This window comes from Triticum urartu, chromosome 7A (assembly GCF_056163025.1).
Source record: "Triticum urartu cultivar PI428250 chromosome 7A, HENAU_Tu73, whole genome shotgun sequence".
NCBI classification, from domain to species: Eukaryota; Viridiplantae; Streptophyta; class Magnoliopsida; order Poales; family Poaceae; genus Triticum; species Triticum urartu.
The window spans coordinates 486,946,652-487,018,740 of NC_141879.1; the positions used below are offsets into that span (position 1 = coordinate 486,946,652).

Here is a 72,089-nt window from a genome sequence, read left to right on the forward strand (position 1 = left end):
AAGAAGTTCGGTATGCAAGACTGCAAAGGCTTCACGACACCAATGTCAGCCAAGCATCATCTGGGTCCTGACGACAATGGTAAAGAGTTCGATCAAAAGGTATACCGCTCCATGATTGGTTCTTTACTTTATCTATGTGCATCTAGGCCAGATATTATGCTTAGTGTTTGCATGTGTGCTCGATTTCAAGCGACACCAAAGGAGTCGCATCACTTAGCTGTGAAGCGAATTCTTCGATATTTGGCTCACACCCCAACTCTAGGATTATGGTATCCAAAGGGCTCAGAGTTTGATCTGGTTGGATTCTCGGATGCTGATTATGCTGGTGACAAAGTTGATCGCAAGTCTACATCAGGCACATGTCACTTTCTGGGACGATCACTTGTATGTTGGTCTTCAAAGAAGCAGAACTGTGTATCTCTCTCCACAGCTGAATCTGAATACATTGCTGCTGGATCTTGCTGCGCTCAGCTTCTGTGGATGAAGCAAACGCTCAAAGACTATGGCATTCATCTGAAGCAAGTGCCACTCTACTGCAACAACGAAAGCGCCATCAAGATTGCCAACAACCTAGTTCAGCACTCGAAGACAAAGCACATTGAAATTCGTCATCACTTTCTCAGAGATCATGTTGTGAAGGAAGATATTGATATCATACACGTCAACACTGAAGAGCAATTGGCAGATATCTTCACCAAGCCCTTGGATGAGAAGAGATTTTGCAAGTTACGGTGTGAGCTAAATATCCTGGAATCCTCAAATGTCCTGTGATCAGGCACACATCCTAACCCTTATGCATATTGATGACTTAGATGTGCAACACACGAAGTAAAGTATATCTTCAATCAATGAAGACATACATTCTAAGTGTGAATACATTAATGTGGAATTTGACTTCGGAGCGCCACGATAATTGTGCGCCGTGTCTAGGTCCAATACTTCCTATACGATGGGTAACGCCACCACCAAATGTTCTGTTTGAAGTGTTTCACTCATGGCGTTACATTTGCTATGTCTTCACATTTGGTTTGGCTTCAATCTCAACATATCTTCATGATTATCTTCACTATGTTGATTATATAGATATATATATATATATACTAGTGTTCTGTCCTCACAGCATTCACTTATAGCTATGTCTTCATGTTGAATCTTTTGAACTAAATGAATGTGATCGGACCCTAACCTCTCTATGCTTTCTATCTCAAATTCTATCTCTCCAAATCATATGCATTCTATTGAAACTGTTGAATGTCTTCTCTGCGTCCTTGCCAGTAGAAGATACAGAGACAACCATTAAGTCCGTTTTCAATGCTCATTCCTCCACATGAAACCCGGAGAAGTAGGAACGACCACCCGACAATCCAGGCGTGTGTGGGACGTGGAACAAACCCCAAAATTCCGCATAATGGCCACGTGTTCCTCAGATGCGAATCGCCAGGGGCACCTGTGTAATAACGCAGTGCCGCCCCTGTACCTATAAATACACACTTCATGGCGGTCATTATCTCTTCTTCCACTCTCGCACGAACCCTAGCGCCACCGCTAGCCCTCGACGACGCCGGCGACGAAGCGCTTCGCTGCCGCAACCTCTCCGACGCCGTATTCACGCCGACCGCGGACATCATCCTCTCTGCCGCCGCCGTAGGTGTCCTCCGTCGCCAAGTTAGGGCACGGAAGATCGAACTGCTCGGCCTCATCTTCCACTCCGTCTAGCAGTTCTTAGTGTGGTAAATAAAACTTCCTTTTTACGGCACCGTTGATCCTATGGCTTTGTCACTTTCTACCACAAGCAGTTTCTATTCACACAAGTTAGATCTCTCTCATACTGCATCTCATAACATGCCTAGTATATTCACTTATGCTTCACAAAGTAGTTAGATTCCTCACTTGTATTGATATCTGGATCCGTACAAATCTGGAACCAACTCCTTATCTATGAGTGAATGTCTTCGCACGATGAGGTCAATGTCTTCTAAACTGATTTATATTCAAAATCTTCTGAGAATGCATACGACCTCTTCCCCTTCCCTCGCACCTTAATGCTGTCACAGGTACATGTCCGTGGGAGAATCCCTTGGTTCTCATAGTCTGCATTCATTTGCAGAATTCTTACAGCATCATATAAATTCTCCCGAAGCAAGTTCCTGTTTGTCCAGCAAGCGAAAATCTTTGAAGCCTTTGAACGTGTTGAAGCCTTTCAGTTTAAAGTTCATGGCTTCAGAGAAATCAGCAAGGAAGGGTGGCAGAAAGCGTCGTGGAGAAACATCTAGAGATCTGCCAGATGACCTCTCAGAAATGTACAAGACAGATCCTGAAGAGGATTACAATCAGCGCAAGACCCGAATCCAATGGATTCGAAGATATTGGGCAGAACAATGGTTCAAATACCGATTTGTAACCCAGGAATATGCTGAGAAAAATGCCATCAAGAGACCATGGGGAGACATCCTATACAAGAATCTTCAACCCAGGTCCAGAGATGAAGCCATTGAACAAGGCTTCTATCCCTGCATGGTCCGTGGGCCACAGCCTGTTGATGCACACCCATCGTCACTACTATGGTGTCGTGACGACATTCTGTTCAAGCGCAACTTCCAGTTTGCCCAGAACTCAGCGAAGCAAAACAAGAAGACATTGGGACTAGACTTCAACCCTCGTCCCTCAGCTCCAAGGGCTGATGGCACACGAGATGCAGAACCCAATGTCATCGGTCCTTTCTACAACCTTGAAGGTCTCATCACCCATATCTTGGTTCAAGGGACTGCAGTGAATGAGCTTGCAGCTGACGCTGAATCAGATGAAGCGCCTGCAGCGCCGAAGCCAAAGAAGTTGAAGAAGCCTAAAGCTTCAAAGCCTGCCCCTTCACCAAAAATCTCACGGGCGAAGCCACTGGCAACTGCACCTCCTGAAGAAAGTGTGCAGTCCGAAGATTTATCACGCATCTCCAAGCCCCAGAAGGTCAAGATGCCTCTGCCACACACCGGCCAAGAGCTAACAGCTACTGCCATTCTGCGCAATGATGCCATTGATCTGTCAAGTGATGAAGATCTTGCAGATGACGCTCTTGAGAAACTCATCAAGAGCAAAGAAGAAGCAGAAATCTTCAATGATCTGCCTCTCTTTGATGTGACAATCATCCACAACTTCATTGATGAGTGGTTTGACACGCCAAACATCAGCTTCGAAGATCTGCAGCTACCCATTGGCCTCAGTGTCGCCTTCCATGGCGCCATTGCTTCAGAGTTAGCTATCGCCCAGCGCATTGTTGAACTGAAGCAAAAGATTGACTATGAAAAGGCTCAGTTCAAGAAGCATATGGCCAAGCTCAGCGTGCAGGAAGTGAAGAACTTCAAGATTATGCTGCACCAGCTCAAGGAAGCCTTTGTAAAGAAACATGCAGAAGCTCAGGGTTCGCGTGAGCGCATGAAGACTCTGGCTGACAGATGTGTGCAAGCCTACAATGAGGCTGAGAAGCGCAAGGCCCTTGGGCGTCCTGGCATCGACCCCAGGATGACTGCAAAGAAGATGAAGAAGCCCGCTACGGCTGAACCTGACGCACCGAGGCAGGAAGCAGATCCCATTGTCTTCCCAACTAGAATGACTGGCTCGAAGCCAAAAAGCCGGTCAACCGCTTCAGAGCTCAAGAAGACGAGGACTGCTGAGGCTGAAGCCAGGAAGAGGAAACATCCTGAAGCCTCTCCTATTGCCCCCTCTAAGAAGAAGAGGAAGACCAAGAAAGATCGGGCTGCTCCCACAGAGCCTTTGATAGTTGAACCCATTTCCATGGTTCGTCCTGACGCTGAACACCAACTGACAATCCATGAGCCTGCTTTCACAGAGGCTCATGAAGCTGAAGACTTTCCAGCAGCTGATCCCATCGCTGCTGAAGACATTGGTCACCATGACCATGTAGAAGATGGTGCAGTCCTTCCTCAGCTCGAGCACAGCGAACTCATCAGCATTGGTCGTCCTCTGACGCCAATCGCTCAGGATGCTTCATGGGCTGATCGCCCACAAGAGGAAGAAGACTTTGAGGCCCAGCCAACTCCAACTACACAGGTGTCGCCTGCATTGCGCAGGCTTCGCAAAGGACCAAGGCCTCCAGTCTCTGCGTCTGAAGCTGAATCTGCTGAAGACATTCCGGCTGCATCAGCCGATGAAGAAGAAGTCCCACAAGCTGCTACTCCCCTGTCCCACCAAGGAGCAGTTCTCGAGGAGAACGTGATTGAAAATCTTGCGGCTGCCACCACCAACACCACTGAAGCCACTGATGCTATCATGGCTGAAGCAAATGTGGAGCCCTCACCAACAAAAGCACCAAAAGTCAGCGAAGCCACTGATCCCGCTGCTTCTGTTCCTGCATCTGCTGCCGGTCCCCAATTTGACTATCATGTTGAGCACAGGCCTCAGGTACAGAAGCCAATCCCAAGATTGCCAAGATTCCCAGGTCCTGCATCAGCACCTGGCTCCTTCAATATCAATGGCTTCAGAGCAGACAACGCATTCTTCAATAGCTCCAGGAACCCCTACTCAAGGGAAAGGATATCATCTGATCAGTTCTGGAGCTATCCGCAGCAAAGCTATTACTCCTGCATTCTATACAATCAAGGTCGCATCTTCCCCCACAAGCGTCTTGACATTGAAGCTATAGCTGGTCTGCCATGTCTGGAAGAAGCTCTGGATTGCTTCAAAGAAGTTGGATTGCTGCCATTCGTCACTGACCAAGAGCATTGGAATGAAGAGTTGCTGCTCCAATTCTATGCCACACTTCACATCCGCGGGTATAACAGAGAGCCGAAGACTTGGGTCCTGGAGTGGATGACAGGAAACGTTCATCACGAAGCTAAAGCCTTTGACATCATTGAGCTCACTGGTCTGCCCACTCCCGGAGATCTCTACGAATCTGACTGTCAACTTCACAGTGAAGCTGTGGAGAGCATCTTTCAGAATCCTGAACCTAACATGAGTCAGATGCTCAGTATGATGAAGCCATTACCTCAAGACGCTGCATATCCCAAAGAGTTCTTCGTTGAAGACCTTGAGTATCTGCCAAGAACCATTTATCACATCATAAGGCGAACTCTCTGGCCAATCAAAGGACATTCTCCCCATGCCAAGCTGGAAGGTGCAATGAAGACTTTGGTCTTCTACATTCTTCATGGAAAATGCTTCAATACACAGGATTTCTTCATTCGCCAACTTGCTGCATCAGGCTCTGATCTGTTTGGCTTGAAGTTCTACGCCCCATGGGTCATGCGGCTGATCAAACTTCACTCCACTATCTCATATCAGCCATCTGCTCGCAATCATCGGATTTTTCTGCCTAATGTGGATATGTCGATTGAAGCCATCTATCCTGAGCCTGCCAAGGAACCCCTAAGTCTTCAGAATGCAGAGCATCAAAGTTTCACTCAGAACGTTAAAGGCGTGGAAGCCGTAACTCATGTGTATCCTTTGGCTGGCACTACACGTGCACCGCATCCTGCTCTCACTGAAGCCACTGACAGTACAACTGCTCCATGACCCAAGAAGCGCACTCGTGTTCTCAACGATCGAGAGCTTCTTGTGGCTCTTCATCAGAAACAGGATAGGCATCATGACTGGCTGAAGTGTCAGATGCAAAGCCTCTTGGTGGATGTTAATCGCATTCGCAATCTTGCCACCAAGAATGCTTTTGTTTCCCATGAAACCTCTCGCCGCATATGGAAAGGGCTAATGCTGATGTGTTTTGAAGATGATCTTCAAGAGGATGGCTTCACTGAGCGATTCAAGTTTGACTCCACACCTCCTCGAAGGGCAGTGCTGCGACGAACTCCATCCCTTGAAGACTCTGAGTTCTCTTCCTCTGCTGCAACTGTGAATGCCAGAGTGATCGAGGATGAATACGATGCTACTTCACCGCCACCTCCTTCAGCACACTTCGACTCTGCTCCAAGCTCTTCAGCACCGCCAAACACCACCAACGACCCTGCTGCTTCACCTACTCCTCTTGGGAACGAGTAGATGCTCTATGTCTTCAAACCTTTTTGGTCCTTACTGACAAAAGGGGGAGAAGCATATGAGGTTTATAGTCTTCAAGCGGGTCCATATGGGCGAGTACTTTATATTTTACATCGTGCTTACAACTCTCGTTTTGCTACATTTGGTTCTTTGAGTTGTAACACTTAAACTCGATGGTCGTCTGCTACTTATCTGCCACCTTGTGTTGCGATGATAAATTCCGCATGTGCGACGATAAATTCCGCACTTAGATCATTCTGCAGACGTCCATTTTCCATTATGCATGTCATTATCTTCATATACTTTCACATGCATAGTGGATTGTCATCATAAGTTGAAGTGGATCACCACAAGTACAACCTGCCATGTGCATTTGCATTCCAAAAGCAAATTACTTATATGCACATCTTCAGGGGGAGCCCTTGCAACTTATGAAGACAATTCCTTATCCTTTACAATTTCACAGATTATATTCCCCGTTGAAAACTTCAACTAGTTTGTCATCAATCACCAAAAAGGGGGAGATTGTAAGTGCATCTAGTTCCACCCCTAGTTGGTTTTGGAGTATTGACGACAAACCTAGTTGAGGGACTAATGTGTTTGTGAGAATTGCAGGATAACACAGGTAGAAGTCCCTCATTGATTCGGTTTTCCTACCAGAGATGACCCCTAAAAATGTATGAAGACATTGAAGTCAAAGGTGGTATATGAAGATATTCACATTGAAGACTATGACAAGAGAAGACACCACATGAAGCCTATGGAGCTCGAAGACTTAGATCTTTCGTAGTTCTCTTTCTTCTGTGTTGAGTCATAGGAACCACCGTACTGTTAAGTGGGGTCCAAGAGAACCAGTCAGAATGACTGAAGTGATGCTTAAACAAAACCTATGTCTTCGAGTGAAGACTTTGAGAGCGAATCTTTTCCAGAGTCGGGCAAGTCAGCTTTGCTTGAAGCCCAAGTAAAGTTGCCGTGTGAGTTTGAAATCTGACCGTTGGAACACGTGTCAGTTCCTTAGTGACCCAGGGTCATTTCGGACAAATCAGGTCGGGTTGCCAAGTGGCTATAAATAGCCCACCCCCTACAACCATAAACGGTTGGCTGCTCAGATTCAGAGTACGGCTTTTGTCGTTTGAGAGCAACCCACCTCGAAGCATTTGAGAGAGAATTCCTTGCGAGGATAAATCCCTAACCACCCAGAGCCAAAGAGAATTAGGCATCACTTAAGTCTTCTTGTCTGTGTGATCTGAAGACTTATTACACTTGAGGACTGTGCATCCTCCAGACGGGTTAGCCGTCGCATTCTGAGCATCCAAGAGACATTGTGGATTGCCGGTGAACGAAGTCTGTGAAGGTTTGGGAGTCTACCTTGAAGACTTACCAGAGTGATTGGGCGAGGTCTGTGTGACCTTAGCTCAAGGGGAATATGGTGAGGACTGGGTGTCCTGAGCTGCGTGTTCAGGACTGGGTGTCCGGGACTGTGTGTCCTAAGGTTTAAATACCTAGCCGCCCTAACCAGACGTACAGTTGTCACAGCAACTGGAAACTGGTCCAACAAATCATTGTCTTCAGCGAGTCACTGGTTTCATCTTCCCTTCCCTTTACTTACTGTTACTCCTTGTGAAGTCATTGTATGTTCGCACTATCTTTTGTCTTCACTGAGTGACTGCGTGTTCTGTGTGGCTTCACAATATCTTCCTACCTGATCCTTACTACATTGCTGCTATTAGTCATTGTGCTTTCACTCTATTGAATACTTGACTATGTCTTGCCTAGTGTAGTCTACCTTCCGCTGCAGGGTAATAGGTTTATTCCTATCGTTTGTCTTCATAACTTCCACGTTTTGAAGACTTTCATAAAAATTGCCTATTCACCCCCCTCTAGTCGATATAACGCACTTTCAATCCGCCACGAGCCTCAACATTCATCGGACCACATACATCAGTATGTATGATCTCCAACAATTCTGTTGCTCTCTCCATAGTTCCGGAGAACGGCGTTTTAGTCATCTTGCCCATGAGGCACGGTTCGCAAGTACCAAGTGATTCATAATCAAGTGGTTCCAAAAGTCCATCAGTATGGAGTTTCTTCATGCGCTTTACACCGATATGACCTAAACGGCAGTGCCACAAATAAGTTGCACTATCATTATCAACTCTGCATCTTTTGGCTTCAACATTATGAATATGTGTATCACTACTATCGAGATTCATCAAAAATAGACCACTCTTCAAGGGTGCATGACCATAAAAGATATTACTCATATAAATAGAACAACCATTATTCTCTGATTTAAATGAATAGTCGTCTTGCATCAAACAAGATCTAGATATAATGTTCATGCTCAACACTGGCACCAAATAACAATTATTTAGGTCTAATGCTAATCTCGAAGGTAGATGTAGAGGTAGCGTGCCAACCGCGATCACATTGACTTTGGAACCATTTCCCACACGCATCGTCACCTCGTCCTTTGCCAGTGTTCGCTTAATCCGTAGTCCCTGTTTCGAGTTGCAAATATTAGCAATAGAACCAGTATCAAATACCTAGGTGCTACTGTGACCTCTAGTAAGGTACACATCAATAACATGTATATCACATATACCTTTGTTCACCTTGCCATCCTTCTTATCCGCCAAATACTTGGGGCAGTTCCGCTTCCAGTGACCAGTCTGCTTGCAGTAGAAGCACTCAGTCTCAAGCTTAGGTCCAGACTTGGGTTTCTTCTCCTAAGAAGCAACTTGCTTGTTGTTCTTTTTGAAGTTCCCCTTCTTCTTCCCTTTGCCCTTCTTGAAACTGGTGGTCTTACTGAACATCAACACTTGATGCTCCTTCTTGATTTCTACCTCCGCAGCTTTTAGCATTGCGAAGAGCTCGGGAATTGTCTTATCCATCCCTTGCATATTATAGTTCATCACGAAGCTCTTGTAGCTTGGTGGAAGTGATTGGAGAATTCTGTCAATGACGCTATCATCCGGAAGATTAACTCCCAGTTGAATCAAGTGATTGCAGTACCCAGACATCTTGAGTATATGCTCACTGACAAAACTATTTTCCTCCATCTTGCAGCTATAGAACTTATTGGAGACTTCATATCTCTCAATCCAGGCATTATTTTGAAATATTAACTTCAACTCCTGGAACATCTCATATGCTCCATGACGTTCAAAACGTCGTTGAAGTCCCGGCTCTAAGCCGTAAAGCATGGCACACTGAACTATCGAGTAGTCATCAACACGTGACTGCCAGGCATTCACAATGTCTGCAGTTGCTAGCGCAGGTGGTACACCTAGCGGTGCTTCCGTGACGTAATTCTTCTGAGCAGCAATGAGGATAATTCTCAAGTTACGGACCCAGTCCGTGTAATTGCTACCATCATCTTTCAACTTTGCTTTCTCAAGGAACGCATTAAAATTCAATGGAACAACAGCACGGGCCATCTATCTACAATCAACATAGACAAGCAAGATACTATCAGGTACTAAGTTCATGATAAATTTAAGTTCAATTAATCATATTACTTAAGAACTCCCACTTAGAAAGACATCCCTCTAATCTTCTAAGTGATCACGTGATCCAAATCAACTAAATCATAACCGATCATCACGTGAAATGGAGTAGTTTTCAATGGTGAACATCACTATGTTGATCATATCCACTATATGATTCACGCTCGACCTTTCGGTCTCAGTGTTCCGAGGCCATATCTGCATATGCTAGGCTCGTCAAGTTTAACCCGAGTATTCTGCGTGTGCAAAACTGGCTTGCACCCGTTGTAGATGGACGTAGAGCTTATCACACCCGATCATCACGTGGTGTCTGGGCACGACGAACTTTGGCAACGGTGCATACTCAGGGAAAACACTATTATCTTGAAATTTAGTGAGAGATCATCTTATAATACTACCGTCAATCAAAGCAAGATAAGATGCATAAAAGATAAACATCACATGCAATCAATATAAGTGATATGATATGGCCATCATCATCTTGTGCTTGTGATCTCCATCTCCGAAGCACCGTCATGATCACCATCGTCACTGGCGCGACACCTTGATCTCCATCGTAGCATCGTTGTCGTCTCGCCAAACTTATGCTTCCATGACTATCTCTACCGCTTAGTGATAAACTAAAGCATTACAGGGCGATTGCATTGCATACAATAAAGCGACAACCATATGGCTCTTGCCAGTTGTCGATAACTCGGTTACAAAACATGATCATCTCATACAATAAAATTTAGCATCATGTCTTGACCATATCACATCACAACATGCCCTGCAAAAACAAGTTAGACGTCCTCTACTTTGTTGTTGCAAGTTTTACGTGGATGCTACGGGCTTAGCAAGAACCGTTCTTACCTACGCATCAAAACCACAACGATAGTTTGTCAAGTTGGTGCTGTTTTAACCTTCGCAAGGACCGGGCGTAGCCACACTTGGTTCAACTAAAGTTGGAGAAACTGACACCCGCCAGCCACCTTTGTGCAAAGCACGTCGGTAGAACCAGTCTCGCGTAAGTGTACGCGTAATGTCGGTCCGGGCCGCTTCATCCAACAATAATGCCGAACCAAAGTATGACATGCTGATAAGCAGTATGACTTATATCGCCCACAGCTCACTTGTGTTCTACTCGTGCATATGACATCTACGCATAAAACCTGGCTCTGATACCACTGTTGGGGAACGTAGTAATTTCAAAAAAATTCCTACGCACACGCAAGATCATGGTGATGCACAACAACGAGAGGGGAGAGTGTTGTCCACGTACCCTCGTAGACCGAAAGCGGAAGCGTTAGCACAACGCGGTTGATGTAGTCGTACATCTTCACGATTCGACTGATCAAGTACCGAACGCACGACACCTCCGAGTTCAGCACACGTTCAGCCCGATGACGTCCCTCGAACTCCGATCCAGCCGAGTGTTGAGGGAGAGTTTCATGAGCACGACGGCATGGTGACGATGTTGATGTTCTACCGACGCAGGGCTTCGCCTAAGCACCGCTACAGTATTATCGAGGTGGACTATGGTGAAGGGGGGCACCGCACACGGCTAAAAGATCAACTTGATCAATTGTTGTGTTTATGGGGTGCCCCTGCCCCCGTATATAAAGGAGCAAGGGGGTGAGGCCGGCCAGGGAGAGGGCGCGCCAGGAGGAGTCCTACTCCCATCGGGAGTAGGACCCCCCCCCCCCTTTCCAAGTTGGAATATGATTCGGGAGGGGGAAAGAGAAGGGAGAGAAGGAAAGGGGAGGCGCCCCCCCTCTCCTTGTCCTATTCGGACTAGGGGGGAGGGGCGCGCGGCCCAGCCCTGGCCGCCTCTCCTCTTCTCCGTAAAGGCCCACAAAGGCACATTTACCTCCCGGGGGTTCCGGTAACCTCCCGGTACTCCGATAAAATCCCGATTTCACCCGGAACACTTCCGATATCCAAACATAGGCTTCCAATATATCAATCTTCATGTCTCGACCATTTTGAGACTCCTCGTCATGTCCGTGATCACATCCGGGACTCCGAACAACCTTCGGTACATCAAAACATATAAACTCATAATATAACTGTCATCGTAACGTTAACCGTGCGGACCCTACGGGTTCGAGAACTATGTAGACATGACCGAGACACGTCTCCGGTCAATAGCCAATAGCGGAACCTGGATGCTCATATTGGCTCCTACATATTCTACGAAGATCTTTATCGGTCAAACCGCATAACAACATACGTTGTTCCCTTTGTCATCGGTATGTTACTTGCCCGAGATTCGATCGTCGGTATCTCAATACCTAGTTCAATCTCGTTACCGGCAAGTCTCTTTACTCGTTCTGTAATACATCATCTCGCAACTAACTCATTAGTTGCAATGCTTGCAAGGCTTAAGTGATGTGCATTACCGAGAGGGCCCAGAGATACCTCTCCGACAATCGGAGTGACAAATCCTAATCTCGAAATACGCCAACCCAACAAGTACCTTTGGAGACACCTGTAGAGCACCTTTATAATCACCCAGTTACGTTGTGACGTTTGGTAGCACACAAAGTGTTCCTCTGGTAAACGGGAGTTGCATAATCTCATAGTCATAGGAACATGTATAAGTCATGAAGAAAGCAATAGCAACATACTAAATGATCGGGTGCTAAGCTGACGGAATGGGTCATGTCAATCACATCATTCTCCTAATGATGTGACCCTGTTAATCAAATGACAACTCATGTCTATGGTTAGGAAACATAACCATCTTTGATCAACGAGCTAGTCAAGTAGAGGCATACTAGTGACAATCTGTTTGTCTATGTATTCACACATGTATTATGTTTCTGGTTAATACAATTCTAGCATGAATAATAAACATTTATCATGATATAAGGAAATAAATAATAACTTTATTATTGCCTCTAGGGCATATTTCCTTCACGACTTCCATCTCGCACGACCCAATCTTGAGGATATTATGGCTTCTACCGGCTTTCTTAGGTGTAAAAACGTTATCATCACTCTGATCAACTTTCTCCTCGTCTTCATGTCGTGCCATGACGAAAACCCCGAGTTCACCATCGAGTTCGACGCAAACAACACATCGTGACAGCAAGATCATTCCATCAAACTTGACAAGAAACTTACAGTTTCTAAAAGAAAGCAACAAGAACTTCATGTGATTTATGCTGCCAGTGGTAGCGGTAAATACACCTCGAAACCCATCCGACCATGGACCACCAATCACTCTCACACTAATCGTGGCCTCCACGGAGCGAACAATGTGGCTGAATGTCAACTCTAGTGTGCTAAGCTTGTTAGGCTAACTCCACCGCGCGACCCTATCCTGTCCGCCCTCGTCCGTTTGGGGTAAAATGGACAAACCAGACAGCCCAGCGCGCGACTGCAAACGGATATTTGTTCGCTTTGTGTCCGCTTTCGACCCATCTGTGGTCCAAGTTTGCGCCGGTTTTGGGGTGAAACGGACAGCGCGCGGACGGGCGGGATGCGCGCGCTTGTCCTCCCCTGGCCCGCCTGTCGGTGGGAGAAACCAAACCCCCCATGACCATTTGGCGCCATTTTCCACAAACCCTCCCACGTCCCTCCCGCCCACCCCCTCTCTCCCCCGTCCATGGCTGACGCCCTGCCGAATTCTAGCGGCCTGGCCGTCGACCCGCCCACAATGGTGAAGAAGAAGGCGGCCAAGGCGCCAAGGAAGCCGCGGTCGGAGTGCACGCCAGAGGAGATCGCCAAGTTGGACGCGGAATCGGCGAAGAGGAGGGAACGGAGAGCGGTCGTCAAGGTCAATGTCGCCGCGGCCAAGTTCGCCGCCCAGCGTGAGGAGCTGGAGGCCGCGCGACGCAAGGCCTCTACCGACGAGAAGGAGGACCTCGTCAACAAAGCGCACGCCGTCCTCATGCTTGGCATGGGCCGTCCGGCCGGGTTCCCTGCAGCGGCCGCTGGCCCCGCGAGCACAGGCTCGTCGGTCGCCCGGCCTCCGCACTGCCAGTCGCCGACGTTGTGGACCGCGCCCATGTCACCCGACTTTCCTCCGCCAAGGCACGACAGCCAGACCCGTTTCTCGGGGTTGCCGGACGTGGGCTTGTTCGCGCCGTCCACACCGCGTCCCGCGGCCGTCATCGACCTCAACGTCATGCCTGGATCCAGTAGCGGCGGTCGGGCGTCCGTCGAGATGCAAAGAAAGCAAGCACGAGCACCGTTCACGGGGCACCATGCCCCCCCCCCCCGTGTCTTGTTTGACGGAATGTCAACACCAACGCCAACGGTCGACGACCCCTTCTACAACCAGTACATGGAGGACGTTATCTTTGAGGGTGGGCATGGATGTGCCTACGACCCTGAGGAGACCCAAAGTCAGGATAGCCGCGCCCAGTATGTGCCCGATGAAGAGGCCGACGACCGTGCTGACTACGACCATGGTGACTCGTGGCATGAAGACGATGACATCTATGTCGAAGGTGACGGTGATGAAGAAGAAGGCAATGACGTTGATATTAGTGGCGAGCCATTGTTCATCGACGAGCTCACCCAAAGAGCGGAAGCACAAAAGAAGAGGAAGAGCATTCGCACGGGTTCATACACACAAGATGAGGACAAGTTGATTTGCCAAGCTTGGATGGAGATTAGCCAAGATCCGAGGACCGGCGCACAACAAAAGGGCATTGTTTTTTGGATGAGAGTCCACAAAACATTCCATGGAAGGAAGATGTTTGAGCCCTACCAATTTACAAGCAACCGTGGCATCGGCTCGATTCAAAAGAGATGGTTGTTCATCCAACAAGAGTGCAACAAGTATTGCGCCGCATTTGAGAGCGTTGAAGCACGGCCCATGAGTGGTATCGGCGTTGGGGACATGGTATGCTCTCCTCTTCCTAGCCCTTTCCTTGCTACGGGCATGACACTTCGGCCATGTATATGTTTGCATGTTCACTTGTTGTTGATCATGTGATTTAGGCATTTCAATCTTTGGAGGCATTCAAGGCCCGGCACAAATGACAAGCCATTCACTCTTACGCATTGTTGGACGATCATCAACAATTGCCCTAAGTTCAAGGACCAATACCGTGAACTACAAAGGAAGAGAGGACTAAAGATGGCCAAGTACGTCGGAGGTGGAGATGGCGAGGCCTTGAAGAGGCCGAGGGGCAAGACCAACTCCAAGGTTGATGACATACGTGATGCCTCATCCATGGCATTGCATGACACTTTGCATGGCATGATGTCCCAAAAGGATGTGAGGGACGAGAAGAAGCGGCAAAGCAAGGAGGAGCAAATGAAGCAATACCTAGACCTTCAAAGAAAGAAGCTTGAGATGGAGGAGGAGGCTAAGAGGAGGAAGATCGACATGAAGGAGGCGGCCCGACAAAGGCAGCTCGACATCGAGGCCGACAACGTCAAGGCCAGGCAGTGGCAGCTCGACATCGAGGCCACGAACGCCGCCACCAAAGCGAAGGAGGTGGCCCTTGCGATCATGAGCGTGGACTTGTTGAAGATGAGCGACAAGACGAGGGCTTGGTTCGAGGCCAAGCAGAAGGAGATGCTCGAAGCCGAAGGCCTGAACTAGGTCGTCCGATCAGCCATGGCCGTTCTTTTTGGAGGCTGGCATGGGTGCCGCCCGCCCGCTGGGTCGTTGGCTGTGTGCCGGCGAGAAAACATTCATTTTGATGGCCGGCTGTGTTGCCAGCCGCTGGCTGCGTTGCCGGCGAGGACAACTATTTATTTTGGAGGCTGACTGTGTTGCCGGCCGCTGGCTGATGGCGGCGATGGACGTGTAGACCGCTGGCCTGAACTAGGGCTTGGCATTTGAAACGTTCTTTTGGTTTTTTAAATAGACACACAGACAGAATGAGGCAAATAGATGCGGCCGCGCGCTGGGCCCATGGCCACCGCATCCCAGGACACGCCCGGACACGACTCCAAATCCCACCCCAAATGAACGAAATTCGGACAAAGCGGACGTCTATTTGGGGTCGTGCGGTGGAGTTGGCCTTAGTCCTGATTTTGTTGATCACAAGTGACCGACTCTCACTACCGCCACTAAAGTACCGCACAACCAGAAAGCTTAAATCTTTGTCCTCAGATTCAGTGGAGCCCTTCACTTTCAACACAACCTCAAATTTCACAGGATCAATCACCACGATACCACGGATAGGACCTGTCAATTCTAGGTAGGGATCCTGCATGCACACAATGATTAGTTAACCGAGTAATGCTGATATATAGCCCCTCCTTGATGATTAATAAGAAGACGTGTATAAGTCCTCGTAAAAGTTTAAAAAATATGAGACATATATCAAGTGAAAGTAACTAGAACAATGGCAATTAGAAATATGTTGGCGACACAAAAATGACCCATGGGGCACAAAATTCGACATGAATTTGAGTTTGATCTTGAAGCATGTTAAATCTTGAGAACCCTTTAGATCTATAGAACCAGTTTAAATATATAATAAGTGAAGAGTGAAAATGCGCATGCATATGCCATGCACTATTGTTCCATAAAACTCCTCTATACCTGAAAACGTGCACCATAGTGACACCAGAGATGCACCAAAGATCATACTCAAATGCAAACTTTAGTCAACTTAGAAAACTACTTCCTCCGTTTCTAAATATAAGTCTTTGTAGAGATTTGACTACAAACTACATACGGATGCATATAGACATATTTTAGAATGTAGATTCATTCATTTTGATCTGTATGTAGTCCATAATGGAATATCTAAAAAGATTTGTATTTAGGAACGGAGGGAGTATATGTGGTGCAGTTTGGCCTCAAGGTTAGGTGCTTATATGATTCACAGCGAACATGAGCATATTAATTGCTTGTTAGCCAGAGAAATGCAAACTTTAGTCAACTTAGACTACAATATGAAGATGTACCAGAAAAATCTTGTGGGAAGCAACGAATTCGAACACAAACCTCCTGGTGGATGATTTGCCAGTTATCCTTGGTGCGATGGAAGATGATATTACGATTGTGATCCAGAGTGTCGCGTGCGGCGACGATGCCGAACACATGCAATGGCCATGCTAAATCCCGATGTAGTTCAGCAAGCTTGATTGAGAAGACGTTGAGAGTGTGCATGTAGGAGCACGCGAAGTCTCGTGGCCCAGGTGGTTCATCCGTGAAACGCATCGGGGGAATAAGCGCTGCATACATATATGCATCGATATAATGTATGTAGTCCGCAAGTTTGAAAATCTATTTACATGAACGAAATAGCTAGGGTTAGGAAGAGGAAGTTAATTCTTTTCACTACAAGAAATCTGTTAATCCATGACGGAGATGAACCGTCATAGGTGGGCACAAAACTGTCAGGGTGGACATCCATGACGAATTTGAAATCCATCATGTATATCGCGTCATAATTTCACCATGGTGCACTTCATGACAGATTACCAAAGCTGTCATGGATGTGATCCCCACCGATGACAGAAATGCCCCGTCATGGATGCCATGCCGTTAACATCGTTAACGTGCATGCCATGTCATCATCTGACGTGGGAGACAACATGGATCTGAGATGGCAGTCCATAAGGTTATCGGCCCACTTAGGATTCTGGCCCAGTATTTTGGTTTCGGCCTATGTGAAGATTGGCCCAATGAGGGTTACAAGCCACTAGTTTTAGTTATGGCACATTTCATAATCGGCCCAATAATCTCAGCTCAGATTGATGTCTTCAGCCCACAAATTCTATCCAAATCAATATCCATAATTAACATTTTAATCCCTAAAAAAATTAACATTTTCATCACATCAGTTATTTTTTTAATAACTCAGGCAATATCACTCAACAAAAATAAATGACAAATGCCACCAAAATCAAAATGTGCACCACAAAAAATAAAATTACAAATTACTCCTTAAAGCACTATGCAACCATTGCCACCCCCTTGTCGTCACCCAGCGCTCGCCGGAGATCCTGCACATCCATCCCTCCATGGCCGCCCTTTTCCAATCTTAGCACACATCGACGCCATCCGTGTACGCCAGATAAGCAGCGGTGGGAGGGGATGACGAGCATGTCATCGCCCCTATGCCATTGACCTCCAGCATGCACGGTGGATGGGGAAAACACTGACCGGCGACGACATCGACCCCTGTAGTCCACAACACTGACTGCCGCCAGTCGAGATAGGAGGTCGTTGCAGCGATTGGCCATCGATGGCTGGGGCCACCACTACAAAGATCTACGCGACAGGTCAGCACATCTCCTCGGCATAGGGTCAACGAAGCCCCACGCCTCTCGGTGGCCCAGCGCGACGCCCCGCCGATTGTTGGGGTGTCTGCACTTCGTGGTGGCGCTCCTTCCCTTACTGCGGCCTCCGAGCTCCAAGACCTGCAAGGAAAGGGGGATGAATTGGAGAATGGGCAGCGGAGATCAAGAAGAGCAGGGGCTGGATAGTAATGAATTGATTTTGAAGGAGAAGAGGACGAGGGCGGCCTCGGCGCAGATGACGTAGGGATCACCATAGAAGTCTTCCTCCTAGAGGCCCGCGCAACGGGTCGACGAGAAGCATCGACGGCTGGGCCCTCGGTCGTTTGGCACACGGTGGTGGTCCGTTTCGGAACGCCGAGATGCGACCAGCGAGATGGGAGGCACATGGAGAAGAGACTAGGAGGAATGGCGGCTGATTTCTCGGCGGAAGAGGAGTTGGTGGGTGCGGGGGTAGGGGAGAAAGAAGATAGGATAGGGTTTGCACGTCATCCGTCGGATCTTGGAAAATCGAACGGTTGAAATTGGCGATCCGTGGGCATGTTGGTTCGACCAACCAGAGGGCACGATTTCACTCAAGTTGGATCGCCCCTCGACTGAGAGATATAATGGGCTTTTTCTGCTTTCAGCCCAATAGCGAGTAACTTTTACATTTTTGTTTCATATTTCCCCAATAACTAAATAAGCTATACGTGTGAAGTAGTAACTTGCAAAAAATATCTTATGTACCCCAATACATTTTTACATTAGATATGCTAAATATATGTTTTTAGGAGTTTCAAAAAAATCCAAATGATATATTTTTTCTATTGTTTAATGAACTTTCACATGTGTATTGAAAATCATTCCACTTCGAACTACATTTGTGTGAAAAAAGTTATATAATCTTTTGAAGTAGATATTCAAGTGTATATGTTTAGGTCATATCCCAAAATGGAACAATGTTTCAAAAGTTTTTGTGAAGAATTGAAACTTCTATTTGCAAGCTATAGGGGGGAAGGATAATATATCTTAAAGAGATCAAAATCATGTAATTTATCATGAAATAACATAATGGGTGCATATGCTTGGCAAAATTTCTCCTCTTGAAACCATGATTCTTCCTCGAAGATGTTCCACTTTCCAAGTAGTGTACGCCATAAATTTTGTGAAACCTTCTCAAAGTTTTACCACACTCTCTAAGGATCATATGGTGACACCATTCCAGGTTTCGTGTGTTTTCAAACTTAGTTTAAATTTTATAGACTACAACATGATAAGCTACATGTTTGGGGTCGAGTCTTGGCACCCTGATGTTTGAAATTCCTCCTCTTTTCTTGGTTAAAGCCTAAACATAGACTCATTAACAAAAATAATAAATTTAAACTCCAAAAAGTGTGAAATGTTAACATGGATCATGTGATGCATGTAAATACACTTAATTTCTTAAGTATTGCAAACAAACTCCAAAAAGTGTGAAATGTTGACATGGAACATGTGATGGTGTATGTTGAGCATAGAAAAAAATTCAATGTGAAACACTAAAGCAACCAACACTTCGCCTTGAAACCTGACACGTTCCCTCCCAAACCCACGATTCTTCCTTACATATGTTCTGGTTCCAAGTAGTGTACGTCATAACTTCTGTGAAACCTTCTGAAATTTTCATCACACTCTATGGGGACCATATATATGATAACACCATATCAGGTTTCATGTTTTTCAGACATGGTATAAATTTTGTAAATCAAAAATGCCGATAAGCTACATGTTCATGGTCGAGTCTTGGCACCATGATGTTTGGAATTCCTCCTCTCTTTTTGGATAAGGCCTAAATATACGAAAAATGCCAATGGAGGCCGAGCTCCGGTGAGCTTGTTTACAAATTTTATTATCTCGGATCGTGAAAAAATCCAAATTTATTTTGTGAGCACACATGCACATGTACTATATATATGCAAAATTTCACATAATTATACGTTTACATTCGGCATATAGAAAAAAGACAAATGTGCATTTTCAAATGGGCCTTTTACTTTTGTTATTGGGCCAGAAATTTGTTTTTTGTACAGCCTACAAATCACAACATTTTTCGACGAAATTGAACACATTCTTGCGGAATACATATATGATTCTATGTTTTTTCATATTTTTTTGAAACTTTTAAACACACTTTTTCATATTTTCAAAATACCATGCTCACTGGAGCCCGGCCTCCAAAAATCGGCACCCCTAAATAAAGACTTATTAACATAGGTAAAAAAGTTCAGCCCATTTTTCCAACTTCCTAATGCACTCGCAATTCAAAATTGAATTATATCGGTTAAATGCCTAGAAATACACGTATTGACTTAAATATTGCAAACGAATGTTCAACGTGTTTTAAGAAAATGTTCAACATGTATTAAAAACTTATAGTTTAAAATCACTCTGGCATTTGAAGAAACATATTTATTTTTAATAGAAGTTGAGCTATTTTAACACATTTCTAGAATTTATACTAATATCACATAATAATTTTTTAACATACATTTTCATTTTTTAAAATATTTTTTCTCTTAAAAAACACAAATGCATATACACAATAATTGTGTGCTTGTGGTCGTGAATGAATGTACATGATTTTAAGAAACTTTTTGAATTTTTTCAGTTCACTTTTTTTTGTCTTTTTATCATTTTCACTTTACTTTTTTAAAAATACATGTGAACTTTATCAAATAGTCATTGTACATTTTTCGTATGCACACATAACATTTTTTGATACACCTTGACAAGTTGCCAAGTGGGAAGGTGCTAACCGCTTAGAATTCATGTCTCGTCTTCGTGTTCTATTCATGTGATGTTCTTTTTTTTAATCAAAACATGCGGCATACTCCTATAGAATTTTCACATGTACTATAATATATATATTTTATCCTGTAGCAGTTTCAATAATTTTAGAGATTATTTAATATTTTCTATGGTTTAAATGCATTTATGTGTGGTTACCAGAGGTACTGCCATTTTCATGTATATGTAAGTCAAATAAGGATTAAACATTTCAAAAAAGATATTTAAGGAATTATTTTTTATTTTAGCTCATATCTTAGAAACAGATAAAAATGTCAGAAGATACTTGGGGATAACTCGAAACTTCTATTTGCAACCTATTAGAAAAAAATGATAATAATATCAAAATACAATAGACAATTCTTATAAATGGGCATGGAACAATGTTATTAATTCATTAGAGGGACACGAAAATTTAGGAGATTTCACGAATGTTTGCTATACATTGACGTTAAGTTGTACATTACATAACTATTGTTGCTTTTTCGCAAAAGAAAAAAACATATTGTTGCCTACGCGTGAAATGTACTATAGAAACTAAAAAAACATGGCTCGTTGTACATAAGAATTTGGCTCGTTGGAACGTAGAGTTTAGTGCTATGTGGTTCAAATCCCCGTTTCAATCACCTTTTTAAAAACTGAAAAACTTGGCCCATTTTATCTATAAGAACTTTTTTTGCGGGTCATTATCTATAAGAACATATAAAAGCATTTAGGTGTGTGTGTGCGCGCGTGCGCGAGAGGTCCCTAGTTCGATGCCTTTAGCTGCTTCTCCTTTTTTTAATTTAAAGATAAAGACTTTTTAAAGAAATCATACAAATTTTCTCTTTGAAAAAATACTTAACGCGGCCCAACACTGGGACGGCACACGCAACAGCAGCATTCCGTTTTCCTAAAAAAAGCATCAGAAGGCCCATCATGTTTTTCTATACAAAAGAAAACTTAGAGCAGCCCAACGTCGGGACGACACAACAGCAATAGTTCTTTTTTTCCTAAAAAAGTATTAGTCCTTTTTCCCCTAAAAAAGCAACGTCGGGACACACTGCAGCAACATTAGGTTTTCCTAAAACAAAGCACTAGAAGGCCAGATGTGACAGTTTGAACAACTTAAAAAAACTAAGGCGGACATATGTGGGTAGAACACATGTGACACATCAGTATGAGCCATCCATGACGGACTGCTTGGTGTACAGATGGTCGATTCATGACGGTATCCGTGACGGTACATCGTAAGGGCGCCAGTGTAGTTTAGTTTGTTCTCATCTCATTAATCCGTGACGGATCTCATGACGAACCAAACAAATCATGACGGTTTCTGAGAACGTCACCAGAAATCCGTCATGGATTAACATATTTCTTGTAGTGTTTTATACTTACCGGTGTCCTCAAAGGAGCCGAAATAGCCAGACCATCGCTCCTCCCAGCGATGGCGGAACTTGGCAGCCATGTCGGCCTCGTAGTCCTCCTCGCCTGCAGCTTCCACCGCCGTCCTGCCTCTCATCTCCCCGGCTTCGGTTGTCTTCCTCCTCAAGTACCCCGCCCCCGGGTCCATGTCAGAGTTGCTCCTCGGGTGAGCCGCCTCCTCATGCAGCGTCTTCAGCCTTTCACTCTCCCCGGCCCTCGCGGTCTCCTCTCTCATCTCTGCCATCAACCTCTTCAAGGCCGGATCGATCGCCGCCCACGTACGTAATCGTAACCGCGAGGAACTAAAACCTAGCCTTCTCACCGGGTACGTTGCGTGGACGGAGTCCGATAACCGAACTCTTAGAGCATCTCCAACAGGCGCGCTAAACAGGCGCCGCGCCACAAAATCGCCCGTTTTAACGCGCACGCAACCTGGCGGATGGCTCCAGCGGACGCGCAATAACCGCGCGCGCGGTGCGCCCGCTTCCGCGCGCGGCACACTCGACGCTCGCGCTGCGCGCTCTTCTTCTCCCCCTCCAAAGCCCCGCGCGCGCCGGCGCCGGCGACCCGCACCCATGGACGCACGCGCCGGCACCCCGTCCTATAGCCGCGACCCCCCTGCCCCCGCCGCCGCCGCCACAAACCCTAGCCCGGGTGGCGTTGGCCTCGCCGCCGCCGGAGCTCCTCCGACGAGCGGCCTCGCGCACGGCCTCTTCATGCCGTCGCGGATGACCTCGGCGGCGGGTGGCGTCGCGCCGGCGCCGGCCCAAGCCGCCACCCCATCCTCCTCAAAGCTCCCCAATGCGGCGCGGCTAAAGAAGGGCAAGACATCGGCGAAGAAAAACAAGGCGGCGGACTGCTCCGGCACCTCCAAGGCGAAGAGGAAGAAGCTTGCGGGGCGTGCGACGGGCGCGGCGGCTGCCGAAGCGCCAGCAAGCTCACTCGTTGAGCCGGCGGCCGGCGCGCACAACATGTTCGACGAAATGCCTCCAAGGTAAAAAAAATTCTAACTTTTCATTTTTTTTTGTTATTTTTTGAATGCATTCGTCACATATAGATAGCTTATTTGCATTGTGCAAAAAAAATTGTAGTCTCAATGATGATGCATACATGTCAACGATGGGTGTTGGCTTCAACAATTCGCATTGGTCTCAAACCAATGACATGCATTTTGAAGACTATGAGTTCGAGGTGGACGAGGAGGGTGAGGGCATTGTCGACGCACCGAAAGGAAGAGCGGGCAATTACACCAACACCGATGACATCTTACTATGCAATACTTGGTTGCAAGTGTCGAGGGATCCATCCGTTGGAGGCGATCAAAGTAGAGATGCTTATTGGAACCGGATGAAGGAACACTTTGATGCTCGCAACGTGAGTGGAATTGACCGCTCCAACCGATCACTTAGGTCCCGGTGGTCGACAATCAACTCAGATTATCAAAGATGGGCGGCTTGTCAAAAGGCGGTTGACAAGTTGAACCCAAGTGGCACAAATGAGGACGATAGAGTAAGTGCCATTTCATCTTACATGTTGGTGCTAAACTTGCTTTGTTTTGCTTGTTGTTGGTGCTAACTTGCTTTGTTTTCATGTAGTTCAACATTGCGCAAAACTTGTTCAAAGAAGAGGAGAGGAAAACCAAGAAGGAGAAGATCAAGAAAGGAAGGGTCTTTACTTTGCCTCATTGCTATGATGTGTTGAAGGATGATGAGAAATGGAAGAAGCGTGAAGATTTGGATGATTTGCATTTGAGCGACAAACGGAAGCGAACAATAAAGTTGGATGATGATGATGATGATGAGGATGATGCATCAAGTGATGACGGCAAGAGAAGCCCTACACCCAACTCGGTTTCATACTCGAAGTCAAAGCGACCGGATGGGTGCAAGAAAGACCAAACCCAAAAGAAGAAGAGGAAAGGAGATGATGAGCTCAAAAATGCTATAGAAGCTATTGTGAAGGCAAGAAAAGAAGTCAATGAGGTGAGGAAAATGGCAAGGACCCAAGATGCCGCGGCCGAGGAGAGGAGGTTGGTGGCCGAGGAGAGGAGGGTGGCGGCCGAGGAGAGGAAGGTGGTTTTGGAGGAGAGGAAGGTGACCAATGAGGAGCGAACTAGATTGTTGGAATGGGAGAAGCACTTGTTCTTCTTGGACACCACTAACCTCAATGCGATGCAAAAGAAGTATGTCAATCTTGCCCAACAAAAAGTCTTGATCCAAAAAAGAGCCATGGTTCGTGCAATGGGTAGCGGTGGCCTCGGCGCCATGGGTGGCTTCGGAGGTACCGTGGGCGGTTTAGGTGCAATGGGAGGCATGGCTCGCTTTGGAGCACCCCCCGATGCTATGGCCACAATGGAAGGCATGGAGTTTTGCTTCTCTCATGGGAGGCATGGGTGCACCTCCGGCCTCCATGGGCGGAATGTCTTTCGATGAGCCTCCTCGCACACATTCCCATGAAGATGCCGTTAAAGATCTTGCCAACACCGTCGGAGCTTCACATGATGCGGTGTGCGATGAGGAGATGGAGGAAGATTCATCTTCGGAGGCGGAAGAATCATCTTCCGAAGATGAGGACGAGGACGAAGACGACGACGAGGACGAGGAATGATGTGTCTTTCCTTTGTGTATTGAACTTGATTTGCATTTTGAACTTGGTTGGATGAACTTGTAGGCGTGATTTTAAACTTGTGGGCATGAACTTTATCAACTTGTTTGTGTGAAATTTTTATTGTGTTGAAAATGTTCATCATTTTGTATTGAAAAATGCCATATGCAATGCACCGGCGGGTCGCGCGAGCTGCATTTTGGCGCGCTGCTGGAGCGACGCGCGCACGCTGCATTTTAGCGCAGCCGTTGAAGTCAGCGTTGCGCGCCGCGTCAAACCAGCCGATGCGCGTGCGGCATATATGTTTTTTGCAAGCGGCGCGAGCGGCGCCTGTTGGAGATGCTCTTATATAGCTACCCCTCTCACTCTCGTATAATAACCCTACGCAAGGTTCAGCGCCGCCACGCCCGACTCCACTCCTCCGCCGGCAGATCCGGCCATCCAATTGCAAGCCCCATCCCCGCCGGACCTCCGTCCCGTCGACGCCCGAGTCCCGCCGTCAGCCAGGAGCAGCTACCTCATCGCTAGGAGAAGCCCACTCCACCCGGCCACCCCACCCCGACGCCATTGACGCCCGACGGGCCCCGATGGCACAGATCCCAAACCTCGATAACGCGCCGCTCAATCTCACTGCCTTCAGGGAGCAGTCACAGAAGGAACTCGTCAGCATAATCAAGAGCGTCAGGGGGAACAAGTGTCTGGTCATCGATCCGAAGCTCGCGGGCACCCTCTCGCTGATCCTGCACACCTCGGCGCTAAAGGAACATGTCACGGAGCTGCGGGTCCTCTCCGCCGAGCCTCTGCAGACGGAGTGCCCCAAGGTGGTGTACCTTGTTCGGTCGCAGCTCAGCTTGATGAAATTCGTGGCAAATCAAATCAAGAACGACGAATCCAAGGGGCTCCAGAGGGAATACCACCTCTATTTCGTGCCACGTCGTCTAGTTGCCTGTGAGATGATTCTGGAGGAAGAGAAAGTTCATCAAAAGTTGGCAATAATCGGAGAATACCCCTTGTATCTGGTTCCTTTGGATGAGGATGTCATTTCTTTTGAGCTTGGTGATGATGACTATTCCTCACAGGAATGTCACCTTATGGAAGGGGATACGGCGACTTCTGCTTGGCACGTTGCAGAAGCTATTCATAGGCTAGAGCTTGCCTTTGGAGTCATCCCCAATGTTAGAGCCAAGGGTGTGGCATCAACCAAAGCTGCCCAGCTGCTCAACCATATGCACCTCCAAGACCCTGTCGACATGGATGACATGGGGATTCCAGAGATAGAGACCGTTATCTTGCTAGATCGAGAGGTGGACATGGTGACACCAATGTGCTCTCAGCTAACGTATGAAGGCCTCTTAGACGAGATGTTGGAAATTCACAACGGATCTGTGCAAGTTGATGCCGGCATCATGCGCGCCCAACAAGATGGGAAAAAGATCAAGGTTCCGCTCAATTCGAGCGATAAGTTGTACAGGGAGATTCGAGACCTCAGCTTCCATGTTGTGCTTCGGGTCGTCCACCAAAAGGCAACGTCTATTCAGCAAGATTACGCGCAGGTAAAATCAATGAACACACAGTCGGTTTCCGAGCTCAAGGATTTTGTGAAGAGGTTACACTCACTACCGGAGATAACCAGGCATGTTAATTTGGCGCACCATCTGCAGTCGTTTGCTGGAAAACCCTTGTTTCATGCCCGAGTAGAGATTGAGCAAAAGATGCTGGAGGCGAAGGACTATGAAACGTGTTACAAGTACATTGAGGAGATCATACAGAAGCAAGAGCCTATTGAGACTGTGCTTCGCCTTCTGGTGTTATTTTCCCTTACAAATGCTGGGTTGCCGAGGAAGAGTTTTGACTACCTGAGGCGGGAGATACTGCACAGCTATGGCTTTGAGCACATGCCCTTGTTATACAATCTGCAGAAGGCTGGCCTTGTTAAAGGGCGGGAACCGAGGAGTAATTGGGCTATTATCAGGAGAGGTCTCCAGCTTATAGTTGATATAAAGGATCCTGATTCCCCTGATGATGTATCATACGTCTTTGCTGGATACGCGCCTCTTAGCATTCGCCTTGTTCAGCATGCAGTGAAGTCTGGATGGCGATCTATCGAAGAAGTGTTGAAATTGTTGCCGGGCCCTCATCTGGATTTGAAAAGAGGTGTCTCGACCATTAGTGGTTCATCAGAATTACTATCAGCCGAGGCAAGACAGAAAACCGACAGGGTTGGTCGTCGCTCCGTTGTTCTGGTTGTGTTTGTTGGTGGCGTAACATTTGCTGAGATTGCCTCGCTTCGATTTCTTGGTGCACAGGAAGGAATGGGCTGTGTCTTCGTGGTTGCAACAACAAAGGTCATCACCGGCAACACATTACTTAGACCAATTATAGCCAGCAGCAAAGAGGGAATGATTTAGTTGTCTTTGCTGTGCATCCCCCTTTTTGATTGTACAAAGCAGCGCAAACCCGTGCCCAGGAGGGGATTTTCCTTGTTCAGTTCTGGGCCACTTTTTATTCTGCAACCAGAAATGCTATTGCTCGTGCTCTTGCATTCACATCACACAAGTCTTTTATTTTCTTGTCAGATAAAGCGTGTAAATTGATAGCTCATGTACAGACACAGATGCTCCGCAAACATCGATTTGAAGGATCTGCAATTATCTATGGACATGACAAAAATGTGTTGCAATTCAATTTACGCACTTATGTACAGTAACAGTCCCCACTGTTCAACATAATGGTGATAAAAGTTACGCGGAGCCATTTACAAGCCAGCATCAGATTCTTTTGCTAACTCCAAGAAACATGCTAAAGCAACTAGCAAACCAAGCCACAGTCCTTAACTGCCCCGAACATCTCATGGTTCTTCAGGGGTTTGACATTCTTGTCTCTGTAAGCATCTTTCATTTGTTTCTCTTCTAGAGAGAATTCCTTATTTGACACTTTCTTAAAATTATGTTTCTTATTTGACACTGAAGAAAATTTTCTTTCCTATATGATCTCTAGTCTTAATTTTTTTCCCTATATGACACTCTAGTGCATTTTGTTCACGTGAAAAGACCATTTTACCCATATGTATAATGTGACCACAAATATGCTTTCGAAAAGTCTGTTGAATTAGGCAGGTTGGTAAAAAATCAGGTCAAGTCTACTACATTTAGGAATTTTCCTCTGGATAAGCGGCGGGGAGGGCGGACAAAGTCAGCCGGCTAGACAACAACCGCAACACGGCCGGAGCCGGCTATGCTACCTCCCTCCCGGCCATCTACTCCAGAAGACAGCCGAGCTCGCGTCGATCTCCTGGTTAATGCGTGATGCTTGAGGCGTGCTATGGATGAATGATGGATGGATCTCTTGGTGGCTCCCCGTGGGTGCGCCGTGCGTTGCCTCCTTTTGTGCGTGCGTTGTGCCTCGGTATTTTTAGGCAGCTGGAGAAGGTCCGGCGCTGGCCATTGCCGTTCCGATTTTTATGGAGCGATACGGATGTAACGTTGTTTAAGATAAACGCGTCCCTACCTCAACCCCTTGAAGGTTGTTTAAATCTTTGGCCCTGCGCGGCAACGGAATCCATCGATACAAATTGAAGTAAACGAAATTCAAAAAAAATTTGAAGCAAACAGAGCCTTTGTCTCTCGCTCTTTGGAAAAGAAATCATGACCGAGGCCTTCGATGGTTCATGTGCTAATTGACCGGTCTGGCTAGTTGTCTATACGTATTTGTGTACATATACACGGCCAGCTTGCCTGCCGGAGCGTAGATATTTAAATACGTACGCGGAGCATAGATATTTAAATACGTACGCGCACCCTGACGATCAAGCGAATACATGTATTCTAGCTTCATATGACCCGGTTCATATACATACGCATGTTGGCTGCACCGAACCGGGCGTACGTTCGTGCTAGCACGCAACTTTCTTCCATACAGCTATAGGTCCTGCATGGGCCATGCAAATACGTGCACATGCACTAATGGCATGCACGTAGGTGATCACCGAAGCATACACAAAAGTGCTTAAAAAAATTCATTCATTTTTAAGAATGCATTTTAGTGTTAAAGCACACGTACAAAAGTACGTCAAACAGTCGCACTCACAAACCATACCGCATGAAACTAGACCCACAGCTGAATACGTTCTAAATACATTGGATGCATGCACTCAGGTATACAGAATACACATGCATCCCAAAAAAGACCAACGGAGGAGATAACATGTTGAGTGTGCTCACTCTCATAAACGAATTTTCCTTAATTAGGCTCAATGCTACATATTTCTGGTCACATTATGTACAGGGGCAAAAAGGTCTTTTCACGTGTACAAAATGAACTAGAGTGTCATATAGGGAAAGAAATTAAGACTATAGGTCATATAGGGAAGAAATTTTTTTCAGTGTCAAATAAGGAACATGATTTTAAGAGAGTGTCAAATAAGGAATTCTCTCTTGTTTCTATCCATAAGCTTGTCCTGGTCTGTACTGTCAAGTGTCTGCTAGAGATCTCAAGTTCTTTGCAATATTCACTTCGATGTTATGGGGGGGATACATGGTTCTACATAGTAATCAGTTTGTCTTCTGTATCAGAATCATCGTCTTCACAAGTCACTGTGACCAGCCTAGTGGAATATGGTTTTGTTCTCAGTTTGGAAGTAAAACATCTATATTGAACTGAGCTATATGAAAAATGGGAAACAAAATAATGTACTTCCATACCAAAATATCATCATACACGCTCAGCAGACAATGCTTCCGAAGAATCTGAACCAAGAAGCCTTTCTGCTTCATCATTAGCCTCGGCTTGTATACGCCATTGCTGAAATGGTTATAGAAGCAAATGTTAGTTCCTCGTAAACGATGGTATGCTCGATAGAAATTTTGGGCCGAAGGTTTTCCACCTCTTCAAGACTGTCAATCTCCATCAACTGTTCAATTTGTTCTGATATTCTTTCCTGAATTGTAACACTCATTATTAGCTATCTGCCCGGAATTAATCAGAAAAACAAAAACAATGGTAGAAACAATGATTAGGAAGTACTCCCTCCGTTCGGAATTACTTGCCGTACAAATGGATGTATCTAGACGTATTTTAATTCTAGATACATTCATATCCGAGACGAGTAATTCCGAACGGAGGAAGTATACTGTATGTATTGATAGGAACTTACTGCACCGGTTGCTGCTTCAGCAACGATAACATCAGAGTCCATTTCAACTTCAATTTCAATCATAGAACATAACTGCAATGCCATATTCAACATTTTATTTCAGCTACATTACATGCGAAATGTATACAGATTTATATTTACAGTCTCTTGTGTTACTTTTGCGTAACTTTCCATCAGCTCAATCTTTGCCAAAAGCGTAGTTTCCAAGCTTTTTCGTACCCTCTTCACTCTACCACGTCGAGCACTGCAAATTAGTTTGTACAATGCTCAATTCTCCTCATAAAACACTGCAGTAGAACATGAAACTATTGTAATAAAACAGTGCTTTTTTAAGTAAGTAAATTAAACCAGTATGATAGAAGAACATGCAACTTCTGTAAAAATTACCGATATGATGGTTCGCCTACTGCTAATATCTTGTTCTCCAACTGAGACATTCTTGCAAGCATCCACACCTTCGATGGAATAATTCTGGACACTATGCTTTTCAAAACTTTACGTCTAGCAGAAGATTTACTGGTTACAGAGATTAAACAGACAAACCTCTTTTTCAACAAGCTGTTTCAGATCCTTAAGACGACTTTGAAGCATGTCATATTGAGATAAGAGTTTCTGCTGTACAGCAACTATGTCTACCGCCTTTTGCGGAAGCTGGACAAACACAAGAGTTAAATCATGCAGGATAGTTAATACACACCACACTTTCTAGTTCAAGACTATAGTCACTGCATTTACCTCCAAAAAACATTACTCAACACGAAAAAGATTTTGAAGTTGATAGTATGGTTGAGAACATAATTAGAATTATCATTGCCATCAGTAATGCTAACGGAATGGGTAGTATTGCCAACAAGTACTGGCAAGATCAGGTGGAGCTAACCCATCAACAAAGCAAGATGGAACAGTCTAATACTAATAGTAAACAAATTTATCGGTGATACATGACTAGATCTTTACCTACCTGCTCAGAGTATCACTACTTTGTTTCATTTCTTTCTCTCTTTTTTAAGGGAACTTTGTTTCGTTTCTTTAATGAAAGAAACACCCTAGATGTTTTTGCTACATGGAAATCAAACATACCTTTCGTGTCTCTGGCAGGATCACTTGATTTAGTGTTGTCCCAACAGCAGCCGATGCAATGACAGTTGCTGTAATTAGTCTAGGGAGGCTTGGATCAATGAATGCAGAAACAGCATCTCCAGAAGCAAGCAAAGCAACAGCACCGCCAACTAGATAAGGACTAAGAAACAATGGTCCCACATTCTTTGATGGCACTCTTAGCAACTTTGAGATCTCTCCACTGACATGGTTAGTGAGGCACATGGGTTCTCCTGGACTAAACCCTTTTGAGCGTGCCGCGATCTTGAGGGGACCCATCTGACGATAAGCATTGGCTGGGGCAGCCAAGGAAATGGTCACTCTTTCTCCTCCTTGAGCAGGCAGTTCCACAGTCTTGGTAGCAAATCTATGTGTGCGGGCTGTTCCTGAGGGTGTACGGATCTGCAACACAAATGACAGATAAACATATCAGTAATTAGAAACTGAAACCAAATTGACATAAGCTGTTAACAGTACTGTGCATAGATTGTAAAAGAAGATGATATCATCCATGAAAGGCTGACCTGAAGCCCCAGCATGCTGCCACAAAATTCCGGACGCCAATCAGTATTCAGTGAGAAATGGCAGTTAATTCTTGAATGTCGAATTAGCAGCACTTAAGAATGGGGCAACATTGGGTATGTGGCATAATGGACTGTTTACTCTAGAGTTGATAGTTGCCAATTCTCTACGACCAAATTTGGTCATGCTGACTTGACTGACAAGTGTTTGGTTATTTTCCGATAACTATGACAAGATATGTTCATGTTTTTGATGTGGAGCTTAAAACAAATACGGGTACAAGTTTGTCATTAGTGGTAGCAACATTTTGATAATTTTGTACTGCGTCATCATCTTTACATTTCGAACATTCTATCCAAACATTCTTGCCTCAATCTTAACAGAAAATGTGATGAAATATACTTCCATTCAGTTCACCATATACTTTTACATAATATGCAAGACCCTAAGGCATTTCACGTGTCACGAAGAACAAAGTAAAACTCCGTCTAAAGTAAATAGCATCAACATATAAATAGACTAATTTCTAATCTGCATTTTGGAAAGGAAAGCTACCACGATAGAGTGAACGGCAGCTGGAAGATCATCTTTCATCACATTTATAAATTGCAAGGCCTTCTCAAAAGCTGAAATATTCATGCTGCGTTCGGTAGGAGAAGATCCTTAGAGAAATAATATTAGAAGCGACATGAAGTATAGTAACTGCTGGAAAACTGAAATGAAGCACTAAAATTTGTATTGTGAGATAACAGTAAAACAACAGAAATTAACCAATTTACATAATGCAAAGGAGTACGCAGAGAATGAATAATCATTGGAAGGCCCACAAATCACCCCTGTCATAGAGTTACATCGAAGAACAATGTGTAGTTATCAAACATTTAAGACGTTTCGGCATCCTGGAAAGCAATATTTTTGGGAGCAATATTGAACCACCCCACAAACCAATTACAAGAGCAACATTGAGTTGCCCATCATACCACCCCCAAAAACACATGAAAAAAGTATCAGTCAGACCATAACCGGATTACTGATTAAGCTCAACATTTTCAATGACTCGTTATGATTCAAGATATCAAGTATCTCTAAAGTTCAAGCACCTAGACCCCCCCCCCCCCTCTCCCGCTAGCAAAAAAAAAATGTTGCTGGTAAAGGTTCGTATTAGTTGCTTTTGAAAAGTAGTGATCATAATCCATAATTAAAAGCCTAAAAGGACACTAAATTACAATAAACAACATTATGAAGGTGGTACAGAAATATCCAATAGACGGCTTGATGAATAAAACATGTTTCAGTCACTAACCTCACTTCTTCTGACTCGATGCTTGTAACGTCTCCAGAAAATAGTTCATATTGGTACCGGCACTTCGAACAAGAAACCACCTGAAGGGCATCCAACTAAAAACCATAACGATATTTGCAATTCAAAGCATCCAACTAAAAATATTCCAGGTTTTGTGTTCATGTTGTTGATCTGCCATGAGTTGGGGTGGAAGGCATTAGACATGTATATAGTTGTTCATAGTTCCCCATTGTGAAGGGTTTCTTGCGTATTTAACACACTTGCATGTGTATACCTATGTAACATATCTGCCAAATGGTCTCCTACAAATAGAAGCAATATTGTTGACAGCAAGAATCAGACCTAGTCCAAGTAATCCTACAAGCATGGTATAATCTATCCATGGTGGCAGTCTAGCCTGACAACTAGATCCTTGTAGGACTTGACGAGGGATAAATAGCCTGTCGCAGGACATGGCTGTCACACAAACATATAGAAAGAAAGGGGGAAAAGAACTGATTTCCACACGAACTAGAACAACAGCCATGAGAGCACTTGGGAGAGCTTGCCAGCGGAAAATGGGCGATGACGGCATTATAGCAACCTTGAAAATGGAACAAACGGGAAAGAAGGTGAGTTAGGTGGTGGTGTATTGAAAGACGGGCCATGGAGAAGTTTGGGGGCAGCACGCAACGCGCAAGAGGGATGTGTATGCCCCACCGTGGAGATTGGCAATGGTAAGAGGTGCGCACGGCCGGGGGAGGGGGGTGTCATTGTGAAAAGTGGCAAGAGGGTTATGTCAACCGGTTTTGGTAGACAGGAGAGTAGAATAATTGGTTCCTATTTTAGAGGTGAAGTGGAGAATATATAAAACTTGAGAATTGAGAGGGTTAACTGTTAAGAATACGTTTCCTATATAAAATTATCAAAATGTCCTGCTGAAGTGCTTATAAGTTATAGCAATGTGCGACCATAAAGAGTGAAACTATTTACTAAAGCATCCATTGTCACTAAACCCTAGTGAGGGACAGAATTACAAAATAAGATCCACCTACCAGAATTACAATTTGCATATGGATCTAAAAGCATTTATATTCCTAGAACTCTCCCTTCTGTGCTCCTACCTACTGGCGACAGTATGTTGGTTCCTGTGCTAACAATATCTAACAGCTACCGTCCCCATTGTTTCCCTCTTATTCTTCCAAGTCACATTTGTCTCGCGTCTCATGATGTATCCAGCTGCGGAAAATTGTTTAGAAGTTCGTGTTTTGCAAGCTGATGAGTAGTATTCAGTATGTGAAGGAGAAGTAAAGCAACTACTTCTGAAGCATCGAACCTGAGTTCCATGCTGAGGCTGTGCGACAGCAATTGCCACCATGCAGGTTGGACAGCGAACAGTTATGCCAAACGGGACCTGCAGTAACTAAAATGTGTTACTGTAACACTTAATTGCACTAATTTAATGTGTACAAGATATATTCCATTCACTAAGGCACCCACATGTCAACATTGGATATTCAATTTTCACCAAAACTATCAAATTTCAAAGATATTCAGAACTACTGGCATTATTGTGGGGCAATGTGCAATCTTGTAATATTAATACTGCCAAACTGTTCAAAATTAATTTTTACTCTGTTAATATTCAAAGCAGATATATTCTAGGCATATTAAGTCACGCAACATGCAAACTTTGATACGTTGGCTCCCAAACAAAGATACCCCTAGGAGGCGAAGGAGGTCCTGGATAAATTGGGATACTTAGAATGTTCATGAGCTGATTTCATTTGTTATGCCCGCCAAACTGTGGACTAAGGTGTGCCTTCTGCAAACCGCCAGATGGACGCACCTAAGAGTACTTGACCTTGCGAATTTGAAACTTGATCCCATGTATTTTAATATGCTAACTGGCTTAATTTCTTCTTTGCTGCTGTTATTATCAGTCTAAGGCGGGAAAAAAGAAAGTAGTGCCATACATAAATGGTTTCCCACTGAATCCTTTGTCAAATAAACTCCTCTGAAGTACATTTATTGCTATCTGATAAATTTCTATTTGCAACTTCTTGGTAGAAATTATTCATATCTTGATGGAAATGCTATGAAAATGGGATGGCAAGGTGATTGTTCTGGGAATGATTTTGTATTGCACTTATTCATATCCACAGTCAAAGATGATTAAAGTTGTAAATTAAGTCTACATAGAATTAAACTGCAAAGCAGAAAAATGAAGAAAGTAAGCACTGAGATAGATAGCAGCCAGATATTTTGTGTTGTTGTGCGAAGTATCTATCTACTCAGCGTTTACTTTCTAAAACTACAAATTCATGGGTCAGAAATCAGCATGATACTTGGCACACCAGATTGGAGCATCATGCGACAGATGACATAAGCACACGACATTCCTCTGGCACATGAGTTCCTAACACGAAACCTCACCTCCTCTGCAGAAGATACACCCGCACGGGACACGTAGTCGACTATCCTGATAGCATCAGAAACGCGCAGAGCCGCCGCCAATCGCTGGACAAGCAACGCGTAGGTCCGCGCGTCCGGCCTTGCCCAGCCCCAGCGCCCTACTGCAAACTCAGAGTTGGACACCGGAGTCAGGAGCACTCAAGCAACTCATGAATGGACAAAATAGCAGAGGAGCAAGGCGGGCTCACCTCGCGCCAGGCCGGCGCGCATCGCGTCGAAGACGGAGAGCGCGAGGTCGACGTTGCCCCGGTCAAGCGCCGCCGCTACTATCGCATTGGAGTCGGACGCGTCAAGGGACGATTTCGAGCCGGAGCCGGCCCCGCCTCCCAGCGACTCCGCGACAATGTCCAGCGCTCGGTCCGCGTCCTCTGCCCCGGAGACCCTCCGGAGGAGGTCTGCGTCGAGCGAGCTGTCGGCCGGCGCTTCTGACGAGCCGGCGCCACCGCCGGATGCCGCGGAGCTGGCCCTCTGCAGGGAGGGCCAGCGGGAGGCGGGTGGGAAGAGGAAAGAGAAGCCGGTGTTGGTGGCGGACGCGAGCGGCGGGGGATTGAGGGGGCGCGGCGGATGGTGGACTGCGGGCGCGGGCGGGAGGAAGGCGAGCGCCATGGCCGCGTGGTCTCAGAGGGAAAACGTCGAGCACATGTCGCGCCCGTTCGGTTGTGGATGAGGCGCGGGTGGTGGAACTGGAACGGAACGGCTGCACACGGACATGGCGATCCCTATTTCGCGCGTAGGTCGCTCGGGCAGCCTCGCCTGAGCGCGAGCGCGAGACTGGCCCGGCCCAGCGCTTGGCAGACCACAGCCTCCTTTTTTACATTTTTTCTTTTTTCTATTTTTTTTACTTTTATTCATATTTTCAAATATTCTAAATATATATTACAAAAAAGTTACATAACTTTTTCGAAAATTTTAACCATGCATTTGAAAAACTGTTTTTGATTCATACGAAAAAAGTACTATGTGTATGGAAGAAATAGGCATAAAAATACAAGTTTTAAGAACACTTAAATCATCCATTTGGAAAATATTAAATTTGTATGAAAAAAATTCTGACATACTATATGAAGACTGTAAAATGTGAATGAAAAAAATAGACATGAAAATAGATCAATTTTCAAAAATGTTAATCAAGTATTTGGAAAAATGGTAAACATGTATAAAAATGTTTTTGATATATACAATAAACGTACAATGTGTTTGAAAAAATAGACATAAAAATATGTTTAAAATTTTTTAATTAGGTATTTCGTAAAAAACCTAAATGTATACATAAAATGTTCCTGATGTATATAAAAAATATACAATGGTTATGAAAAAAGTACCAAAAATATATGTTTTCAAAAATGATATTCATTTATTTCCAAAATGGTAAAAGTTTGTTTAAGAAATATTCCTAATGTATAAAAAATACAATGTTTAAGAAAAAAAAGTAGAAATCAAAACAACGTATTTTTCGAACAAATTTAATTATGTATTTAAAAATGCTTAAACATGTGCATAAAAAATATTCTTGATGCATACAAAAAGGTAAAAAAAAACGAAGAAATTTGAAGAGAGAAAAAGAAAAAGAAAAAAATCATTAAACACATGAAAGAAATGAAAAAAAGGTGAGAAACGAAAAAAAAACAGAAAGAGGAAGACGGGAAGAAACAAAGAAAACCGAACAGAAAAAAAAGTGACAGCTAAGAAATGTAAATGGTAAGAGGCCAGCCCGGTACTATAGCGCGCATGAATAATCTTCAGTCCAGGGGAGTATATATCTTGCTTATAGCGAGATAAAACTCGAAATTATTAATTAAGGAGTATTCGTTGCAAAGAACACTCCACTTTCTCAGATCGTGACAAATGGCGCACATGCAGCGCGCCATTTGTCGTAACCTGAGAGTTTTTCTTTTTTCGTAAATCTGTTTATTCAAAATATTTTATCTTTTAAACAATGCGTTCAAATCTCGAATCGTTTTCATCATTGGATTCCTCGCGTCGAGATTTTCAAAACTAGATCTCATGTTGATAGGTTTTGACGAACTTTTTTTTCACGAAAAAAACCCGCGAAAAAAAGGCAAAAAAACCGAACCGGGAGCACGGTTTTTTCCCTTTTCGAAAGAGGCACGCCCGTGCCTCTCGCAAAATCACACCCGTGCCTCGCGTGGAAGTAAAACCATGACTCGCGTGGAAGAAAAAAAAACAAAAAACATATTTTTTCGTTTTCGAGAAGCACGGCCGTGACTCTCGCGAAAGTACAACTGTGCATCTCGCGAAAGCAAAACCGTGACTCTCGTGAAAAAAAACAGAAAACGCGTATTTTTTTCCCTTTCTGAGAAGCATGGCCATGACTTTCGCGAAAGCACAACCGTGCCTCTCGCGGAAGCAAAACCGTGACTCGCGAAAGAAAGAAAAAACACGTTATATTTTCCCTTTTTTAGAGGCACGGTCGTGACTCTTGCGAAAGCAAAACCGTGACTCTCGCGAAAAAAAAATAGAAAACGCGGTTTTTTCCGTTTCCGAAAGGCACGGCCGTGACTCTCGCTGAAGCGCAACCGTGCCTCTCGCGAAAGAAAACCGTGACTTTCGCGAAAGAAAGAAAGAAAAAAACACGTTTTTCACGCAAAACTATTTTTTTTGATTTTTTTATCAAAAAGCTAAAGAAGACGGGGGAAAACCAAAACGTCAAAAAAAGGGGATAAAAAACCGTTTAAAAAGCCGAAAACGCGTGCGAAAAAACAAAAAAACAAAATCCAGATGGAGCATCCAAAACATGACACGTGGCGAATGGCTAAGAGCGCGCCAAGTGGCACTGATCGTTGCGAGGCTTCCGAAGAAGCGCTCATTAACTAGTTGCTCCCGATAAAACTACCGTGTTGAATAGCAACCAACCGTTTACTATCGAGCGCGCCTGTCCCTCTATATGGGCCGGCAAATTCCGATATTTTGTCCCCACTGGTTTTGGGAATGTTCTACGGCTTTCCCTGAACACATTTTTCCTTTATTATTATTTTCTTTATTTTTTCTTTCTTTTACCCTTTTGTTTACATTTAAAAAAATCTGTAATTTTTTGAACTCCTCAATTTTTAAAAATCCGGGAATGTTTTCCAAATCCACATTTGCTTTTTGAAATTCATGATATTTTCTAAAAATAATGCACATTTATTCAAATTCACAAACACTTTTTAATTTTCTGAAATACGTCAACATTTTTGGAAATACGGGAATAATTTTCAAATTCATGATTTATTTTAAAAATTAGATATATTTTTCAAAATCGTGAAGAATTGTTAAAATCATGTATTGTTTTAAATTTCGTAAACATATTTTGCATTGTGTGAACATTTTCATATTAGTGAACATGCTTTAAATTATGAATTTTTTCAATATCAGTAACGTTTTTAGATTTCATGAACAATTCTAAAATTTGTAAAAAAATAGTAATTCATGAACATTTTTTGAATCCGCGGACAATTTTGAAGTCGCAATTTTTTTTGAAATAGTGAACAATTTTTGTATTGGCGTACATGTTTTGTATTTGGTGAACTCTATTGTACTCGCAAATATTTTTTGTATTTAGAAGAATGTTTCATATTGATGGCAATTTTTAAAATTTGGGAACAGTTTTTGAAAATCCAGATCAAATTACGGAAACTGAAAACATTTTTTGAAATCGCAAAGTGAGAAAATTTTGAATTCCGGTAATATTTCTCAAAATCATTGACATTTCTTGAATTAGAAATATTTTATCAAATTGATGAACAGTTTTTGAAATCCAATAATAATTTTCAAATTCGTGAATATTTATTTAAACTAAAAAAATTCAAATTTACGAACACTTTACAACTTCATGAACGTTTTCAAAATCTCAAAACATTTTTTGAGAAAGAAGAAACAGAAAAGTAAACATTGAAAAGCAAGAAAAATGAAAAGCCAAACAAACAGGTGAGCCCTCCCATGCATCTGGGTTGTCCCCAACCTAGCGTGAGGGGGTAGGGCATGCACGTTTCCTCACGTAGGTCGGGGAGGAGGTCCCGTTCCACACCGCGGGAGACAAGAGCATGCTACGTTTGATGGGCCCTCGACCCACTTTTTATTTTGCGGACATCCCCAGTGCTGACCTGCAAAAGGGATACCTTGTTTGTCCACGAACTAATTCGGACATGTCCACAGACACGGATATGGGAGCCAACCAGCCAAACATGTCCCTTATATATTTGTCCCTATTTTATTCTTATGTCCGCAACACCTAAAAACGTATGGAAAGTAGCACAATTCATCAATTCATCGATGAAATAACATACAAATATTCGTAGTACAACAATAGTTCAAATGTAAATACTACATATGAAATAACCGAATGTTCAACAAGTTATTCGAATTCAACGATTCTCGAGTCAGAATCTGCACATGTCATCTCATGCACTATGCCCCTTGAGTTTCATCCAACAATGTTTGAACGTAAATGGCCTACCCTCGGTCCTGTAGTACAGCACGGCAACATGTCTAGGCTATACAACATGATGACTATCAAGTTACAATTTTGAGCGAATCAATCAATTGACCAACATGTATATCAAGAATAAGAACTTACCATTAGATGGTGCATCGACGATGGCCTAGGGACTTCACATTGAGATCATGGATCACGTGCATGTCATAGGGCGTGTCGTTGTTTTCCTCACGAAACGAGGCACACACGAGTTCTGCCAAAAGATTGAACCCCCTTGCCTCATACCTACAAATTCCTCGGCTATGACCTTTTTCCATGCATCGCACAACAAGTCATCCTCTATCATCATGTAGCCTGCCATCGTGCTTACTCTAGAAAACAACAAGAAGTTTTAAAAAAGCTCAATGTCATTTGATCGAACACCTGTCGGTGGTGATGTCCGCCATGGATAGCGTCAGCGGGGGGCGAAACGTACGTGGCTACGGACAAATTTCGGGCGGATGGCGGCGTAGTCCAAGGCAGACAGGCGCGTGGGTGGGGGCTCCGGATGTCCAAAAAATGCTTGGGGTGGTCGGAGAGGTACACCGACGGCGTCAGACGAGGAGGGTGCGGATACAGAATAAGGGGAAGCAGGGGTAGAGTGAAAGAAAAAGTGGCCCAGAAGGGGATTTGAGCTGGGGGTATGTAACACCCACGATGCGCTATATCTCCCACGTGTCGGAGCACGACTTAGAGGCATAACCGCATTGTAGGCATGTCGTAAGAGGGGTAATCTTTACACATCCCATGTACTGAACAAGAAAGAGATAAAGAGTTGGCTTACAATCGCCACTTCACACAATACATAAATATAGCATTATATCATCCAGAATACAATCAAGGTCCGACTATGGAACCCAAAATAAAGACAACCCCAAATGCGATAGATCCCCGATCGCCCCAACTGGGCTCCACTACTGATCGTCTGGAAAGGAAACATAGTAACGTCCTGAATCCTCGTCAAACTCCCACTTGAGTTCGGTCGCATCCCCTGGAATGGCATCATCGGCACCTGCATCTGGTTTTGGAAGTAACCTGTGAGTCACGGGGACTCAGCAATCTCACACCCTCGCGATCAAGACTATTTAAGCTCATGGGTAGGAAAAGGTAGTGAGGTGGAGCTGCAGCAAGCACTAGCATATATGGTGGCTAACATACGCAAATGAGAGCGAGAAGAGGAGCAAAGCACGGTCGATAAACTATGACCAAGAAGTGATCCTAGAACTAATTACGCTCAAGCATAACACGAGACCGTGTTCTCTTCCCGGACTCCGCCGAAAAGAGACCATCACGGCTACACACGTTGTTGATTCATTTTAGTTAAGTTAAGTGTCAGGTTTTCTACAACCGGATATTAACAAATTCCCATCTGCCCATAACCGCGGGCACGGCTTTTGAAAGTTCAAAACCCTGCAGGGGTATCCCAACTTAGCCCATCACAAGCTCTCACGGTCAACGAAGGATATTCGTTCTCCCAGGAAGACCCGATCAGACTCGGAATCCTAGTTACAAGACATCTCGACAATGGTAAAACAAGACCAGCAAAGCCACCTGAATGTGCCGACAAATCCCGATAGGAGCTGCACATATCTCGTTCTCAGGGCACACTGGATTGTCCAAACTTCTGGTAGGCCAACCCAGAGTTGCCCCTGGTGGCCACCGGCGGCTGACAAGTTGGACCAACACTCAGAGGAGCACTGGCCCGGGGGTTTAAAATAAAGATGACCCTTGAGTCCGTGAAACCCAAGGGAAAAAGGCTTAGGTGGAAAATGGTAAAACCAAGGTTGGGCCTTGCTGGAGGAGTTTTATTCAAGATGAACTGTCAAGGGGTTCCCATTATAACCCAACCGCGTAAGGAACGCAAAATCAAGGAACATAACACCAATATGACGGAAACTAGGGCGACAAGAGTGGAACAAAACACCAGGCATAAGGCCGAGCCTTCCACCCTTTACCAAAGTATATAGGTGCATTAAAGTAAACAAGACATAATAGTGATATTCCAACAATAATCATGTTCCAACAAGAAACAAACTTCAATCTTCACCTGCAACTAGCAACACTATAAGAGGGGCTGAGCAAAGCGGTAACATGGCCAAACAACGGTTTGCTAGGACAAGATGGGTTAGAGGCTTGACATGGCAATATGGGAGGCACGATAAAGCATGTGGTAGGTATCGCGGCATAGCAATAGAGCGAGCAACTAGCAAGCAAAGATAGAAGTGATTTCGAGGGTATGGTCATCTTGCCTGCAAAGTTCTCCGAGTTGACGTAAGCTTGATCCTCGTAAGTGTACTCAACGGGTTCCTCGATTACGTACTCGTCTCCCGGCTCTACCCAAGGCAAGAACACAAGCAAGGGAAACACAATCAACCATGGTGCAATGCGCAAGCAACATGATGCAAAACATGGCATGATATGCGGGATGTGATATGCAATGCATATGCGTGCTCCGGAAGGAAAAGATTGAACCAGGCCTCAACTTGGCAAACCAAGAGCGCCGCTGGAAGGATGAATTGATTTCGGTAGAAATCGATATAAAGATCACCGAAATCGGATGCACGGTTTGCAAATGGCAAGCAAAACAAGAATGGCACAATTCTGCGATTAACAACACGATGCCATCTAGAATGCAACAAGAAACTAAGCTACTGCTCACCAACATAACAACAAAGCACATGGCAGTGATCTACTTAAGATGCTTGACAAAAGATGAACACTGAGCTACGTCTAAATCACACAATAGCAGGTTCAAACAAGCATGGCAAAAATGCAAAAGATATCAGCTTCACAGACTTAGTGAAAATTACAACATGTCAGGATTTAATATCAGGAAGCAATGTTTAGAGCAAGAGAACAACATGCTACAGGATCAGATCATAGCAACACAAGGCATGGTATGAATCTACTCAAAGCATATAACAAAACTCCCTTACTGACCATAAGCCAAAAGGGCACAGAAAATATGATGGCACCCATATAAATATAGCAAGTTTCGTTAACAAATTCAGACCTAGCAGAAAACTAGACATGGCAAAAAACAGAGTTACGTAGGCATGTTTGCAAGCTCGATGCACTCAACACAAGGCATTGCATGACAAGCTAAGCATACACCCAGACCCAACAAGAAGACATGATCATGAAGCTAAACATGGCAAGAACAATCTCATAGCATGCATGGATCAACTACAACAACCTTGGCAAAATTGATTAACACGTAAACAATCTGCCAGGAACATTTTATAGAAAAAGTAGAGCAAGATTGAGTCATGCTAGGGTACTCTATAAATGCAAACAGGGACATGGATGGATAGAGCATAACCATATGATCAAATCATCCTTACTGAATATACTCAAAAGAAGTATGGACCACTCTGTAGCAACATGAATACATGGCATAAAAATAATAGCTGGGAAATGACTTAGTGAAATTCTAAGTCCCTGAAATCAGCAACATCACGAGAGCTACTTTGCATGCATGTTCTAGTCACCACATTGATCACAAAAATACATGGCATACACCTCTGTAAAGATGGCATGGCATAGCCCAAAACACATGTAGAGCTCATGCTCATATGCAGCACACATTAATCATGGCAAAAATGACAAAAGCTCATAATCTCATAAGAATCAGGAACTAACATTTTATAGCACTCTTGCAACAGCATTTTAGGCATGAATATGGACTCAAACAAGCATGGCGCAATGGAATGAAATGAAGAGGACATCCTAACGAACATTTTGATATATCACACGCGCGAAATGGAGCTACGGATGCGAAGTTATGGCATGTTGAAAAGTGCTAGAAAATATAAGGAACTAGGGACTTAGAGAAAATTGGAGAGTCAACCTCTCTCAGATCTAGGGTTCCTCGCGCGGATCCCGAGGTTCGCCAGAGAACTGGCCGGAAAAGGACGCCGGAGAGGACGCCAGTGGACGGGGCGGTGAGATCCGGGCGGCTCCTGCCCGGATCCGGCCGGAACGGTCGCCTGCGATGGCGGGGCGGTGCCGCGGAGCTCCGGTGGCCGGCGCGGGCGGCGTGGAGGCGAGGCGGCGAGGCGGAGGCGGCAGCCGGTGCCAGTGGGGGCGAACGACGGCAGAGGTGATGTAGGGCGGCGACCTCGGGCGCGGCCTCCCGGGGCAGGTGGCGGAGGGCGCGCGGGCCGGGGAGGGCCCGCCGCGGGCTCGGAGGGCCGGCGCGGTTAGGGGCGGAGGCGCGCCACATGGAGTGCGCTAGTTGGCCGCGGGCGGCAGTGCGGGCGTGTCCGGCGGAAACAGACACGTCCGGCGGCGGCAGGGGCTATTCCTTAGGGTTTCACCGCGAATTTGGAGGAGGGGGCACCTATTTATACATAGAAGGAGCTAGGAGAGTCCAAATAGAGTGCGATTTTTGGTCACACGATCGTGATCGAACGGCCGAGAGGATGGAGGGGGTTTGGATGGGTTTTGGGCCACTTTGGAGGGGTGTTGGGCTGCAACACATACGAGGCCTTTACGGTTCCTCGGTTAACCGTTGGAGTATCAAACAAACTCCAAATGGCACGAAACTTGACAGTCGGTCTACCGGTAGTGTACCAAGGCTGCTTGGCAAATATTGGTCCATTCCGAGAAGGTTTAGCACCCGCACACAAAAAGAGGCAAAAGGGGTCGCCGAAGGACATAGGAGTGCTGGAATGCAAAACGGACAACGGGGAAAATACTCGGATGCATGAGACGAACATGTATGCAAATGCGATGCACATGATGACATGATATGAAATGCATGACATGGACAAAAAGCCAAACGAAGGCAAAACCCAACCACGAAGGAATATCATAACTTAGAGCCGAAAATGGCAAGAGTTGGAATACAAATATGGCAAGTTACATACGGGGTGTTACAACACTCCACCACTACGAAAGGATCTTGTCCCGAGATCTAGGACTGGAAAAACTCCGGATATTCGGAACGGAGGTGGTCCTCGCGTTCCCAGGTGGCCTCTCGGTCGGAATGATGTGACCACTTCACTTTCAGGAATTTGATAGACTTGTTGCGAGTCTTGCACTCAGTTTCTTCAAGAATAGCAACGGGATGCTCATGATAAGACATGTCTTCTTGGAGATCAATCTCCTCGAAGTTGATGGTGCGGTCAGGAGTCTTGAAACACTTGCGTAGCTGAGACACGTGAAACACGTCGTGCACGTTTGCAAAGTTGGATGGAAGCTCAAGTTGATAGGCGAGATTGCCTCTTTTGCTAATGATCTTGAAAGGATCCACGTATCTAGGGGCAAGCTTCCCTTTGATACCGAAGCGACGAGTACCTTTCATTGGAGAGACGCGGAGGTAGACATGGTCTCCGATCTCGAAAGCCAAGTCATGATGCTTGCTATCATAGTAACTCTTCTGGCGCGATTGCGCGGCTTTGAGATTTTCACGAATGACTTTGCACATTTCTTCAGCCTCTGTGATCAAGTCATTGCCAAGAAGTTGGCGTTCACCAGTCTCTGACCAGTTAAGAGGAGTACGACACTTTCTGCCATAGAGAATCTCGAATGGGGCGTTGCCCGAACTTGCTTGGAAGCTGTTGTTGTAGGAGAACTCGGCATATGGAAGACAATCTTCCCACTTCATACCGAAGGAAATGACACAAGCCCTAAGCATATCTTCAAGAATTTGATTAACTCACTCGACTTTTCCACTAGTTTGAGGATGGAAGGCTGTGCTGAATCGAATGTTGGTGCCCATGGCCTTCTGAAAGGAGTCCCAGAACTTAGAAGTAAAGATGCTTCCATGATCTGAAGATATCAACTGCGGAATGCCGTGCAAGGAGACAATCCTAGAGGTATATAGCTCTGCCAACTGAGCTGCTGTGATAGTTTCTTTGATATGAAGAAAATGAGCCAGTTTAGTAAGCTTGTCGATGACGACGAATATAGCATCATTGTCACGCTTGGACTTGGGAAATCTGTTGGGGAACGTAGTAATTTCAAAAAAATTCCTACGCGCACGCAAGATCATGTGATGCATAGCAACAAGAGGGGAGAGTGTTGTCTATGTACCCACGCAGATCGACTACGGAAGCGTTGACGCAACGTAGAGGAAGTAGTCGTACGTCTTCCCGATCCGACCGATCAAGCACCGAAACTACGGCACCTCCGAGTTCGAGCACACGTTCAGCTCGATGACGATCCCCGAACTCCGATCCAGCAAAGTGTCGGGGAAGAGTTCCGTCAGCACGACGGCGTGGTGACGATCTTGATGTACTACAGCAGCAGGGCTTCGCCTAAACTCCGCTACAATATTATCGAGGAATATGGTGGCTGGGGGCACCGCACACGGCTAAAGGAATAGATCACGTGGATCAACTTGTGTGTTCTAGGGTGCCTCTACCTCAGTATATAAAGGACCAAAGGGGGGGAGGCTGACCGGCCACAAGGGGCGCGCCAGGAGAGTCCTACTCCCTCCGGGAGTAGGATTCCCCCCCCCAATCCTAGTTGGAATAGGATTCCTCGGGGGGGGGGGGGAAGAGAGAGAGGGGGCTGACCACCTCTCCTAGTCCTAATAGGACTAGGGCAGGGGGGAGGCGCGCAGCCCTCCTTGGGCTGCCCCTTTCTCCTTTCCACTAAAGCCCACTAAGGCCCATATGGTTCCCGGGGGGTTCCGGTAACCTCCCGGTACTCCGGTAAAATCCCGATTTCACCCGGAACACTTCCGATGTCCAAATATAGGCTTCCAATATATCAATCTTTACGTCTCGACCATTTCGAGACTCCTCGTCATGTCCGTGATCACATCTGGGACTCCGAACAACCTTCGGTACATCAAAATGCATAAACTCATAATATAACTGTCATCGTAACCTTAAGCGTGCGGACCCTACGGGTTTGAGAACAATGTAGACATGACCGAGACACGTCTCCGGTCAATAACCAATAGCAGGACCTGGATGCCCATATTGGCTCCTACATATTCTACGAAGATCTTTATCGGTCAGACCGCATAACAACATACGTTGTTCCCTTTGTCATCGGTATGTTACTTGCCCGAGATTCGATCGTCGGTATCCAATACCTAGTTCAATCTCATTACCGGCAAGTCTCTTTACTCGTTCCGTAATACATCATCTGCAACTAACTCATTTAGTTGCAATGCTTGCAAGGCTTAAGTGATGTGCATTACCGAGAGGGCCCAGAGATACCTCTCCCACAATCGGAGTGACAAATCCTAATCTCGAAATACGCCAACCCAACATCTACCTTTGGAGACACCTGTAATGCTCCTTTATAATCACCCAGTTATGTTGTGACGTTTGGTAGCACCCAAAGTGTTCCTCCGGCAAACGGGAGTTGCATAATCTCATAGTCATAGGAACATGTATATGTCATGAAGAAAGCAATAGCAACATACTAAACGATCGGGTGCTAAGCTAATGGAATGGGTCATGTCAATCAGATCATTCAACTAATGATGTGACCTCGTTAATCAAATAACAACACTTTGTTCATGGTTAGGAAACATAACCATCTTTGATTAACGAGCTAGTCAAGTAGAGGCATACTAGTGACACTAAGTTTGTCTATGTATTCACACATGTATTATGTTTCCGGTTAATACAATTCTAGCATGAATAATAAACATTTATCATGATATAAGGAAATAAATAATAACTTTATTATTGCCTCTAGGGCATATTTCCTTCAGTCTCCCACTTGCACTAGAGTCAATAATCTAGATTACACAGTAATGATTCTAACACCCATGGAGCCTTGGTGCTGATCATGTTTTGCTCGTGGAAGAGGCTTAGTCAACGGGTCTGCAACATTCAGATCCGTATGTATCTTGCAAATCTCTATGTCTCCCACCTGGACTAGATCCCGGATGGAATTGAAGTGTCTCTTGATGTGCTTGGTTCTCTTGTGAAATCTGGATTCCTTTGCCAAGGCAATTGCACCAGTATTGTCACAAAAGATTTTCATTGGACCCGATGCACTAGGTATGACACCTAGATCGGATATGAACTCCTTCATCCAGACTCCTCCTTTGCTGCTTCCGAAGCAGCTATGTACTCTGCTTCACATGTAGATCCTGCTACGACGCTTTGTTTAGAACTGCACCAACTGACAGCTCCACCGTTTAATGTAAACACGTATCCGGTTTGCGATTTAGAATCGTCCGGATCAGTGTCAAAGCTTGCATCAACGTAACCATTTACGACGAGCTCTTTTTCACCTCCATATACGAGAAGCATATCCTTAGTCCTTTTCAGGTATTTCAGGATGTTCTTGACCGCTGTCCAGTGATCCACTCCTGAATTACTTTGGTACCTTCCTGCTAGACTTATAGCAAGGCACACATCAGGTCTGGTACACAGCATTGCATACATGATAGATCCTATCGCTGATGCATAGGGAACATCTTTCATATTCTCTCTATCTTCTGCAGTGGTCGGGCATTGAGTCTTACTCAATTTCACACCTTGTAACACAGGCAAGAATCCTTTCTTTGCTTGATCCATTTTGAACTTCTTCAAAATTTTGTCAAGGTATGTTGTTTGTGAAAGTCCAATTAAGCGTTTTGATCTATCTCTATAGATCTTAATGCCTAATATGTAAGCAGCTTCACCGAGGTCTTTCATTGAAAAACTCTTATTCAAGCATCCCTTTATGCTATCCAGAAATTCTATATCATTTCCAATCAGCAATATGTCATCCACATATAATATCAGAAATGCTACAGAGCTCCCACTCACTTTCTTGTAAATACAGGCTTCTCCAAAAGTCTGTATAAAACCAAATGCTTTGATCACACTATCAAAACGTTTATTCCAACTCCGAGAGGCTTGCACCAGCCCATAAATGGATCGCTGGAGCTTGCACACTTTGTTAGCTCCCTTTGGATCGACAAAACCTTCTGGTTGCATCATATGCAACTCTTCTTCCAGAAATCCATTCAGGAATGCAGTTTTGACATCCATCTGCCAAATTTCATAATCATAAAATGCGGCAATTGCTAACATGATTCGAACAGACTTAAGCATCGCTACGGGTGAGAAGGTCTCATCGTAGTCAATCCCTTGAACTTGCCGAAAACCTTTTGCGAGAAGTTGAGCTTTGTAGATAGTAACATTACCATCAGCGTCAGTCTTCTTCTTGAAGATCCATTTATTCTCAATTGCTTGCCGATCATCGGGCAAGTCAACCAAAGTCCATACTTTGTTCTCATACATGGATCCCATCTCAGATTTCATGGCTTCAAGCCACTTTGCGGAATCTGGGCTCACCATTGCTTCTTCATAGTTCGTAGGTTCATCATGATCTAGCATCATGACTTCCAGAACGGGATTACCGTACCACTCTGGCGCGGATCTTACTCTGGTTGATCTACGAGGTTCAGTAGTATCTTGTTCTGAAGTTTCATGATCATTATCATTGACTTCCTCACTAACTGGTGTAGGTGTCACAGAAACAGTTTTCTGTGATGTACTACTTTCCAATAAGGGAGCAGGTACAGTTACCTCATCAAGTTCTACTTTCCTCCCACTCACTTCTTTCGAGAGAAACTCCTTCTCTAGAAAGTTTCCGAATTTAGCAACAAAAGTCTTGCCTTCGGATCTGTGATAGAAGGTGTATCCAATAGTTTCCTTTGGATATCCTATGAAGACACATTTCTCCAATTTGGGTTCGAGCTTATCAGGTTGAAGCTTTTTCACATAAGCATCGCAGCCCCAAACTTTCAGAAACGGCAACTTTGGTTTCTTGCCAAACCACAGTTCATAAGGCGTCGTCTCAACGGATTTTGATGGTGCCCTATTTAACGTGAATGCGGCCGTCTCTAGAGCGTATCCCCAAAACGATAGCGGTAAATCAGTAAGAGACATCATAGATCGCACCATATCCAGTAAAGTACGATTACGACGTTCGGACACACCATTATGCTGAGGTGTTCCGGGTGGCGTGAGTTGCGAAACTATTCCACAATTTTTCAAATGTACACCAAACTCGTAACTCAAATATTCTCCTCCACGATCAGATCGTAGATACTTTATTTTCTTGTTACGATGATTTTCAACTTCACTCTGAAATTCTTTGAACTTTACAAATTTTCAGACTTATGTTTCATTAAGTAGATATACCCGTATCTGCTTAAATCATCTGTGAAGGTGAGAAAATAACGATATCCGCCACGAGCCTCAATATTCATCGGACCACATACATCTGTATGTATGATTTCCAACAAATCTGTTGCTCTCTCCATAGTACCGGAGAACGGTGTTTTGGTCATCTTGCCCATGAGGCACGGTTCGCAAGTACCAAGTGATTCATAATCAAGTGGTTCCAAAAGTCCATCAGTATGGAGTTTCTTCATGCGCTTTACACCGATATGACCTAAACGGCAGTGCCACAAATAAGTTGCACTTTCATTATCAACTTTGCATCTTTTGGCTTCAACATTATGAATATGTGTGTTACTACTATCGAGATTCAACAAGAATAGACCACTCTTCAAGGCTGCATGACCATAAAAGATATTACTCATATAAATAGAAGAACCATTATTCTCTGATTTAAATGAATAACCGTCTCGCATCAAACAAGATCCAGATATAATGTTCATGCTTAACGCTGGCACCAAATAACAATTATTTAGGTATAATACTAATCCCGAAGGTAGATGTAGAGGTAGCGTGCCGACTGCGATTACATCGACTTTGGAACCGTTTCCCACGCGCATCGTCACCTCGTCCTTAACCAATCTTCGCTTGATCCGTAGTCCCTGTTTCGAGTTGCAAATATTAGCAACAGAACCAGTATCAAATACCCAGGTGCTACTGCGAGCATTAGTAAGGTACACATCAATAACATGTATATCACATATACCTTTGTTCACCTTGCCATCCTTCTTATCCGCCAAATACTTGGGGCAGTTCCGCTTCCAGTGGCCAGTCTGCTTGCAATAGAAGCACTCAGTTTCAGGCTTAGGTCTAGACTTGGGTTTCTTCTCTTGAGCAGCAACTGGCTTGCCGTTCTTCTAGAAGTTCCCCTTCTTCTTTCCTTTGCCCTTTTTCTTGAAACTAGTGGTCTTGTTGACCATCAACACTTGATGCTCCTTCTTGATTTCTACCTCCGCAGCTTTCAGCATCGCGAAGAGCTCGGGAATAGTCTTGTTCATCCCTTGCATATTATAGTTCATCATGAAGCTCTTGTAGCTTGGCGGCAGTGATTGGAGAATTCTGTCAATGACGCAATCATCTGGAAGATTAACTTCCAATTGAATCAAGTGATTATTATACCCAGACATTTTGAGTATATGCTCACTGACAGAACTGTTCTCCTCCATCTTGCAGGTATAGAACTTATTGGAGACTTCATATCTCTCAATTGAGGCATTTGCTTGAAATATTAACTTCAACTCCTAAAACATCTCATATGCTCCATGACGTTCAAAACGTCGTTGAAGTCCCGATTCTAAGCCGTAAAGCATGGCACACTGAACTATCGAGTAGTCATCAGCTTTGCTCTGCCAGACGTTCATAACATCTGGCGTTGCTCCAGCAGCAGGCCTGGCACCCAGCGGTGCTTCCAGGACGTAATTCTTCTGTGCAGCAATGAGGATAATCCTCAAGTTACGGACCCAGTCCGTGTAATTGCTACCATCATCTTTCAACTTTGCTTTCTCAAGGAACGCATTAAAATTCAACGGAACAACAGCACGAGCCATCTATCTACAATCAACATAAACAAGCAAGATACTATCAGGTACTAAGTTCATGATAAGTTTAAGTTCAGATAATCAAATTAATTAAAGAACTCCCACTTAGATAGACATCCCTCTAATCCTCTAAGTGATTACGTGATCCAAATCAACTAAACCATAACCGATCATCACGTGAGATGGAGTAGTTTTCAATCGTAAACATCGTTATGTTGATCATATCTACTATATGATTCACGCTCGACCTTTCGGTCTCCGTGTTCCGAGGCCATATCTGTATATGCTTGGCTCGTCAAGTATAACCTGAGTATTCCGCGTGTGGAACTGTTTTGCACCCGTTGTATTTGAACGTAGAACCTATCACACCCGATCATCACGTGGTGTCTCAGCACAAAGAACTTTCGCAACGGTGTATACTCAGGGAGAACACTTCTTGATAATTTAGTGAGAGATCATCTTATAATGCTACCGTCAATCAAAGCAAGATAAGATGCATAAAAGGATAAACATCACATGCAATCAATATAAGTGATATGATATGGCCATCATCATCTTGTGCTTGTGATCTCCATCTCCGAAGCACCGTTGTGATCACCATCGTCACCGGCGTGACACCTTGATCTCCATCATAGCATCATTGTCGTCTCGCCAAGCTTGTGCTTCTACGACTATCGCTACCGCTTAGTGATAAAGTAAAGCATTACATCGCGATTTCATTGCATACAATAAAGCGACAACCATATGGCTCCTGCCAGTTGCCGATAACTCGATTACAAAACATGATCATCTCATACAATAAAATTCAGCATCATGTCTTGACCATATCACATCACAACATGCCCTGCAAAAACAAGTTAGACGTCTTCTACTTTGTTGTTGCAAGTTTTACGTGGCTGCTACGGGCTTAAGCAAGAACCAATCTCACCTACGCATCAAAACCACAACGATAGTTTGTCAAATAGACTCCGTTTTAACCTTCGCAAGGACCGGGCGTAGCCATACTCGGTTCAACTAAAGTTGGAGAGACAGTCGCCCGCAAGCCACCTATGTGCAAAGCACGTCGGGGGAACCGGTCTCGCGTAAGCGTACGCGTAATGTTGGTCCGGGTCGTCTCGTCCAACAATGCCGCCGAACCAAAGTATGACATGCTAGTAGGCAGTATGACTTATATCGCCCACAACTCACTTGTGTTCTACTCGTGCATATAACATCAACATAAATAACCTGGCTCTGATACCACTGTTGGGGAACGTAGTAATTTCAAAAAATTTCCTACGCGCACGAAAGATCATGTGATGCATAGCAACGAGAGGGGAGAGTGTTGTCTATGTACCCACGCAGACCGACTGCGGAAGCGTTGACGCAACGTAGAGGAAGTAGTCGTACGTCTTCCCGATCCGACCAATCAAGCACCGAAACTACGGCACCTCCGAGTTCGAGCACACGTTCAGCTCGATGACGATCCCCGGACTCCGATCCAGCAAAGTGTCGGGGAAGAGTTCCGTCAGCACGACGGCGTGGTGACGATCTTGATGTACTACAGCAGCAGGGCTTCGCCTAAACTCCGCTACAGTATTATCGAGGAATATGGTGGCTGGGGGCACCGCACACGGCTAAGGAATAGATCACGTGGATCAACTTGTGTGTTCTAGGGTGCCTCTACCTCAGTATATAAAGGACCAAAGGGGGGAGGCTGGCCGACCACAAGGGGCGCGCCAGGAGAGTCCTACTCCCTCCGGGAGTAGGATTCCCCCCCCCCCAATCCTAGTTGGAATAGGATTCCTCGGGGGGGGGGGGAAGAGAGAGAGAGGGGGCCGGCCACCTCTCGTAGTCCTAATAGGACTAGGAGAGGGGGGAGGCGCGCAGCCCTCCTTGGGCTGCCCCTTTCTCCTTTCCACTAAGGCCCATATGGTTCCCGGGGGGTTCCGGTAACCTCCCGGTACTCCGGTAAAATCCCGATTTCACCCGGAACACTTCCGATGTCCAAATATAGGCTTCCAATATATCAATCTTTACGTCTCGACCATTTCGAGACTCCTCGTCATGTCCATGATCACATCCGGGACTCCGAACAACCTTCGGTACATCAAAATGCATAAACTCATAATATAACTGTCATCGTAACCTTAAGCGTGCGGACCCTACGGGTTCGAGAACAATGTAGACATGACCGAGACACGTCTCCGGTCAATAACCAATAGCGGGACCTGGATGCCCATATTGGCTCCTACATATTCTACGAAGATCTTTATCGGTCAGACCGCATAACAACATACGTTGTTCCCTTTGTCATCGGTATGTTACTTGCCCGAGATTTGATCGTCGGTATCCAATACCTAGTTCAATCTCGTTACCGGCAAGTCTCTTTACTCGTTCCGTAATACATCATCCGCAACTAACTCATTTAGTTGCAATGCTTGCAAGGCTTAAGTGATGTGCATTACCGAGAGGGCCCAGAGATACCTCTCCCACAATCGGAGTGACAAATCCTAATCTCGAAATACGCCAACCCAACATCTACCTTTGGAGACACCTGTAATGCTCCTTTATAATCACCCAGTTACGTTGTGACGTTTGGTAGCACCCAAAGTGTTCCTCCGGCAAACGGGAGTTGCATAATCTCATAGTCATAGGAACATGTATATGTCATGAAGAAAGCAATAGCAACATACTAAACGATCGGGTGCTAAGCTAATGGAATGGGTCATGTCAATCAGATCATTCAACTAATGATGTGACCTCGTTAATCAAATAACAACACTTTGTTCATGGTTAGGAAACATAACCATCTTTGATTAACGAGCTAGTCAAGTAGAGGCATACTAGTGACACTAAGTTTGTCGTATTCACACATGTATTATGTTTCCGGTTAATACAATTCTAGCATGAATAATAAACATTTATCATGATATAAGGAAATAAATAATAACTTTATTATTGCCTCTAGGGCATATTTCCTTCAAAATCCAGTCATGAAGTCCATCTCAATATGATCAAACTTCCATTCTGGAATGGCAAGAGGTTGGAGGAGACCAGTTGGCCGTTGGTGTTCTGCCTTCACTCTTCTGCAGACATCACATTCATTCACGAAATGAGCAATCTCACGCTTCATTCGAGTCCACCAATATGACTGCTTGAGGTCATGGTACATCTTTGTACTTCCAGGATGAATAGATAGGAGTGAATTGTGAGCCTTGTTCATAATGACTTTACGAAGGTCACCCTTAGGAACAACAATTCAATCCTCGAAGAATAGAGTATCTTTGTCATCAAGGCGTAGCACTTGTACTTGGGTTGGCTCTTGGCAATCCCAATCTTCACCTTCTTCACCATTGCATCAAGAAGTTGAGCCTCACGAATCTGATCTTACAAAGTAGGAGAGACTTGGAGGTTGGCAAGGAATCCTTGAGGAACAACTTGGAGATTAAGTTTGCGAAAAGCTTCACAAAGATCCGATTGGAAGGGCTTGCGAATCAAACTGTTGCAGTAAGCCTTCCTGCTCAAAGCGTCAGCAATGACATTGGCCTTGCCTGGAGTATATTCAATACTCGAATTATACTCTTGAATCATTTCGACCCAACGAGTCTGCCTAAGGTTGAGGTTGGGCTGAGTGAAGATGTACTTGAGACTCTTATGATCAGTGAAGATGTCCACTTTGAAGGAAATATGCCCTAGAGGCAATAATAGAGTTATTATTTATTTCCTTATAATCATGATAAATGTTTATTATTCATGCTAGAATTGTATTAACCGGAAACATAATACATGTGTGAATACATAGACAAACAAAGTATCACTAGTATGCCTCTACTTGACTAGCTCGTTAATCAAAGATGGTTATGTTTCCTAACCATGAACAATAAAGTTGTTATTTGATTAACGAGGTCACATCATTAGTTGAATGATCTGATTGACATGACCCATTCCATTAGCTTATCACCCGATCGTTTAGTATGTTGCTATTGCTTTTTTTCATGACTTATACATGTTCCTATGACTATGAGATTATGCAACTCCCGTTTGCCGGAGGAACACTTTGGGTGCTACCAAACGTCACAATGTAACTGGGTGATTATAAAGGAGCATTACAGGTGTCACCAAAGGTAGATGTTGGGTTGGCGTATTTCGAGATTAGGATTTGTCACTCCGATTGTCGGAGAGGTATCTCTGGGCCCTCTCGGTAATACACATCACATAAGCCTTGCAAGCATTACAACTAATATGTTAGTTGTGAGATGATGTATTACGGAACAAGTAAAGAGACTTGCCGGTAACGAGATTGAACTAGGTATTGGATACCGACGATCGAATCTCGGGCAAGTAACATACCGATGACAAAGGGAACAACGTATGTTGTTATGCGGTCTGACAGATAAAGATCTTCGTAGAATATGTAGGAGCCAATATGGGCATCCAGGTCCCGCTATTGGTTATTGACCGGAGACATGTCTCGGTCATGTCTACATTGTTCTCGAACCCGTAGGGTCCGCACGCTTAAGGTTACGATGACAGTTATATTATGAGTTTATGCATTTTGATGTACCGAAGGTTGTTCGGAGTCCCGGATGTGATCACGGACATGACGAGGAATCTCGAAATGGTCGAGACGTAAAGATTGATATATTGGAAGCCTATGTTTGGACATCGGAAGTGTTCCGGGTGAAATCGGGATTTTACCGGGTTACCGGGAGGTTGCCGGAACCCCCCGGGAGCCATATGGGCCTTCATGGGCCTTAGTGGAAAGGAGAAAGGGGCAGCCCAAGGTGGCTGCGCCACTTCCCCCTCCCCTAGTCCTATTAGGACTAGGAGAAGGTGGCCGGCCCCCCTCTCCCTCTTTCCCCCTTTGGGGAATCCTATTTGGAATAGGATTGGAGGGGAGTCCTACTCCCGGAAGGAGTAGGACTCCTCCTGCGCCTCCCTCCTTGGCCGGCCAGCCTCCCCCCTCTACTCCTTTATATACGGAGGCAGGGGACACCTCTAGACACACAAGTTGATCCACGTGATCTATTCCTTAGCCGTGTGCGGTGCCCCCTGCCACCATATACCTCGATAATACTGTAGCGGAGTTTAGGCGAAGCCCTGCTGCTGTAGTACATCAAGATCATCACCACGCCGTCGTGCTGACGGAACTCTTCCCCGAGACTTTGCTGGATCGGAGTCCGGGGATCGTCATCGAGCTGAACGTGTGCTCGAACTCGGAGGTGCCGTAGTTTCGGTGCTTGATCGGTTGGATCGTGAAGACGTACGACTACTTCCTCTACGTCGTGTCATCGCTTCCGCAGTCGGTCTGCGTTGGGTACGTAGTCAACACTCTCCCCCTCGTTGCTATGCATCACATGATCTTGCGTGTGCGTAGGAAATTTTTTGAAATTACTACGAAACCCAACAGTGGCATCCGAGCCTGGTTATTTATGTTGATGTTATATGCACGAGTAGAACACAAGTGAGTTGTGGACGATACAAGTCATATTGCCTACCAGCATGTCATACTTTGGTTCGGCGGTATTGTTGGACGAGACGACCCGGACCAACATTACACGTACACTTACGCGAGACCGGTTCTCCCGACGTGCTTTGCACACAGGTGGCTTGCGGGCGACTGTCTCTCCAACTTTAGTTGAACCAAGTATGGCTACGCCCGGTCCTTGCGAAGGTTAAAACGGAGTCTATTTGACAAACTATCGTTGTGGTTTTGATGCGTAGGTGAGATTGGTTCTTACTTAAGCCCGTAGCAGCCACGTAAAACTTGCAACAACAAAGTAGAGGACGTCTAACTTGTTTTTGCAGGGCATGTTGTGATGTGATATGGTCAAGGCATGATGCTGAATTTTATTGTATGAGATGATCATGTTTTGTAACCAAGTTATCGGCAACTGGCAGGAGCCATATGGTTGTCGCTTTATTGTATGCAATGCAATTGCGATGTAATGCTTTACTTTATTACTAAATGGTAGTGATAGTCGTGGAAGCATAAGATTGGCGAGACGACAACGATGCTACGATGGAGATCAAGGTGTCGCGCCGGTGACGTTGGTGATCATGACGGTGCTTCGGAGATGGAGATCACAAGCACAAGATGATGATGGCCATATTATATCACTTATATTGATTGCATGTGATGTTTATCTTTTTATGCATCTTATCTTGCTTTGATTGACGGTAGCATTATAAGATGATCTCTCACTAAATTATCAAGAAGTGTTCTCCCTGAGTATGCACCGTTGTGAAAGTTCTTCGTGCTGAGACACCACGTGATGATCGGGTGTGATAGGCTCTACGTTCAAATACAACGGGTGCAAAACAGTTGCACACGCGGAATACTCTGGTTATACTTGACGAGCCAAGCATATACAGATATGGCCTCGGAACACGGAGACCGAAAGGTCGAGCGTGAATCATATAGTAGATATGATCAACATATTGATGTTCACCGATGAAACTACTCCATCTCACGTGATGATCGGACATGGTTTAGTTGATTTGGATCACGTCATCACTTAGAGGATTAGAGGGATGTCTATCTAAGTGGGAGTTCTTAAGTAATATGATTAACTGAACTTAAATTTATCATGAACTTAGTACCTGATAGTATCTTGCTTGTTTATGTTGATTGTAGATAGATGGCTCGTGCTGTTGTTCCGTTGAATTTTAATGCGTTCCATGAGAAAGCAAAGTTGAAAGATGATGGTAGCAATTACACGGACTGGGTCCGTAACTTGAGGATTATCCTCATTGCTGCACAGAAGAATTACGTCCTGGAAGCACCGTTGGGTGCCAGGCCTGCTGCTGGAGCAACACCAGATGTTATGAACGTTTGGCAGAGCAAAGCTGATGACTACTCGATAGTTCAGTGTGCCATGCTTTATGGCTTAGAATCGGGACTTCAACGACGTTTTGAACATCATGGAGCATATGAGATGTTCCAGGAGTTGAAGTTGATATTTCAAGCAAATGCCCGGATTGAGAGATATGAAGTCTCCAATAAGTTCTATAGCTGCAAGATGGAGGAGAACAGTTCTGTCAGTGAGCATATACTCAAAATGTCTGGGTATAATAATCACTTGATTCAATTGGGAGTTAATCTTCCAGATGATTGCGTCATTGACAGAATTCTCCAATCACTGCCACCAAGCTACAAGAGCTTCGTGATGAACTATAATATGCAAGGGATGAACAAGACTATTCCCGAGCTCTTCGCAATGCTGAAAGCTGCGGAGGTAGAAATCAAAAAGGAGCATCAAGTGTTGATGGTTAACTAGACCACTAGTTTCAAGAAAAAGGGCAAAGGGAAGAAGAAAGGGAACTTCAAGAAGAACAGCAAGCAAGTTGCTGCTCAAGAGAAGAAACCCAAGTCTGGACCTAAGCCTGAAACTGAGTGCTTCTACTGCAAGCAGACTGGTCACTGGAAGCGGAACTGCCCCAAGTATTTGGCGGATAAGAAGGATGGCAAGGTGAACAAAGGTATATGTGATATACACGTTATTGATGTGTACCTTACTAATGCTCGCAGTAGCACCCGGGTATTTGATACTGGTTCTGTTGCTAATATTTGCAACTCGAAACAGGGGCTACGGATTAAGCGAAGATTGGCTAAGGACGAGGTGACGATGCGCGTGGGAAACGGTTCCAAAGTCGATGTGATCGCAGTCGGCATGCTACCTCTACATCTACCTTCGGGATTAATATTAGACCTAAATAATTGTTATTTGGTGCCAGCGTTGAGCATGAACATTATATCTGGATCTTGTTTAATGCGAGACGGTTATTCATTTAAATCAGAGAATAATGGTTGTTCTATTTATATGAGTAATATCTTTTATGGTCATGCACCCTTGAAGAGTGGTCTATTTTTATTGAATCTCGATAGTAGTAATACACATATTCATAATGTTGAAGCCAAAAGATGCAGAGTTGATAATGAAAGTGCAACTTATTTGTGGCATTGGCGTTTAGGTCATATCGGTGTAAAGCGCATGAAGAAACTCCATACTGATGGACTTTTGGAACCACTTGATTATGAATCACTTGGTACTTGCGAACCGTGCCTCATGGGCAAGATGACTAAAACACCGTTCTCCGGTACTATGGAGAGAGCAACAGATTTGTTGGAAATCATACATACCGATGTATGTGGTCCGATGAATATTGAGGCTCGTGGCGGATATCGTTATTTTCTCACCTTCACAGATGATTTAAGCAGATATGGATATATCTACTTAATGAAACATAAGTCTGAAACATTTGAAAAGTTCAAAGAATTTCAGAGTGAAGTTGAAAATCATCGTAACAAGAAAATAAAGTTTCTACGATCAGATCGTGGAGGAGAATATTTGAGTTATGAGTTTGGTGTTCATTTGAAAAACTGTGGAATAATTTCGCAACTCACGCCACCCGGAACACCACAGCGTAATGGTGTGTCCGAACGTCGTAATCGTACTTTACTAGATATGGTGCGATCTATGATGTCTCTTACTGATTTACCGCTATCATTTTGGGGATACGCTCTAGAGACGGCCGCATTCACGTTAAACAGGGCACCATCAAAATCCGTTGAGATGACGCCTTATGAACTATGGTTTGGCAAGAAACCAAAGTTGTCGTTTCTGAAAGTTTGGGGCTGCGATGCTTATGTGAAAAAGCTTCAACCTGATAAGCTCGAACCCAAATCGGAGAAATGTGTCTTCATAGGATATCCAAAGGAAACTATTGGATACACCTTCTATCACAGATCCGAAGGCAAGACTTTTGTTGCTAAATTCGGAAACTTTCTTGAGAAGGAGTTTCTCTCGAAAGAAGTGAGTGGGAGAAAAGTAGAACTTGACGAGGTAACTGTACCTGCTCCCTTGTTGGAAAGTAGTACATCACAGAAAACTGTTTCTGTGACACCTACACCAATAAGTGAGGAAGCTAATGATAATGATCATGAAACTTCAGAACAAGATACTACTGAACCTCGTAGATCAACCAGAGTAAGATCCGCACTAGAGTGGTACGGTAATCCAGTTCTGGAAGTCATGCTACTAGATCATGATGAACCTACGAACTATGAAGAAGCGATGGTGAGCCCAGATTCCGCAAAGTGGCTTGAAGCCATGAAATCTGAGATGGGATCCATGTATGAGAACAAAGTATGGACTTTGGTTGACTTGCCCGATGATCGGCAAGCAATTGAGAATAAATGGATCTTTAAGAAGAATACTGACGCTGATGGTAATGTTACTGTCTACAAAGCTCGACTTGTCGCAAAAGGTTTTCGACAAGTTCAAGGGATTGACTACGATGAGACCTTCTCACCCGTAGCGATGCTTAAGTCCGTCCGAATCATGTTAGCGATTGCCGCATTTTATGATTATGAAATTTGGCAGATGGATGTCAAAACTGCATTCCTGAATGGATTTCTAGAAGAAGAGTTGTATATGATGCAACCGGAAGGTTTTGTCGATCCAAAGGGAGCTAACAAAGTGTGCAAGCTCCAGCGATCCATTTATGGACTGGTGCAAGCCTCTCGGAGTTGGAATAAACGCTTTGATAGTGTGATCAAAGCATTTGGTTTTATACAGACTTTCGGAGAAGCCTGTATTTACAAGAAAGTGAGTGGGAGCTCTGTAGCATTTCTAATATTATATGTGGATGACATATTGCTGATTGGAAATGATATAGAATTTCTGGATAGCATAAAGGGATACTTGAATAAAAGTTTTTCAATGAAAGACCTCGGTGAAGCTGCTTACATATTAGGCATTAAGATCTATAGAGATAGATCAAGACGCTTAATTGGACTTTCTCAAAGCACATACCTTGACAAGATTTTGAAGAAATTCAAAATGGATCAAGCAAAGAAAGGATTCTTGCCTGTGTTACAAGGTGTGAAGTTGAGTAAGACTCAATGCCTGACCACTGCAGAAGATAGAGAGAATATGAAAGATGTTCCCTATGCATCAGCCATAGGCTCTATCATGTATGCAATGCTGTGTACCAGACCTGATGTGTGCCTTGCTATAAGTTTAGCAGGGAGGTACCAAAGTAATCCAGGAATGGATCACTGGACAGCGGTCAAGAACATCCTGAAATACCTGAAAAGGACTAAGGATATGTTTCTCGTATATGGAGGTGACAAAGAGCTCACCGTAAAAGGTTACGTTGATGCAAGCTTTGACACTGATCCGGACGATTCTAAATCGCAAACCGGATACGTGTTTACATTAAACGGTGGAGCTATTAGTTGGTGCAGTTCTAAACAAAGCGTCATAGCGGGATCTACATGTGAAGCGGAGTACATAGCTGCTTCGGAAGCAGCGAACGAAGGAGTCTGGATGAAGGAGTTCATATCCGATCTAGGTGTCATACCTAGTGCATCGGGTCCAATGAAAATCTTTTGTGACAATACTGGTGCAATTGCCTTGGCAAAGGAATCCAGATTTCACAAAAGGACCAAACACATCAAGAGACGCTTCAATTCCATCCGGGATCTAGTCCAGGTGGGAGACATAGAGATTTGCAAGATACATACGGATCTGAATGTTGCAGACCCGTTGACTAAGCCTCTTCCACGAGCAAAACATGATCAGCACCAAGGCTCCATGGGTGTTAGAATCATTATAGTGTAATCTAGATTATTGACTCTAGTGCAAGTGGGAGACTGAAGGAAATATGCCCTAGAGGCAATAATAGAGTTATTATTTATTTCCTTATAATCATGATAAATGTTTATTATTCATGCTAGAATTGTATTAACCGGAAACATAATACATGTGTGAATACATAGACAAACAAAGTATCACTAGTATGCCTCTACTTGACTAGCTCGTTAATCAAAGATGGTTATGTTTCCTAACCATGAACAATAAAGTTGTTATTTGATTAACGAGGTCACATCATTAGTTGAATGATCTGATTGACATGACCCATTCCATTAGCTTAGCACCCGATCGTTTAGTATGTTGCTATTGCTTTTTTTCATGACTTATACATGTTCCTATGACTATGAGATTATGCAACTCCCGTTTGCCGGAGGAACACTTTGGGTGCTACCAAGCATCACAATGTAACTAGGTGATTATAAAGGAGCATTACAGGTGTCACCAAAGGTAGATGTTGGGTTGGCGTATTTCGAGATTAGGATTTGTCACTCCGATTGTCGGAGAGGTATCTCTGGGCCCTCTCGGTAATACACATCACGTAAGCCTTGCAAGCATTACAACTAATATGTTAGTTGTGAGATGATGTATTACGGAACGAGTAAAGAGACTTGCCAGTAACGAGATTGAACTAGGTATTGGATACCGACGATCGAATCTCGGGCAAGTAACATACCGATGACAAAGGGAACAACGTATGTTGTTATGCGGTCTGACAGATAAAGATCTTCGTAGAATATGTAGGAGCCAATATGGGCATCCAGGTCCCGCTATTGGTTATTGACCGGAGACATGTCTCGGTCATGTCTACATTGTTCTCGAACCCGTAGGGTCCGCACGCTTAAGGTTACGATGACAGTTATATTATGAGTTTATGCATTTTGATGTACCGAAGGTTGTTCAGAGTCCCGGATGTGATCACGGACATGACGAGGAATCTCGAAATGGTCGAGACGTAAAGATTGATATATTGGAAGCCTATGTTTGGACATCGGAAGTGTTCCGGGTGAAATCAGGATTTTACCGGGTTACCGGGAGGTTGCCGGAACCCCCCGGGAGCCATATGGGCCTTCATGGGCCTTAGTGGAAAGGAGAAAGGGGCAGCCCAAGGTGGCTGCGCCACTTCCACACCCTGAAAGAGAAGGTGGCCGGCCCCCCTCTCCCTCTTTCCCTCTTTGGGGAATCCTAGTTGGAATAGGATTGGAGGGGAGTCCTACTCCCGGAAGGAGTAGGACTCCTCCTGCGCCTCCCTCCTTGGCCGGCCAGCCTCCCCCCCTCTACTCCTTTATATACGGAGGCAGGGGACACCTCTAGACACACAAGTTGATCCACGTGATCTATTCCTTAGCCGTGTGCGGTGCCCCCTGCCACCATATACCTCGATAATACTGTAGCGGAGTTTAGGCGAAGCCCTGCTGCTGTAGTACATCAAGATCGTCACCACGCCGTCGTGCTGACAGAACTCTTCCCCGACACTTTGCTGGATCGGAGTCCGGGGATCGTCATCGAGCTGAACGTGTGCTCGAACTCGGAGGTGCCGTAGTTTCGGTGCTTGATCGGTTGGATCATGAAGACGTATGACTACTTCCTCTACGTCGTGTCATCACTTCCGCAGTCGGTCTGCGTTGGGTACGTAGACAACACTCTCCCCCTCGTTGCTATGCATCACATGATCTTGCATGTGCGTAGGAATTTTTTTGAAATTACTACGAAACCCAACACACTTTCCTTCCCAACAAGAGATGTCTCCATGTTAAAAGAGCATGGACAACTGCCGCCAACTCCAGGTCATGAGTGGGGTAGTTCTTTTCGTTGGGCTTCAACTGGCAAGAGGTATAGGCCACAACTTTCTTCTCTTGCATTAACACAGCACCGAGACCTTGCAGGGAAGCATCATAGAAAACCTCGAATGGTTTGGATTCATCAGGAGGAGTCAGAACTGGAGCTGTGACTAACTTCTCTTTCAGGGTGTTGAAAGCCATGTCACATTCAGGCGTCCATACATACTTCACATGCTTCTAGAGGAGGTTGGAAAGAGGCTTCGCGATCTTAGAGAAATTCTCAATGAATCTTCGACAATAGCTTGCGAGCCCAAGAAAGCTGCGGAGCTGCTTCACATTCTGAGGCGGTTCCCAATTCACAATTGCAGACACTTTCTCAGGATTAACAACTATGCCCTTGGCGGAGATGATATGCCCAAGGTAGAGAACCTCATCGAGCCAAAACTCGCACTTTGAAAACTTCGCGTAGAACTGATATTCTCTGAGTTTGTCCAGCACCAATCTCAAGTGCTTGGCATGATCCTCCTTGTTCTTGGAAAAGACCAAAATGTCATCGAGATAGACCAAGACAAAGTCATTTGTGTAAGGGTTGAAGATGAATTTCATCATGCGAGAGAATGTTGGAGGAGCGTTGACAAGGCCGAAAGACATGACAGTTTATTCATAAGAACCATAGCTTGTTCTGAATGTTGTCTTGGGGATATCTTGTTCACGAATGCGAATCTGATGATAGCCCATACGGAGGTCAAGCTTGGAGAATACTTGAGCACCTTTGAGTTGTTTGAAAAGCTCATTGATGTTGGGAAGTGGGTACTTGTTCTTTATGGTCTTCTTGTTCAATGGACAGTAGTCGACACAAAGTTGGTCCGTGCCATCCTTCTTCTTGACAAAAAGAACACCACAACCCCATGGAGAAGAACTTGGTCAGATCAGACCCATACGCTCTTGTATATCGAGTTGTTTCTTCAGCTCCTTCAACTCTTCTGGACCAAGCTTGTAAGGACGTCTGCAAACAGGTTCCGTGCCAGGCTCAAGATCAATGATGAATTCAACTGGCCGGTGAGGGGGCATTCCTGGAAGCTCTTCTGGAAAGACGTCTTGATATTCACAAACAACTGGAATATGAGAGATGGCATTTAGCTCGCCCTTCTCATTGAGAGAAAACAGACGAATGGTATCATCACGAGCGGCAAAGACGATCACATCCTCAGACGAGTGTGTCAATTGAATCTGCCTGGCAGCACAATCAAGCTGAGCCTTGTACTTAGAAAGCCAATCCATGCCGAGAATTAGATCAATATCCGAGTTACCAATAACAATTGGAGAGGACAGAAACTTATAGTCACCCATCTTGATAGAAACATCCGGAACCATGTAGCTTGCGTGCAAGCATTTACCCAGTGAGACCACTGCTAACGGACTAGGCAAATCTTGGAAAACCCACTCATGCTTAGATGCAAATGGTCTTGAGATGAAACAATGCGATGCACCAGTGTCAAAAAGAACTTTTGCAGGAATATCATTAACAGGAAGATTACCCATGATTACTTCTGAAGAGTCCTCTGCCTGAGCTGCGTTCATCATGTTGACCTTTGCAAACTTGGGATTATGCTTGACCACTGCATTGCTGGCAGATCTCACAGGAGGAGGAGGCGGAAGACACCTCTGGTTGAAGCATTTGTTTGCATAGTGACCCTTCTGCTGACACTTGTTACACATAACCTCTGAGAGCGGACAGTGATACGGAGCACTTGACCTTGGAGCATGAGACTGCGGTTTGTTCTGAAAGACTGGGTTGGGTGGGTGGGAAGATCCATTGCCACCTTTGCTCTTCTGCTGATAAGGCTGACGGAACGGAGGAGGAGGAGGCAACCAGTACTTTTGCTGCTTAGCTGCCACTTGAGTTGAAGATGAAGAAGGAGTTGCATCCCTGACACTCTTCTTGGAAGCATCGCACTTGAGCTGAGCAGCCTCTTACTTTAGTGCCATGTTGTAGAACTCATCATACTGTTTTGGCTCAAAAAGCACGAGAGCTAGTTGCAGATCTTCTGTGAGGCCACCTCTGAATTGATAAATCATGCTCTTTTCATTAGGGACGTCTTGTTTGGCGAAGCGAGCGAGCCTCTGGAACAGGATGTTGTATTGGTAAATAGACAAGCTGCCTTGCTTCAGATTACGGAACTCCTCACGCTTACTTTCAACAACACTTTGAGGAATGTGGTGAGCTTTGAAGTCTCGGAGGAAATCATCCCAGGTAATCACACAACCTCCTCTAGAATATTTGTATTATTAATACCACTCAGCAGCTTGGTCTTTGAGTTGGAACGAAGCAAACTTGACAAAGTCCTCAGGCCTGATGTTGCTACACTCAAAATGTTTGCAGATATCCACGAGCCAATCGTCAGCGTCCGTAGCCTCGACACAGTTACTGAAGGACTTCGGCTGGTTTGCGAGGAACTGGTTGAGGGTAGCAAACTGAACTTGATTGTTGCCATGGCCTTGATTTCCTTGGTTTCGTTCTTGCAAGAGTTGCATAAGCATCTGCGTGTTGTCGTTGGTGGCGGCCATCACAACTTGCCATGCCTCCGGAGGTGGAGGTGGTGGCGGAGGTTCCGGATTCTGACGCATTGGAGGATGCTATGTCTTGAGCTTGCGTTGGTTTTCCCCGAAGAGGAAGGGATGATGCAGCAGAGTAGCGTAAGTATTTCCCTCAGTTTTTGAGAACCAAGGTATCAATCCCGTAGGAGGCCACACTCAAGTCCCTCGTACCTGCACAAAGAGATAGCTACTCGCAACCAACGCGATTAGGGGTTGTCAATCCCTTCGCGGTCACTTACGAGAGTGAGATCTGATAGATATAATATTTTTGGTATAAAGATGCAAACTAAAAAGTAAAAGCAAAGTAAAAGGCAAAGCAAGATTAAAGTGATGGAGATTGATATGATGAGAATAGACCCGGGGCCATAGGTTTCACTAGTGGCTTCTCTCAAGAGCATAAGTATTCTACGGTGGGTGAACAAATTAAAGTTGAGCAATTGACAGAACTGAGGATAGTTATGAGAATATCTAGGCATGATCATGTATATAGGCATCACGTCCGTGACAAGTAGATCGAAACGATTCTGCATCTACTACTATTACTCCACTCATCGACCGCTATCCAGCATGCATCTAGAGTATTAAGTTAAAAACAGAGTAACGCCTTAAGCAAGATGACATGATGTAGAGAGATAAATTCATGCAATATGAAATAAACCCCATCTTGTTATCCTCGATGGCAATGATACAATACGTGCCTTGCTGCCCCTTCTGTCACTGGGTAAGGACACCGCAAGATCGAACCCAAAGCTAAGCACTTTTCCCATGGCAAGAACTACCAATCTAGTTGGCCAAACCAAATGGATAATTCGAAGAGACTTGCAAAGATAACCAATCATACATAAAAGAATTCAGAGAAGATTCAAATATTATTCATAGATAGACTTGATCATAAACCCACAATTCATCGGTCTCAACAAACACATCGCAAAAAGAAGATCACATCGAATAGATCTCCACAAGAGAGGGGGAAAACTTTGTATTGAGATTCAAAGAGAGAGAAGAAGCCATCTAGCTACTAACTATGGACCCGAAGTTCTGAGGTAAACTACTCACACTTCATCGGAGAGGCTAGGATGATGTACAAGCCCTCCGTGATGACGGTCCTCTTCCGGCGGAGCTCCGGAACAGGCCCCAAGATGGGATCTCGTGGATACAGAAAGTTGCGGCTGTGGAATTAGGTTTTTGGCTCCTGTTCTGATCGTTCGGGGGTACGTGTGTATATATAGGAGGAAGGAGTACGTCAGTGGAGCAACGAGGGGCCCATGAGGCAGGGGGGCGCGCCCTAGGGGGGTGGGCGCCCCCACCCTCGTGACCGCCTCTTTTGTTCCTTGGAGCAGGGTCCAAGTCTCCTGGATCACGTTCGGTGAGAAAATCACGTTCTCGAAGATTTTATTCCGTTTGGACTCCGTTTGATATTCCGTTTCTTCGAAACACTGAAATAGGCAAAAAACAGCAATTCTGGGCTGGGCCTCTGGTTAATAGGTTAGTCCCAAAAATAATATAAAAGTGGAAAATAAAGCCCAATATAGTCCAAAACAGTAGATCATATAACATGGAGCAATCAAAAATTATAGATACGTTGGAGACGTATCAGGCATCCCCAAGCTTAATTCCTGCTCGTCCTCGAGTAGGTAAATGATAAAAAGAGAATTTTTTTATGTGGAGTGCTACTTGGCATAATTTCAATGCAAATCTTCTTAATTGTGGTATGAATATTCAGATTAGAAAGATTCAAGACAAAAGTTTATATTGACATAAAAATAATAATACTTCAAGCATACTAACAAAGCAATTATGTCTTCTCAAAATAACATGGCCAAAGAAAGTTATCCCTACAAAATCATATAGTCTGGCTATGCTCCATCTTCACCACACAAAGTATTTAAATCATGCACAACCCCGATGACAAGCCAAGCAATTGTTTCATACTCTAACTTTTTCAAAACTTTTTCAATCTTCACGCAATCCATGAGTGTGAGCCATGGATATAACACTATAGGTGGAATAGAATGGTGGTTGTGGAGAAGACAAAAAGGAGGGGAAGATAGTCTCACATCAACTAGGCGTATCAACGGGCTATGGAGATGCCCATCAATAGATATCAATGTGAGTGAGTAGGGATTGCCATGCAACGGATGCACTAGAGCTATAAATGTATGAAAGCTCAACAAAAGAAACTAAGTGGGTGTGCATCCAACTTGCTTGCTCACGAAGACCTAGGGCAATTTGAGGAAGCCCATCATTGGAATATATAATCCAAGTTCTATAATGTAAAATTCCCACTAGTATATGAAAGTGACAACATATGAGACTCTCTATATGAAGAACATGGTGCTAGTTTGAAGCACAATATATAAGACTCGCTATATCATGGTGCTACTTTGAAGCACAAGTGTGGAAAAAAGGATAGTAGCATTGCCCCTTTTTATTTATTTTCTTTTTTTGGGCCTTCTTTTTTTTCTTTGGCCTTTCTCTTTTTTTGGAACAATGCTCTATTGAATGATGATCATCACACTTTTATTTATTTACAACTCAATGATTACAACTCGATTCTAAAACAAAGTATGACTCTATATGGATGCCTCCGGCGGTGTACCGGGATATGCAATGAATCAAGAGTGACAAGTATGAAGAAATTATGAACGATGGCTTTGCCACAAATACTATGTCACTACATGATCATGCTAAGCAATATGACAATGATGAATGTGTCATGATGAACTAGATGGTGGAAAGTTGCATGGCAATATATCTCGGAATGGCTATGGAAATGCCATAATAGGTAGGTATGGTGGCTGTTTTGAGGAAGGTATATGGTGGGTGTATGATACCGGCGAAAGGTGCGCGATATTAGAGAGGCCAGCAAAGGTGGAAGGGTGAGAATGCGTATAATCCATGGACTCAACATTAGTCATAAAGAACTCATATACTTATTGCAAAAATCTAGAAGTTATCAAAGAAAGGTGTTACGCACATGCTCCTAGGGGGATAGATTGGTAGGAAAAGACCATCGCTCGTCCCCGACTGCCACTCATAAGGAAGACAATCAATAAATAAATCATGCTCCGACTTCATCACATAACGGTTCACCATACGTGCATGCTACAGGAATCACAAACTTTAACACAAGTATTCTTTAAATTCACAACTACTCAACTAGCATGACTTTAATATTATCACCTCCATATCTCAAAACAATTATCATGCTTCAATCTTTTCTTAGTATTCAACACACTCAAAAGACAGTTTCACAAATATTGAATACCAAGCATATTATTATTAAGCAAATTACCATGCTATTAAGAGACTCTCAAAATGATTTAAGTGAAGCATGAAAGATCAATAGTTTCTTTAAAACAAATCCACCACCGTGCTCTAAAAGATCTAAGTGAAGCACATAGAGCAAAATTATAACACTCAAAAGATATAAGTGAAGCACATAGAGCAAAATTATAACACTCAAAAGATATAAGTGAAGCACATAGAGCAAAATTATCTAGCTCAAAAGATATAAGTGAAGCACATAGAGCAAAACTACTTAGCTCAAAAGATATAAGTGAAGCACATAGAGCAAAACTACTTAGCTCAAAAGATATAAGTGAAGCACATAGAGTATTCTTATCAAATTTTAATTCATGTATGGCTCTCTCAAAAGGTGTGTACAGCAAGGATGATTGTGGCATACTAAGACACAAAGACACAAATAATACAAGACGCTCCAAGCAAAACACATATCATGTTGGTGAATAAAAATATAGCTCCAAGTAAATTACCGATGGAAGTGGACAAAAGAGGGGATGCCTTCCGGGGCATCCCCAAGCTTTGACTTCTTGGTGTCCTTGGATTATCTTGGGGATGCCATGGGAATCCCCAATCTTAGGCTCTTGCCACTCCTTGTTCCATGATCCATCAAAAGAATTCACCCAAAACTTGAAAACTTCACAACACAAAACTCAAAATAGAAAACTCGTGAGCTCCGTTAGCGAAAGAAAACAAAAGGCCACTTCAAGGTACTGTAATTAACTCATTATTTATTTATATTGGTGTTAAACCTACTGTATTCCAACTTCTCTATGGATTATAAACTATTTTACTAGCCATAGATTCATCAAAATAAGCAAGCAACACACGAAAAACAGAATCTGTCAAAAACAGAACAGTCTGTAGTAATCTGTAGCTAGCGCAAGATCTGGAACCCCAAAAATTCTAAAATAAATTTCTGGAAGTGAGGAATTTATCTATTAATCATCTGCAAAAATAATTAACTAAATAGCACTCTTCAAATAAAAATGAAAGCAGTTCTCGTGAGCGCTAAAGTTTCTGTTTTTTTACAGCAAGTTCAACAAGACTTTCCCCAAGTCTTCCCAACGGTTCTACTTGGCACAAACACTAATTAAACACAAAAAACACAACCAAAACAGAGGCTAAATAAATTATTTATTGAATAATAGCAATGAGGAATATTGTGTTGTCTCCCAACAAGCGCTTTTCTTTAAAGCCTTATAGCTAGGCATTGATAATTTTAATGATGCTCACATGAAAGACAAGAATTGAAGCACAAAAGGAGCATCATAAAGCATGTGACAAACACATCTAAATCTAACATACTTCCTATGCATAGGCATCTTATAGGCAAACAAATTATCAAGGCAAGAAAAAACTATCATATGCAAGGAAGAGGAAAGAAACAATAGCAATCTCAACATAACGAGAGGTAATTTAGTAACATGAAAATTTCTACAACCATATTTTCCTCTCTCATAGTAATTACATGTAGGATCATAAGCAAATTAAACAAAATAGCTATCACATAAAATATTTTCAACATGATCCACATGCATGCAAAGTTGACACTTCCAAAATAGTGGGATTAACATTAACTAAAGTCATGACTTCTCCAAACCCACTTTTATCAAGATTTTCATAAGATTGAACATTCTCCAAATATGTGGGATCTAAGGTTGACACTCTGCCAAACCCACTTTCAATAATATTGCAAACACTATTATCAATCTCATATTCATCATGGGGCTTAAATAAATTTTCAAGATCATAAGAAGAATCACCCCAATCATGATCATTGCAACAAGTAGAGGACATAGCGAAACTAGCATCCCCAAGCTTAGGGTTTTGCATATTAATAGCACAATTGTCATTAATAGAATTTATAATAACATCATTGCAATCATGCTTTTTATTCAAAGATCTATCGTGAATCACTTCATAAAATACTTCATCGCAATTTTCAGATTCACGAATTTCAAGCAAAACTTCATAAAGATAATCTAGTGCACAAAACTCACTAGCAATTGGTTCAACATAACTGGATCTCTTAAAAAGATTAGCAAGCAGATGAGGATCCATAATTCTTAGGTTCTCTGTTTAGTAATAAATAAACGACTATTCCAACCATACGAGCAAACAAGAAACGAGCAAAAAGAGGCAAATAGAGAGGGAGGATAGAGAGAGAGAGAGGGCGAATAAAACGGCAAGGGTGAAGTGGGGGAGAGGAAAACGAGAGGCAAATGGCAAATAATGTAATGCGATAGATAGGGATTGCGATGTGTACTTGGTATGTTGACTTTTTGCGTAGACTCCCCGGCAACGGCGCCAGAAATCCTTCTTGCTACGTCTTGAGCTTGCGTTGGTTTTCCCCGAAGAGGAAGGGATGATGCAGCAGAGTAGCGTAAGTATTTCCCTCAGTTTTTGAGAACCAAGGTATCAATCCAGTAGGAGGCCACGCTCAAGTCCCTCGTACCTGCACAAAGAGATAGCTACTCTCAACCAACACGATTAGGGGTTGTCAATCCCTTCACGGTCACTTACGAGAGTGAGATCTGATAGA

At 44.3% G+C, this 72,089-nt stretch overlaps 3 protein-coding genes across 17 annotated transcripts; 1 reads left to right on the forward strand and 2 right to left on the reverse strand.

Moving 5' to 3' along the window:
- Positions 1-12,354: 12,354 nt before the first annotated feature.
- LOC125518970 (uncharacterized) lies at positions 12,355-22,206 on the reverse strand. Its single transcript, XM_087533124.1, has 4 exons — positions 21,900-22,206; positions 16,417-16,646; positions 15,470-15,670; positions 12,355-12,786 (listed from the first exon to the last, which is right to left on the reverse strand). Exons 1-4 carry the CDS (start codon positions 22,168-22,170, stop codon positions 12,355-12,357), a joined length of 1,134 nt encoding a protein of 377 aa, XP_087389250.1. The 5' UTR covers positions 22,171-22,206.
- Positions 22,207-24,765: 2,559 nt separating this feature from the next.
- On the forward strand, positions 24,766-27,318 carry LOC125521489 (vacuolar protein-sorting-associated protein 33 homolog). 2 transcript variants are annotated; one of them, XM_048686539.2, is made up of 2 exons: positions 24,766-26,926; positions 26,964-27,318. In XM_048686539.2, the coding sequence occupies exons 1-2, from the start codon at positions 25,118-25,120 to the stop codon at positions 27,108-27,110; spliced, it is 1,956 nt and encodes a 651-aa protein (XP_048542496.1). In that variant the 5' UTR covers positions 24,766-25,117; the 3' UTR covers positions 27,111-27,318. The 2 variants fall into 2 exon arrangements, with proteins under 2 accessions (XP_048542496.1, XP_048542495.1); XM_048686538.2 differs by having other exon boundaries at positions 24,768-27,318.
- Positions 27,319-28,729: 1,411 nt separating this feature from the next.
- On the reverse strand, positions 28,730-35,761 carry LOC125521490 (Pentatricopeptide repeat (PPR) superfamily protein). 14 transcript variants are annotated; one of them, XR_015611887.1, is made up of 13 exons: positions 35,248-35,761; positions 35,021-35,160; positions 33,921-33,998; positions 32,606-32,700; positions 31,858-31,942; positions 30,763-31,182; positions 30,226-30,333; positions 30,070-30,137; positions 29,850-29,926; positions 29,683-29,754; positions 29,413-29,466; positions 29,231-29,330; positions 28,730-29,133 (listed from the first exon to the last, which is right to left on the reverse strand). XR_015611887.1 is itself a non-coding variant. In XM_048686540.2 (13 exons), the coding sequence occupies exons 1-12, from the start codon at positions 35,663-35,665 to the stop codon at positions 29,241-29,243; spliced, it is 1,716 nt and encodes a 571-aa protein (XP_048542497.1). In that variant the 5' UTR covers positions 35,666-35,761; the 3' UTR covers positions 28,730-29,133; positions 29,231-29,240. The 14 variants fall into 14 exon arrangements, 3 of the variants coding, with proteins under 3 accessions (XP_048542497.1, XP_048542498.1, XP_048542499.1); XM_048686540.2 differs by having other exon boundaries at positions 29,839-29,926; XM_048686541.2 differs by having other exon boundaries at positions 29,839-29,926; positions 32,606-32,685; positions 35,248-35,760.
- Between the last annotated feature and the right edge of the window lie 36,328 nt (positions 35,762-72,089).

What these genes read in the sequence shown, in the direction of transcription:
- LOC125518970 (XM_087533124.1), bottom strand. Translation starts at nt 22,170, where the DNA reads ATGGCAGAGATGAGAGAGGAGACCGCGAGGGCCGGGGAGAGTGAAAGG. An exon ending in CGGCTCCTTTGAGGACACCG is followed by an intron (nt 16,647 to 21,899) that starts GTAAGTATAAAA and finishes ATATGTATGCAG; the next exon opens with CGCTTATTCCCCCGATGCGT. An exon ending in GGACTAAGGCCAACTCCACC is followed by an intron (nt 12,787 to 15,469) that starts GCACGACCCCAA and finishes TAGCCTAACAAG; the next exon opens with CTTAGCACACTAGAGTTGAC.
- LOC125521489 (XM_048686539.2), top strand. Translation starts at nt 25,118, where the DNA reads ATGGCACAGATCCCAAACCTCGATAACGCGCCGCTCAATCTCACTGCC. An exon ending in TTATAGCCAGCAGCAAAGAG is followed by an intron (nt 26,927 to 26,963) that starts GGAATGATTTAG and finishes GCATCCCCCTTT; the next exon opens with TTGATTGTACAAAGCAGCGC.
- LOC125521490 (XM_048686540.2), bottom strand. Translation starts at nt 35,665, where the DNA reads ATGGCGCTCGCCTTCCTCCCGCCCGCGCCCGCAGTCCACCATCCGCCG. An exon ending in ATCGAGTCAGAAGAAGTGAG is followed by an intron (nt 31,943 to 32,605) that starts GTTAGTGACTGA and finishes TACCGAACGCAG; the next exon opens with CATGAATATTTCAGCTTTTG. An exon ending in AACAGCTTGTTGAAAAAGAG is followed by an intron (nt 30,138 to 30,225) that starts GTTTGTCTGTTT and finishes ATTCCATCGAAG; the next exon opens with GTGTGGATGCTTGCAAGAAT.